The sequence below is a fragment of the Macaca mulatta genome, chromosome 1 (assembly GCF_049350105.2).
Source record: "Macaca mulatta isolate MMU2019108-1 chromosome 1, T2T-MMU8v2.0, whole genome shotgun sequence".
NCBI lineage: Eukaryota > Metazoa > Chordata > Mammalia > Primates > Cercopithecidae > Macaca > Macaca mulatta.
This window is the reverse complement of record NC_133406.1, coordinates 57,512,116-57,584,204: the sequence shown is the minus strand read 5'-3', so window position 1 is coordinate 57,584,204 and position 72,089 is coordinate 57,512,116. Positions and strand designations below refer to the sequence as shown.

Genomic DNA, 72,089 nt, shown 5'->3' with positions numbered 1-72,089 from the left:
TGAGAGACTGTCCAAAAAAAAAAAAAAAAAAAAAAAAAAAAAAAAAAAAAAACTCTAGAAAAACACCACTTATAAACCAGAAGGGATAGGAATTTTTTTTTAGATATTTATATTATTCAGGAAAAGAATAAAACTATTGATTAATGTTATATTTTTATTAAGTCAAATACGAGTATTAAAAAGTAAATGTAACCTGCTTTTGCTTGTGGTAACAGCGGTGGTAAGGATATATATGTTTATATATATATGCCATTGTATATTTATTAGCTATCTCTGCCTCTGGAACTTTTTGTATCCCTTGCACTGAGGGATATACATTGAGGGATACACACACACACACATTTTACACACACACACACACACACATACACAGAGAACCTACTTGAAAAATCAGAGAAATGCAAGTTGAAATAACATGTCATTTATATCCGGCAGTTAGGCAAAAATACAAAGCAGAACTGCCAGATGTTGGGGCAACCACCTTAAAGAGCAATTTCGCAGTTCATGTTAACTCAGAGATCCATAACCTTTTATAAACTTAGTCTGTTTGTGCTGCTATAACAAAGCATCATAGTCCTGGGTCATGTATAAGCGATAGAAATTTGTTTCTCACAGTTTTGGAGACCAGGAAGTCTAAGATCAAGGTGCCAGCAGGTTTGGTGCCTGCTGCGGGTCCCATCTCTCTGCTTCCAAGATGGCGTCTTGTTGCTGTGTCCTCACATGGCAGAAGAAGAGAAAGTGAAAGGCAAAGGGGGCTGAACCCACTGTCTTGAGTCCTTTTATAAGGGCACTAATCCCATCCATGAGGGTCCACCTTCATGACCTAATTACCTCCAAAGAGCCCCACCTCTCAATACTATCACACCTCTCAGTACTATCACATTGGCGATTAACGTTCAACATACAAATTTTGGAGTATGCATTCAGATCATAGCATACACCTTGGAGAAGCAGCTCTAAAAATGTAATCTAGAACTCTTGGTGACCCTGGAGACTCTTTTGGTAGTCAGTGAGGTCAAAACTTTCCATAATGACACTATGCAGTTCTTTTCACACTCTCATTCCTTCATAAGTAAAGTTTTCCAGAGATTATGGGATGGATGATGACATCATTTCTGGGGCAGTTAATGCGTTGTGTGCTGTAAATTATTGTTTTATAAATTTTTTTTTTTTTTTTTTTTTTTGAGGCGGAGTCTTCACTCTGTCGCCCAGGCTGGAGTGCAGTGGCACCATCTCGGCTCACTGCAAGCTCCGCCTCCCAGGTTCGCGCCATTCTCCTGCCTCAGCCTCCCGAGTAGCTGGGACTACAGGCGCCCGCCACCGCGCCTGGCTAATTTTTTGTATTTTAGTAGAGACGGGGTTTCACCGTGTTAGCCAGGATGGTCTCGATCTCCTGACCTCGTGATCTGCCCGCCTCGGCCTCCCAAAGTGCAGGGATTACAGGCGTGAGCCACCGCGCCCGGCCAAAAAATTTTTTTATAAAAATCTGTTTTAATTTCTAATATGATAATATTGATAGTTATAATCCTCATAAACAAAAGTTCTTTTGGGTTCCCAAGAGTGTTAAGGTATCCTGAGTCCAAACAGTTTGAAGAGAAAGTTTTATTCATGTGATGAGAGATGCAGAAGAGTGCTTACTGCAGCCTTATTTGCAGTTGTAAAAAGTTGGGGACAGTCTGAATGTTTATCAATAGGAGAAAAGACAAATAAATTGTTTTAGACTTTCTTTTCTTCTTTTTTTTTTTTTTTTTTGAGACAGGGTCTCACTCTGGTGTCCAGGCTGGAGTGCAGTGGCACAATCTCGGCTCACTGCAGCCTTGACTTCCTGGGCTCAGGTGATCCTCACACCTCAGCCTCTCAAGTAGCTGGGACCACAAGTGTGTGCCACCACACCCAACTAATTTAAAAAAATTATTTGTAAGGCCAGGTGTGGTGGCTCACACCTGTAATCCCAGAACTTTGGGAGGTCAAGGCAGGTGGATCACCTGAGATCAGGAGTTTGAGACCAGCCTGGCCAATGAGGTGAAACCCTGTCTGTACTAAAAATACAAAAATTAGCCAGGTGTGGTGGTGGATGCCTGTAATCTCAGCTACTCGGGAGACTGAGGTAGGAGAATTGCTTAAACTCGGGAGGCAGGACCTGAGATTGTGCCATTGCACTCCAGCCTGGGTGAGAAGAGCGAGACTCCATCTCAAAAAAAAAAAAAAAAAAAAAAATTATTTTTAGAGATGAGGTCTTGCTGTGTTGCCCAGACTGGTCTCAAACTCCTGACCTCAAGTGATCTGTCTCCCTTGGCCTCCCAAAATGCTGGGATTACAGGCATGAACCACTGTGCCAGGCCAAGAATTTGTTTTAGTTCTTTAAAAAATAATGTTGAAAATTTAACCCAAAAGAACAAATTATAGGAAGATATGAATGGCATATACCATAAAGTTTTAAAACCTAAAAAATTGTTATATGTGTATATAAATAGCTTTAAAAATTGCATGCGTTTTAAAAACAGTCATGAGAATGATGAATAACAAAACCAAGATGGTGGGTATTGCTGGAAAGGGAGGGATGGTAATGATATTGCTGAGAACATTCAAGGAAATAATATTACATTTGTTATTTATTTATTTATTTATTTATTTATTTATTTATTGAGATGGAGTCTCGCTCTGTCATCCAGGCTGGAGTGCAGTGGCGCAAACTCGGCTCACTGCAAGCTCCGCTCCCCAGGTTCACACCATTCTCTTGCCTCAGCCTCCCAAGTAGCTGGGACTACAGGCGCCCACCACCACGCCTGGCTAATTTTTTTATATTTTTAGTAGAGACGGGGTTTCACTGTGTTAGCTGGGATGGTCTCGATCTCCTGACCTCGTGATCCGCCTGTCTCGGCCTCCCAAAGTGCTGGGATTACAGGCGTGAGCCACCACGCCTGGCCTGTCATTTATTTATTTAAAATAATCTGACAAAAATCTGTGCGATGCCTTTTTGGTATTTTTCATATTACACTTTATACTTTTCTGTGCTCTTAAAATAGATAGTAATAAAAATTAATTTTAAAATTATAAAAGAGCCAATGAGGGAACTCTGGGAAACCAGCCTTGAAAGGTTGGGCAGAAGAGTCAAATAATTCTTAGAAGGAGAAGTCGGGAAACAGTGGAAAAATCAGAAGATTAAATTGGGACAGAGCTTAATCAGTAAACCAGCTGAGAGAATATTGACTTCCCCTCCCCTCCTGATGTAGTGTTATAAATTCTGGAGAGAGAGGAGAGAGAGAAACATGAGTGGGATTGTGAGAGTACAAGTTTGTAAGCACAGCATTGCTTGAGGATGAGTCTAAAACAGGATGAGTAACCCAAAAGATTTGCATTTTGGGTATTGTCTGAGGAGAACATGGATGGGTAACATGGATGGAGAAAGGGGCATTAAAGAGCTGCTTGAGATGTCATGTTATTTTAGTGTCTGCCTACATTCTAGTGACTTTAAAAATCCTATATTTATTGACATTACAATTTCATGAACTACGCTTAGTGCAAGGGATACAAAAAGTTCTAGAGGCAGAGATAGGTAACTAACTCTATAATGGCATTGAGGAGAAGGGTGGGTTTAATTTTAATTGCATCTAATTTAATTAAGTGAGAAAAATTAATCTTGTTTGTACCCTAATTGAAGGGGACCAATGATTAACATCAGAAACAACAGACAACACCAAAGACATCTCAATTGATTCAGCTTACACAATTCTGACTAAAACATCACAGTTCTGCAAACTTTCCGCTCCATGAGCACCAAAACCATTGCGCCCAGAGCAGCTGCAGACAAGAGCAGAGGTTTCAGTGGAAATCTTAAACAAGTGTGATCAAGATCCGGAACCTTTTCTTTGATGAATAGTAACAGGAGATGAAACATGGCTTTGCCAGTACAATCCTGAAGACAAAGCACCGTCAAAGCAATGGCTACCAAGAGATGGAAATGGTCCAGTCACAGCACAAGTGGACTTGTCAAGAGTGAAGGTCATGGCAACAGTTTTTTTTTGAATGCTCAAGGCATTTTGCTGGTTCACTTTCTGGAGAGCCAAAGAAGGATAACATCTGCTTATTATGAAAGTGTTCTGAGAAAGTTAGCCAAAGCTTTAGTAGAAAAACACCCAGGAAAGCTTCACCAGGGAGTCTTTCTCCACAATGGCAATGCTCCTCCTGCTTATTCCTCTCATCAAGCAAAGGCAATTTGAGAAGACTTTTGATGAGAAATCATTAGGCATCCGCTTTATCATCATAATTTGGCTCCTTCTGGGTTCTTTTTGTTTCCTAATTTAAAAAAATCTATAAAGGGCACACATTTTTCTTCAGTTAATAATGTAAAAAAGACTGCATTGATATGGTTACATTTCCAAGATCCTTAGTTCTTTAGGGATGGACTAAATGGCTGGTGGACTAAATCCCTTACAAATGTGTTGCGACCTTGATGGAGCTTACTTTGAGAAATAACGTCTATATATTTTATATTTTCATTCAGTTTTTCAATGAACTTTTCGAAGATTTTTTTTTTTTTTTTTTTTGTCGGACGGAGTCTGGCTTTGTCGCCCAGGCTGGAGTGCAGTGGCGCAATGTCGGCTTGCTGTAAGCTCCGCCTCCCGGGTGTAGGCCATTCTCCCCGCTCAGCCTCCCGAGTAGCTGGGACTGCAGGTGCCCGCAACCACGCCCGGCTAATTTTTTTATATTTTTAGTAGAGACGGGGTTTCACCGTGTTAGCCAGGATGGTCTCGATCTCCTACCTCGTGATCCGCCCGCCTTGGCCTCCAAAAGTGCTAGGATTACAGGCGTGAGCCATCGCGCTTGGCCTTTTTTTTTTTTTTTTTTTTTTTTAATTTTAAGTTTTAAAGTAGAGGCAGAGTTTTGCTATGCTGTCCCAGCTGGTCTCGAACTTCTGGGCTCAAGAGATCCTCCCACCTAAGCCTCCGAAAGTGCTGGGATTACAGGCATGAGCCACCATGCCTAGCTGAAGTCCCCTTGTCTAATTGGAGTTAGAGAAGGCTTCACAGAAGAAGTGACATTTTTTAAACTGGGTTTTGAAAATGAGGTGTTTGTCAAAGGTAATTGCATTTGAAAAGACATTAGGTGTTAAGAAGATAAACTAAGGAATCTAAGTAATAGAGTATAGCAAAAGTCAGACATTTAGAAATAGCACATAATCACTGACAGTTTTTTAAAAAATAATGATGAAATGACTAATTTGGTGAAAAATTGATATGCAGAAAGATAAATATGAGCTCAGAACTCCCAATAGACCATTTTTTTGACCTTTACTGAATGTTACTTTAACAAAGCTGCCGTCAGAATTTTATGCCAGGGAACTTTTTCAAGAATGATACAGGCATCTCGCCATGTTAAGTTGGCTACTAGGATACTTACTACCTGACAATTACTTTTATTTCAGATCTTGAACATCTTTAAGATGAGTAAGTAGAAATTCTAAACCACTAATGCATTTGCTGAAAAATATTTCCCCCCTATTTTTAAAACCAAACATGCTTTCAGTGTACACCCTGGATTGGCATTTAGATGAGTTTAGGGTAAGCAGATAATCAATCATAGGAAGATAATAGACATCAGTGATATTGCTTTGAAAGGAATACACTCTGATTTATGTTAGAGATTTGTTGTTTATGATACCTTTAAAAAATTTGTGATGGAATAAGGCTTTTATAGTGAAGCCCCAAAGAGAAAGCCATTGTTTATTTATTTATTTAAATAATCCATTTAACCTTATAGTGATTAAATTTGAATGTTTGGAGTGGTTGCCTGTACCTGCAGTTTATATAACTTATAAAGATGAATACTTGGCAGGTGATGAGGATATTAACGAATTGACAATACAGACTTTAGTTGTTGGTTTCAAAACTCATTTTTGGTTTCGAAACTAATTTACATTTACCTACACCTGTGAAAATTGTCTGAAGTTGGAGGGTTAAGAATATCATTTCAGGCCAGGTGTAGTGGCTCACGCCTGTAATCCCAGCACTTTAGGAGGCCAAGGTGGGTGGATCACCTGAGGTCAGGAGTTCGAGACTGGCCAACATGGTAAAACACTGTCTCTACTAATAATACAAAAATTAGCTGGGCATGGTGGTGCACACCTGTAATCCCAGTTACTCTGGAGGCTGAGGCAGGAGAGTGGCTTGAATCCTGGAGGCAGAGATTGCAGTGAGCCGAGATTGTGCCATTGCACTCCAGCCTGGGCGACAAGAGCGAAACTCTGTCTCAAAAATAAAAAAAAAAAGGAATATTATTTTACTTGCAATTTACTTAACATATTTCCAAGAGTAAAAAACACACCACTTTTAAGTGTCCGCAAACGTGTGTGTTTTTTCCATTATAGCTTTGACGGGTATGCCAAGTCAATGTGTGAATAAATACTTGTATATAAGAAATTAGCCCGTGGAGGTATTCGTGGCACTTTACCTTCTTCCTTCAACTTTATTTCTCCCTTTTGCTTCTTGTCCACTTTGGTGCTTAACCCCACATCAGCCTTACACCTCCTACTGTATACAACAAATAGAAGCTACTGTCTGAGAATAGCCACTTTTTCTTGATGCCAAATATACTGTATTCTCCTTATCGGCACCTGTTGGTTGTCCCCCTCACGTTGAAGGCCTTGCCAACCTGTGCTCTGGGTCACCTGGCTTCCCCTCTTCCAGGAACCTCACACTGTTGATTATTTCTATTTTCTCAAGCCCATTCATCCTTTCTCTCAATTACATTTTTTAAAATTTAAATTTTATTTATTTATGATTATTTTTAGTGACAGGGTTTTGCTCTATCACCAACGCTAAAGTGCAGTGGTGCAACCTTCGTTCACTGTAGCCTCAACCCCCTGGGCGTAAGCAATTCTCCATCTCAGCCTCCTGAGTAGCTGGGACTACAAGCGTGTGCCACCATGCCTGGCTTAGTATTTTTATTTTGTAGAAACTGGGTCTCATTTTATTGTCCAGGCTGGTCTTTGAACTCCTGGGCTCAAGTGATCCTCCTGTGTTGGTACCCAAAAGTGCTGGGATACCAGGCATGAGCCACTGCGCCTGGCTCAATTACATTCTTCTCATTGATTTGTAATCATGCTTAAGTACATCCAGTTAAAAGCAAACAAACTCTCATTAGATCCTTCATTTCCCTGTGAGCCCCTGCCTGTCGGTCATCTTTCTTTCACAGCTAAATTTCTCTAAAGAGTTGAAAGGTAGTGTGATGCCTCCTGATTGTTTTTTTCACTTAGAATTGCCTTGGCTATATGGGCTCTTTTTTGGTTCCATATGAATTTTTTTTTTTTTTTAATTTTTTGAGACAAGAGTCTTGCTCTGTTCCCCAGGCTAGTGTGCAGTGGCAGGATCTCAGCTCACTGCAATCTCCGCCTCCCTGATTCGGGAGATTCTCAGCTTCAGCCTCTTGAGTAGCTGGGACCACAGGCAAGCATCAGTACGCCTGGCTAATTTTTGTATTTTAAGTAGAGACAGGGTCTTGCCACGTTGGCCAGGCTGGTCTCAAACTCCTAACCTCAAGTGATCTGCCTGCCTCGGCCTCCTAACGTTCCTTTCATATATATTTTAAAACAATTTTTTTCTAGTTCTGTAAAAAATATCATTGGTAGTTTCATAGGAATAACATTGAATCTATAAATTGCTTTGGGCAGTATGATCATTTTACAATATCGAGTCTTCCTATCCATGAGCATGGAATGTTTTTTCATTTGTTTGTGTCACCTCTGATTTCTTTGGGCAGTGTTTTGTTGTTCTCATTGTAGAGATCTTTCGTGTCCCTGGTTAGCTGTATTCCTAGGCATTTTATTCTTTTGCTGGCAATTGTGAATGGGATTTCCTTTCTGATTTGGCTCTTGGCTTGACTGTTATTGGTATATATGAATGCTAGTGTTTTTTGCACATTGATTTATTTTTCTTTTCTTTTTTTTTTTTTGAGACAGGGTCTCGCTCTGTTGCCCAAGCTGGAATACAGTGGTGCGATCATTGCTCACCGGAACCTCTGCCTCCCAGGTTCAAGTGATTCTTGTGCCTCAGCCTCCCAAGTAGCTGGGACTACAGGTATGTACCACCATGCCCAGCTAATGTTTTGTATTTTTAGTAGAGATGAGGTTTTGCCATGTTGGCCAGGCTGATCTTGAACTCCTGGCTTCAAGTGATCTGTCTGTCTTGGCCTCCCAAAGTGCTGGGATTGCAGGCGTGAGCCACCACACCCAGCCAGCACATTGATTTTGTATCCTGAAACTTTGCTAAAGTTGTTTATCAGCTAAAAGGGCTTTTGGGCAGAGACTATGGGGTTTTCTAGATATAGAATCATGTCATCTACAACCAGGGATAGTTTGACTTCCTGTCTTCCTGTTTGGATACCCTCTTATTTCTTTCTCTTGCCTGATTATTCTGGCCACAACTTCCATAGCAACAATACTATGCTAAATAGGAGTGGTGAGAGAGGAATCCTTGTCTTGTGCTGGTTTTCAAAAGAAAGCTTCTGGCTTTTGCCCATCAGTGTGATGTTGGCTGTGGGTTTGCCATATATGGCTGTATTATTTTGAGGTGTGTTCCATTAGTAGCTAGTTTGTTGAGTTTTTAACATGAAGGGATGTTGAATTTTATCAAAAAACCTTTCTGCATCTATTGAGATAAACATGTGATTTTTATCTTTAGTTCTTCATGTGAGCAATTATGTTTATTGATTTGCATGTGTTGAACCAACTTTGCATCCCAGGAATAAAGCCTACTTGATCACGGTGGATTAGCTTTTGATTTACTACTGGATTTTGTTTGCTAGCATTTTGTTGAGGATTTTTGCACCAATGTTCATCAAGTATATTAGCCTGAAGTTTTCTTTTTTTGTTGTGTTTCCTTCTTTTCTTTTTCTTTCTTTTTTTTTTTCGAGACAGAGTCTTGCTCTATCTCCCAGGCTGGAGTACAGTGGCGCGATCTCAGCTCACTGCAAACTTCACCTACTGGGTTCAAGCAATTCTCCTGCCTCAGCTTCTCGAGTAGCTGGGATTACAGGAGCAGGCCACCATGCCTGGCTAATTTTTTTTTGTGTGTATATATATATATATTTTTTTTTTTTTTTTTTTTTTGAGACAGTATCTCACTCTGTTGCCAGGCTGGGGTGCAGTGGCATGATCTCAGCTCACTGCAAGCTCCGCCTCCTGGGTTCACGCCATTCTCCTGCCTCAGCCTCCCGAGTAGCTGGGACTACGGGTGCCCACCACCATGCCTGGCTAATTTTTTGTAGTTTTAGTAGAGATGGGGTTTTACCATGTTAGCCAGGATGGTCTCGATTTCCTGACCTCGTGATCCACCAGCCTCGGCCTCCCAAAGTGCTGGGATTACAGACCTTTCAGCAGATTACGCCACACCAGGCCTTTCTAACTCTTTTATGTGGGCATTTACAGTTATAAATTTCCCTCTTAACACTGCCTTAGCCGTGTCGCAGACTTTCTGGTATGTTTTATCTTTGTTCTCATTAATTTCAAAGAATTTCCTGATTTCTACCTTAATTTCATTATTTATTCAAAAGTCATTCAGGAGCAAGTTGTTTGATTTTCATGTAATTGTATGATTCGGGGTGATTTTCTTAGTCTTAAATTCTATTTTCATTGCAATGTAGTCCAAGAGAGTGGTTCTTGTGATTTCTGTTCTTTGGCATTTGCTGAGGATTGTTTTATGTCCAATTACCCAGTCGATTTTAGAGTATGTGCCACGTGCAGATAAGAATAATGTATATTCTGTTGTTTTTGGGTGTAGAGTTCTGTAGATGTCTAACTTATCCATCTGGTCCAGTGTTGAGTTCAGGTCCTGAATATCTTTATTAATTTTCTGCCTTGATGATCTGTCTAATACTGTCAGTGGGGTGTTGAAGTCAGACTACCTGACTTCAAACTATACTACAGGGCTATAGTAACCAAAACAACATGGTACTGTACAAAAACAGACACATAGACCAATGGAACAGAATAGAGAGCCCAGAAATAAGGCTGCACGCCTACAATTATCTAATCTTTGACAAAGTTGGCAAAAACAAACAACGGGGAAAGGACTCAATAAATGCTGCTGGGAAAACTGGCTAGCCACATGCAGAAGACTGAAACTGGACCCCCTCCTTACACCATATACAAAAATCAATTCAAGATGGATTAAAGACTTACATGTCTTTAAGACTTACCCCCAAACTATAAAAACTCTGGAAGACAACATTGGCAATACCATTCTGGACATAGGAACTTGCAAAGATTTCATGATGAAGACACCAAATGCAACACGACAGAAGCAAAAACTGACAAATGGATCTAAGTAAACTAAGGGGTTTCTGCATAGCAAAATGAGCTATCAACAGAGTAAACAGACAACCTGCAGAATGGGAGAAAATATTTGCAAACTATACATCTGAAGAAGGTCTAATAGCCAGCATCTATAAAAAACTTAAACAAATTTACAAAAAAAAGAAAAAAAATCCCATTAAAAAGTGGGCAAAGGACATGAACAGACACTTTTCAAAACAAGACATATAAGCAGCCAACAAGCATATGAAAAAAAGATAAATATCACTGATCATTACAGAAATGCAAATCAAAACCACAATGATATATCATCTCACATCAGACAGAATGGCTACTATGAAAAAGTTAGAAAAACAAGATGCTGTTAAGGTTGCAGAGAAAAGGGAATACTTATCGGGGGGAGTGCAAATTAGTTCAACCATTGTGGAAAGCAGTGTGGTAATTCCTTAAAGAGCTAAAAAGCAGTACTGCCATTTGATCCAGCAATCCTATTACTGAGTATATATCCAAAGGGATATAAATTGTTCTATCATAAAGACGTATGCACATGTATGTTCAATACAGCACTATTTACAATAGAAAAGACGTAGACTCCATCTAAATGTCCACCAATGGAAGACTCAATAAAGAATATGTGGGACATACACACCATGGAATACTATGCAGCCATTAAAAAGAATGAGATCATGTCCTCTGCAACTAAGTAACACAGGAACAGAAAACCAAATACTGCATATTCTTGCTTAGAAGTGAGAGCTAAATGATGAGAACACATGGACACAAAGAGGGGAAAGCAGACACTGATGCCTACTTGAGGGTAAAGGGTAGGAGGAGGGAGAGGAGCAGAAAAAAGTAGCTATTGGGTACTAGGCTTAGTACCCGGGTGATGAAATAATCTGTACATCTAACCCCATGACATGAGTTTACCTATATCACAAACCTGCACATGTGCTCTGAAGCTAAAATAAAAGTTAAAATAAAGAAGCTGAAAGAACTCTCCATCCTGGCAGCTTCCATTTTCCCACCTGCTACTTACACGTCAGGCAGTTCATTCCAGCTTTCAGTCTTAGAGCTCTTCAGAAACACCTCTGTCTTTGTTTCTCTCAGGTTATCGATGACCTTCTTGTCAATAAGTTTAATGGATATATTTCAGTCACCATTATATTTGGCCTGTCCATGACTTTGACCCTACTGACCATCATTCCTTCTAGAAATATTTCTAGCTTTGTTCTTCATGATACAAACTCTTGTGATCTGACTCCCACCTCTTTTGCTACCTCTTCCCTGTTTCTTTTGTGGGTTCACCATCTTTCATGCAATTATTAAATGTTGGAGTGCTGATATGGTTTGGCTGTGTCCTCACCCAAATCTCATCTTGAATTCCCACATGTTGTGGGAGGGACCCGATGGGAGGTAATTGAATCATGGGGGCAGGCCTTTCCTGGGCTGTTCTCATGATAAGAGGGAGTTTTCCTGCACAAGTTCTCTTCTCTTGTCTGTGGCCATGCAAGACGTGCCTTTCACCTTCCACCTTCCACCATGATTGTGAGGCCCCCATCAGCCATGTGGAATTGTGAGTCCAATAAACCTCTTTCTTTTGAAAATTGCCCAATCTTGGGTTTGTCTTTATCAGTAGTGTGAAAATGGACTAATACAAGTGTATTGAAGCTGCCTCTTAGATTTTTTCTTCCTATTCTACACTCTCTTTAGCCCTACTGGAACAGTGACTGATTACTGGGGAGGTGTCCTAAAGGAAAAGTCAGGAACTGTTGCCAGAACAAGGAAAATGGATGCTGGAAACAGATACTGGCTATGCAAGAAATAAACAAGGATGCTGGGACTGGTGGCCCATGTCTGTAATCCCAGTACTTTGGGAGGCCAAGGCTAGCAGATCACTTGAGGTCAGGAGTTCAAGACTAGCCTGGCCAACATGGAGAAACCCCGTCTCTACTAAAAATACAAAAATTAGCTGGGCGTGGTGGCACACAGCTGTCATCCCAGCTACTTGGGAGGCTGAGGCAGGAGAATTGCTTGAACCTAGGAGGCAGAGGTTGCAGTGAGCCGAGATTGCACCACTGCACTCCAGCCAGGACAACAGAGCGAGACTTCGTCTCAAACAAACAAACAAAAATCCAAATAACAGCTAAAACAACAAAGGAAAACAAAAGCAAACTGAAAGCCCACTACAACGGACCATCTATTATTTATACTTATCCTCAAACTTATCCATCATGTCCTGTTTCAGCCACCCTATATCCAACAATTTTGTGACTATGCTGTACCATAAATTACGGCTATGCTTTTGAGCCAATGCACATTTGGAATTTTTGTTTTTCTCCCAAATTTGCCAACAGAAACCCTACCTATTTCTTAAGACTTAGAAGATATATCTTCTGGAGAACCTAAATTAAACTTTTTTTTTTTTTCCTGTGTGTCCTCATAACACTTTGCTCCTCTTCTTGTGCACTTACCACATTCTATATTTATAATACAGTTAGTTCTGCCTTTGCAGTCTAAATCCCTGCTACAGTGTAAGTTCCATGAGGACAACTATACCTTGTTTGTCTTTTTATTCCTCATAGGATGTAGCATGTTGCCAAGTTCATGGTAAGTGCTATGTACTTTTTTTGTTGGTTTGACAACTGTCTATTCTCACTGAGTCACAAGCAGACAGACTGAAACATCCAATAAATAAAAAAAGTGGCAATTAAAGAAGAAGAGGAGAAATTTTATTTTTTACTCTTATTCAAATAATTAAGTCAATCCTAAATAGCCACAGATTTTAGATCCCTGAGAGCTGCTATGGTGTAACAGGAGCTCTTCTGTTTCACACTGTTACGTGGAGAAGATAGCCTAATCCTAAATATTGTGAGTTGTTTCCGTAGTCTGGTTTTATCTCAAATGAATGACCTGCCCTTTGGTTGTTTGTGTTGGTCAGTCATGAGCCTCATGTCTTAAACAAATGCAAACAATTATAGACTAACCTCTCTAAACAAGCAAATTCTGGGAAAATAAAATCACCACTGTGACAATTTGGAAAGAATACTGATGACCTTTAACATCAAAATAATACAGTTGCAGCCTCCTGCATGTATTATTTATGAGAACACTCATCCTATAAGTCACAAAGGGAGGTGAATGGCCCATGTTTATACCCTGGAGGCAGCTGCACTTTCCCAAGGATGGGCTGAGAGATCATCCCCCCTCATATCTTTTTCTAAACACAGCATAGGTCTGAGGTGAATGTGACCTCAGTTTTTCCTTCTCCAAGTCAGTTCTGCTTATAAGATTTTGGTGGTCATAGTTTCAATGAGAGCAGCTTTTGTTCTGAATAGGAGACCCTGACAAACACTGGGCTTACTCAGCACTGCGTCACATAGAAAGCTGTTTTTCTGACAACAGTAATGGAGAAGGAATTGATGGAGATAGATGCCAGAGACATTTTGAAGGGTGACTGAAATCATCCCTTAATTTTGTGTTGAGTATTTCAAACTCCATACATCTTGGATTGCTTTTTTTCTTTTTTTAAGCTTTTATTTTAGGTTCAGGAGTACCTGCGCAGGTTTGTGATATAGGTAAACTTGGCTCACGGGGGTTTGATGTATAGATTATTCCATCACCCAGGTACTAAAGCTAGTACCCAATAGTAATCTTTTCTGATCCTCTCCCTCCTCCCATCCCCAAGTAGCTTCCAGTGTCTGTTGTTCCCCTTTGTGTCTGTGTGTTCTCGTCATTAGCTACCACATATAAGTGAGAACATGTGGTATTTGGTCTTCTGTTCCTTTATTACTTTGCTAAGGATGATGGCCTCCAGCTCCATTCATGTTCCTGCAAAGGACATGATCTCATTCCTTTTTTATGACTAGATAGTATCTCACAGTGTGTATGTACATTTTATTTATCCAGTCTGTCACTGATGGACATTTAGGTTGATTCCGTGTCTTTGCTATTGTCAATAGTGTTGCAATGAACATACATGTGCATGTGTCTTTACAGAAGAATGATTTATATTTCTTTGGGTATATGACCAGTAATGGGATTGCTGGGTCTGGTCATGGATTTCTTAAGACTCATCCTATCTAGTCATCTCCCTGACATGCAGTATCACAGTTTCTGAATCCCCTGTCTTCAACAGTCTTAAGCTTACTTTGTGTAAATCTTAAACCTTTTGCCAAGCACAGAGGAAGATCTTAATATGTTATATTTATGAACAAAATGTAATGGACTCAGTCATTCCAGTTGATTAAAATGATGTCTGTGAAAGGCAGTTTTTCTTCCACATTTGCTTTAATATTTTGTCTTCATCTTTATGATAATTGAAGTTCATAACTTCTTTTGCTGCCAAAATAGTTTTATGAATGTCTTTCTATGTTGGTTGAATCTGAAGCAAACTCAAACAAGAATGATTCTTTCTTCCTATTTTAAAATTATGCTTTTATTTTATTTTTTTAAAATTATAGTTTTAAAGGTGTAGACTACTTCGAGAAATGTATTACACCTAAATACAAACATGCAAAAAGACACTTTACTTCACAGTTAATTGTTTTATAGAGGAAATCTTTGCTTTACTAAATTATTTATCCAGATTTTGCTTAAAAAGGGAGCCCTGCTAGTGTTTTCTACTGAAATAATTACTTGCTAGAAAGCCTGTGTAGAAGAGAAATTTTAAGTTACTCTTTACTAATAGAGTTGCCAGGGCTGGACATGGTGATGTGTGCCTGTCATCTCAGCTTCTTGGGAGGCTGAGGCAGGAGCATCACTTGAGCCCTGGAGGTCAAGGTTGCAGTGAGTTGTTATTGTGCCACTGTGCTCCAGCGTGGGTGACAGAGTGAGACCCTGTCTTTATTTAAAATAAAAAATTTTGCCAGGTAAAATACAGAATGCCTAGTTAAATTTGAATTTCAGATAAATGACATTTTTTTTTTGGTATACATATGTTCCAATCATTGTATGGATATATTTATACTAAACAAATGATTTATTATTTGTCTGAAATTAAAATTTAATGTGATATCTTGTATTTTTATTTGCTGAATCTGGCAATCCTACCAGGATAGAAGAAAATCTTATTTATTAAACATTTATTACAAAATTTCAATTCATAACAGTTTTTTGTATAACTTTTTTCTTTTTTTTTTTAATCAACTGAGGTGAACTGTGTTAGATGATACATGCAAAAATTCTTTGCAAACTGAAAATATGGGTACAAAAATGTTGTTCGTATGTGTTAGGAGAAAACATGATTCAAGGGTATAACACTAAAGAGCATAAAAGGGTGTGACAACACAGGCTTGGGAGGGAGGTCAGAGTTAGTTTTTCTCCTTTCTTCACCATTATTCCAAGTTTTCCAACCCCTAATCACTCTTATGCAAACCGTTTTACCAAAACATACACATGAAGTGAGTTGTATTGGATCTGAGTTGAGAGCAATAAAAAGAATATAGCTGGGCATGGTGGCACTCCTGTAGTCCCAGCTACTTGGGAGGCTGAGGCAGGAGGATCCCTTGAGCCCAGGAGCTCGAGGCTATAGTGAGCTGTGATTGCACCACTGTGCTCCAGCCTGGGCCACATAGAGAGACTGTCTCTGAAAAAACAAAAAAGAAAAACAGTAGAAGTAGAGAGAGTCAAGGCATCACAGTAAAAATGATCTAGGTTCAAATCCTGAATGTCTTGATCACGTTGCTTAACTTCTGCTTGTCAACATTTGTATTAAAAGTTTAGATAAGGCCAGGCGCAGTGGCTCATGCCTGTAATTCCAGCACTTTGGGAGGCCAAGGTGGGCGGATCACCTGAGGTCAGGAGTTCGTGACCTTCCTGGCCAACATGGAGAATGGAGAAACCCGTCTCCACTAAAAATACAAAAGTTAGCTGGACATGGTGGCACGTGCCTGTAATCCCAGCTACTCAGGAGGCTGAGGCAGGAGAATCACAGGAGGCAGACGTTGCAGCGAGCTGAGATTGCGCCACTGCACTCCAGCCTAGGCAGCAGAGTCAGACTTCCTCTCAAAAAAAAAAAAAAAAAAAAAAAAAAGTTTAGATAAATGGCTTTTCTGCATAAAGTGACTGGATTATACTAGCCATTCACTATATGGTAGTTTTTATTATGATTATGGTAAGGATATAAGAAGAGAGACACAATGATAAGAAAACAATAAAGTTGAAGGAAAGGAAGCATGGGATGAGAGAAAAGAAAGAATGAAATGTAGAGGTCTTAAAAAAAATTGTTTAAGGGTTAAAATGAAATAAAAATGAGCAACCGTTTCTTCCACTCCCAACAATAACAAAAATCCCAGTGTGTTGTTTCACCTTCAAATTCTTCCAAAGTCCTTTTTTTTTATTTGAGACAGAGTCTTGCTCGTTGCCCAGGCTGGAGTGCGGTGGCGCGATCTCGGCTCACTGCCTCTGTCTCCTGGGTTCAAGCAATTCTCCTGCCTCAGTCTCCTTAATAGCTGGGCTTACAGGCATCTGCCACCACAGCCAGCTAATTTTTGTAATTTTAGTAAAGTTGGAGTTTTGCCATGTTGGCCAGGCTGGTCTCGAATCCTGGCCTCAAGTGATCCTCCCGCCTCAGCTTCCCACAATCTTGGGCCCAAAATTTTAATCTATTTATTTATTTAGAGACTGGGTTATGAGACTGGCTAATTTTTATATTTTTGGTAGGGATGAGGTTTCACCATTTTGCCCAGGCAGTCTCGAACTCTTGGACTCAAGACATCCACCTGCCTCGGCCTGCCTGGCCCCTTCCAAAGTCTTACTGTGACTAATGCAATAAACAAAGTTGCAACTGATGAAACAATTATTATAAAATTTGCCTAACAAAATTGTCAAAACAGCTAAGAGAAGGCTATGCAACTCCCACATTTCCAGATGATAAGTGAAAAATTAATATTTTGAAATATCAAGATGAGTAACATTGTTTTGGCCATTTTTCTAAATGATTGATAGATTTTTTTCACATTTTTTTCAACACACCCTACTATTTTTAAGACTGTTATGAAGCTGCTTGCTTTGTACAATATACAACTGATTATTTAAGGATGCATTAGCACAAAGAAAGCTCCATTGCTAAGAAGTGATAAATAAATATGCCACTTGAGAGCCCAAGATTTGAGAAAATTATGACAACTGTACTTAAAGAATAATGAGAATATTGGCCGAGTATGTTGGCTCATGCCTGTAATCCCAGCACTTTGGGAGGCTGAGGTGGGTGGATCACCTGAGGTCAGGAGTTTGAGACCAGCCTGGCCAACATAGTGAAACTCCATCTATACTAAAATCTAAAAATTAGCTGGGCATGGTGGTGCATGCCTGTAATCCCAGCTACTCGGGGGGCTGAGGCAGGAGAATCACTCAAACCGGGGAAGCAGAGGTTGCAGTGAGCTGCGATTACGCCATTGCACTCCAGCCTGTGTGACAGAGTGAGACTCCATCTCAAAAAAAAAAAAAAAAAAAAAAAAAAAAAAAAAAGATATAATTGTCTTTCTATAAAGAGCAGAGTTTTTTTTTTTTCTAGTAGAAAAAAATAGACTTGAATCAAGGTGACCTTGGTGCACATATTTTGAAAGAGCCTTATAAATTAGGATCCAATCATGATTAAACAGTATTTTACCCAAATAAATTCTGTGAGTGTTTGGCAACATGGAGATTAACAAACTCTGACATGTGAAATTCCTGGGAAGTTATGAAAGTAAGAGCCAACATAACTTGTCTACCATTAGGAGCTTGCCCTAAGTTATGAACAATTCCCCAAATTTTCTAACATGCTCTAGAAACTGAAATCCCTGTACACAAGTGGAGGGAATCTTCCCTCAGCCCCTCAGGTCATCAGCTTATAGCCGGAGGCATAGGTTTCATTATAGCACATCATTATCATAGCTTGCATAGCTGCAGATGCAAATGACAGTAATTAACCATTTGCATTTTCAAAGAAAGGGTTTAGGAGGAGCCTTCAACCTTTCACTATGGCTCAGGACCAAGTGACCACATTGCTATTGATTATGACCTCTGACAGACTTAACATCCTAGGCCTTGTTCCAATGCACATTTGAAGCAGAGATAGATCAAGCACACAACTAATGAATTTAACAGCCTCATTAGGTAACTCTGCCTCCCCTTAATAGTTCACAGAAATGGTCTGGGCATTTTAAAACAGGCATTAATGGAGAAAGCTTTGGGGATTTCAGGCAAGTGCTTTTTCTTTCCCAGATACCTTCCTACCAATAGCTTCACGCTCCGTGCCATCTCCTGACCGCCTGCCTGTCAGGTCCTATCTGTGTGCTGGGTGTCCTACGTCACTGCTGAAGGAGGCAATCATTTTAAATGGCTCCAAATGAAGTCGGTTATTGCCCATTATTTATTTACTTGATCTTGGAGTCACAGAAAATTACATAGGCCAAGATCTGAGGCTTCTCTCTTTGCTTTGTCCTGGGTTTTAGTCCTTCGGATTCAACTGGAGACATTTCATATACTGTGAGCTGCATCTTAAGTTGCTCTCTTACAGTGGGTCACAGTTTACTCTGGGGCTGCATTGCCCTCATCTTTTGTGTAAAGCTGCTTCTCATACACCTCTTCGTGTGTGTCCATTTCCATTTTAGACCATTTCCAACCTCCCTTCTGGGACCCCCATTCCTTAACTCTCGAGGTTAAGGTTGGTTCAAAGTCTAAGTATCCGTGGTACCATTTTTTTTTTTTTTCTTATTCTTCCCAGGATACATAGTTGAATACTGGATATAAGATAAGCAGATAATCCATCAATTTAGTTTACTGGCAAGATCTGAAAAATCGAAAAGAATTAGATGAGAACGTGTTACTTAGGAATTGGGAGAAGAAAGAATTAAAGAATCAAGGTTACTCTGTAAATCTCGGGATTTCTGTTTCATTTCCAAACAGTTGCAAGAGAAGGCTAGCCTTTCCAGGGAATGCACTGATGAAGACATCCATACTCTAGCAAATGTTCCTCATTTGCATATTTTCTGCAAATCTTATGGTCAATTTGTATCAGTATAAATCAGTGCCTCCTAAGCTTTTCCATGTCATGGCACACACACTAAAGTGATTTTTTTTTTTTTTTCTTTTTTTGAGATCAAGTCTTGGTCTGTTGCCCAGGCTGGAGTGCAGTGGCATGATCTTGGCTCACTGAAACCTCTGCCTCCCGGGTTCAAGCGATTCTGGTGCCTCAGCCTCCCAAGTAGCTGGGATTACAGATGTGCACCACCATGCCCAGCTAGTTTTTGTATTTTTTTTTTTTTTTTTTTTTTAGTAGAGATGAGGTTTCGCCATGTTGACCAGGCTGGTCTAAAATCACCTGACCTCAAGTGATCCACCCACCTTGGCATCCCAAAGTGCTGGGATTACAGGAATAAGCCACTATTCCTGGCCCCAAAATGATATTTGTACCACATGCTGGGGTAAACTGAAGGAGATTTAGGGTGTCTATATGAAGTCGGGGGAACAATTCACTATTTTTTATACTAAATGATTATGAAGAGAAGAGAAATTACACAGCACTGGGGGACATATTAAATAGAAAACCAATACAATATTTTCATAATTTTTATTTTAGTTATTTTTTAAAAGACAGAAACAAGTGATTTTTTTTTTTTTTACTTTGAGCTGTTTATGAATTTTGAAAAAGTAGTGTATTGGAGAAATAGGAAAAAATTCACATTTCTGAGCACTTACTTTGTATCAAGGACCAAGGCGAGTGGATCACTTGAGGTCAGGACTTCGAGACCAGCCTGGCCAACATGGTGAAATCCCATCTCTACTAAAAATACAAAAATTAGCTGAGTGTGGTGGTGTGCACCTGTAATCCCAGCTACTTGGGAGGCTGAGGCAGGAGAATTGCTTTACTTGGGAGGCAGATGTTGCAGTGAGCCAAGATCACACCTCTGCACTCCAGCCTGAGTGACAGAGTGATACTCTGTCTCAATTTAAAACAACAACAACAAAAAGGATTAAAAAGTAAATTCTGTGATGGACAGTGATTTTTACTGCTGAATTTACAGCAGTTGGAATAATACCCAGTACGAAAAAGGTACCCCATAAGTATTTTTGATTGATTAAATAAAAGGTAAATCACAATTAATACAGTTGACATTTGGAGGTACTGACCAAGGTTATATAGGTAGCAAATTTTTGAGCTAGAGTTGAGCTTAATCTGTTGGTCTTCAAAACCTAGGCATTTCCACTGCACAATATTGGTTTCCCCTTTGCAGGGAAGTGCATCCTCAGCCAAACGAATCATTTCTTGACACAGAGCAGGAAGCAGTTCATTGCCATAAATCGATTCTGTTTCCAACCAAATCCTTTCGTGCACTATCTTCTTTTTTTTACTCTAAGTGGAATCTTTATTAAATTCTGTGGAAAGCATAAATAAGTTATCATTAATTGCACTTGGAGCCTCTAAAGATTGAAAATTAAAATTTTTAAAAGTTTAAAGAGTTAATTAGGCCCAAATCCTGAGTCACACTTAACAACATAGGGACCTTAATAACTATTGGTATTCAAACATTGATGAGCAGCAGTTCAAAATTTAACAATTCAGAATATTATGCCTGAGAGTATTTTGGAGAATTTCAGGTTTGATGAGTTTAAATTGACTTTACTTTTTTTTTTTTGAGACAGAGTCTCACTCTGTTGCCCAGGCTAGAGTGCTGTGGTGCGATCTTGGCTCACTGCAACCTCCACCTCCCAGAGTTCAGCTGCCCAAGTAGCTGGGATTACAAACGTGAGCCACCACACCTGGTTAATTTTTGTATTTTTTTTAGTAGAGACGGGATTTCGCCATGTTGCCCAGCCTGGTCTTGAACTCCTGGCCTCAAGTGATCTACCCACCTCGGCCTCCCAAAGTGCTGGGATTACAGGCGTAAGCCACCGTGCCTGGCCACCTTTACTATGTTTTTCCACACCTGGTAACAAAGTGGTGCAAAGTTTTCATTTATTTATTCTTTTTTTTTTTTTGAGATGGAGTTTTACTCTTGTTGCCCAGGCTGGCTGGAGTGCGTGCAATGGCACGATCTCAGCTCACCGCAACCTCTACCTCCCGGGTTCAAGCGATTCTCCTGCTTCACTCTCCCGAGTGGCTGGGATTACAGGCCTGCACCACCACGCCTGGCTAATTTTGTATTTTTAGTAGAGACGGGTTTCTCCATATTGGTCAGGCTGGTCTGGGACTCCTGACCTCAGGTGGTCCACCCACCTTGACTTCCCAAAGTGCTAGGATTACAGGCGTGAGCCACCATGCTCGGCCTCATTTATTTATTCTTAAAGTCCTTGCCAACCTCATCAAATGCCCAGTAACAAGGCTTCCTTCCAGGCTTACTGCTGTGACCACAGAAGATTCCTTCTGTCCCTTGCAAGTCTTACAGCTAACATCTTGTGTGATGTTGTGTGGCATACTTAGGGAATCATATGTGAAATTACTTAATCATATGCACACTCAGAGGTTGGAGGAACATGTTTGTGTGACAAAGCATCTTTTTCTATATCAGACTTTTTTTTTTTTTTTTAAACAAAGCCAAAATGAAAATATAAAACCCCCTGAGATATCCATAGGAAATAACTCTGATTTAGGCTGACATGGCTTATCTGAAGAGTGTGGGCCAAGTACATTCAGGACAGCTTTTTTTCTCAGGGTCTGGAAGCATGAACGTTACTGGGGCAGACTTTTTCTGGGGCCAATATTTGGGACCTGATGGCAATTTAGGTACATCTCTGGAGCGAGGGGTGATGGAGTGATGAAGCACTAGAAGGGGACTGCCGTCAGAAGAAGGCAGTCGGGGAATGCTTGAGCTAGAAATTGCAGGTGGTACAATGCCAGTTTTCTTCTTGGTGGCTTCCTGAATGGCTTGTTCAAATTCTCAGACTTCATCAATTGTCATGTACTCGTTTGGGCATGACTCACTGTGTCATTTGCAGGCGAGGAATGTTGATTGCAAACTTTTTATGTTAGTTTGCTCAGGCATGTTTTTTTCATATTCCTGAACATCATCCATTATGACATACCATTCATCAACCCATGCAAAAGCTTATGTCGTCTTTGACTAACTTGTGTACAAATTGCCCTATTTTGGTCCGAAGCCTCCAGACCTCCAACCTCACTGGCAGTCTCCAGCTTGTAGGAGCACATGATGGGCTGATGTCTATCTATTCAGCCTGCCCTTAACTGTCCCCATCCTGTCTTCTCTGACTTGAAGTGTTTAGGATCCTCAGATTCTTTGTATTAGTGCCCTGGAATTTCATTGCAGACAGTATCAATAAAGCAAACGTCTCTCTCTAGGTTTTTGGCTTCCTTGTAAAAAACATTTACTGGTCAGGCATTGTAGCTACAGGTGTGAGCCACCGCGACTGGCTTTCTATTTTAAATTAAAAAAAAAAGTCAATGTATTATAAAGGATATTACAAAGGGTACAGATGAAGAAATGCATAGAGTAAGATATGGAGGAAGGGGAATGGAGCTTCCAAACCCTCCCTGGGTGCATCACCCTCCAGGAACCTCCATATATTCAGCTATCTGGAAGCTCTATTTTCATAATTTTTAATGAGGCCTTAAAGTTGCTTTTATGACAGTAAGTTTTTAATATTAGGTGTTATAGTTGAATGGCTTTATGTAATTTTTGATTAAGACTTTTAAATAACAGTCTCTTCAATATTTTTATGTTCAACAATAGATTCTCTTCCCACAAATATATAACAAAATTTAAACCAGTCTTCACAATTATTTAAAGTAATTATAACACTTGAATTACATTGGAAATAACAGCCTATCCTTATCTTCTCCTTATAAATGTAATGTTGAGATTTCTTATGACAATGTGACTTCTATAAAACTTTTTCGTATCAGGTATTTCAATATAATAATAAAGCAAAATTTTGCAGAAGGCACTTGCATTGTTGGGATGGTCGCTTAGGAACCACTAATAGCAAATAGGGAGGTGTATCTGACTTACATGATGACAGAGATTTAAGTTGCTGGCTGTCCAGTGCCTGTCAGGAGTTCCCATCCAAACTCCTGGAACAAGGTTCATGGAGCTGCAGGAGGAGTTTATATAACAGGTTCCCAAGAGCATTCCAGCCAGCAAGATTAGGGTGGAGGATGGCAACAAGGCTGATGGCAAGCACTGGGCAGACAGTAGTTGAATCTTTGTTGCTGCATATATTAAATACGTCTATATGCCCATTGGTATTGGTGTGTTCTAAGTGACTGCTCTAAAAAGGCAGGTACATTCTTTAAAATGTAGCTCTATTATTATTTTGAAATAATGTAGACAGCTGGCTCCTAAAGTCAGTATCTGAGTAATAGATGGGGTGCACTGGTTCAATCACAGCTCACTTCAACCTCAAGCTCCTGGGTCAAGTGATCCTCCTGCCTCAGCCTCCCCAGTAGCTAGGAGCATAGGCATGTGCCACCACACTTGGTTAATTAAAAAAATTTTTTTTGTAGAGATGGAGGTCTCACTATATTGCCCAGGCTGGTTTGGAATATCTGGCCTCAAGTTCCTGCCTTGACCTCCCAAAGTACTGGGATTATAGATTTGAGCCCCTGCTCCCAGCCCAGATGCTCATGCTCCTTCACCTCTCTGAAGATCCTCAACGAAGGCTGCTTAAGGCTGGAGGTGACTCTCTTGGGGACAAGCCAGCCTAGTTGTTGTGGGTGCCAAGGAGATTAGTGTCTCTCAGCATGCCTGTTAATCCATTTGTGTTTTACCAGTACATTTTAGCACCCTAATTAGCATGCTGTAGTATGAATAGTGTCTCAAAGGAGGTCTCCGTATCCCATTTCCCATGCCATGCATATGCCTAATGAGGATGCCCTAAAAACTGGTTGAGCCTAACTATTATCAGGAGATCCTGAAATTCTGTACCTCTAGGAAAGTTCTGCAAAAGAGATCTTCCCCAGTTCCCTCACCCAGGGTGGTAGGTGGGTTGAGGAGTGTCCAATATGGCACCCAACTGTGACCAACTGAATTGTGAAAGCCAATTGCAGTTCTTTGGGGTAGAGTCCAGGCAAACTTCTTCAGTGTGTATCAATCCAATAGAAGCTGCTACTGTGAGTGGAAAAAGGGAGAGATTAAATAATCTGCTTTGGCCAGGTTTGTCTCAAACTCCTAACCTCAAGTGATCTGCCTGCCTTGGCCTCCCAAAGTGCTAGAATTATAATTTTGAGCCACCGTGCTTGGCCTTGAACTTTATTTTTTAGTGTAGTTTTAGGTTCACAGCAATACTGAGTGGAAACAAGAGAGTTCCCACTGCTATGTCTTCAAGGTCCAGCTTCCATATCATTATCTCTATGAAATCTCTGATTTCCCATAGAGGTAAATAAAAGTTTTCTCTTCTGAAATTTCACAGTCCCTTTAAGAAAATTTAACAAGATTTCATTTTCTAATCTGTTTTATTTGTCATGTACCTATCTTTTCTTCTTCGCTAGACTGTAAATTCATTAAGGGTAGGATCCATGTCTAATCTACCTCTGCATCTCCTAACACCATGGTTCCATCATTGTTTTGGCAAATATTGGAGTATGCATGTATTATTACACCGTGCTGCTTACATATTTATAGATCTGCTTTTCTTATTTGACGGACACCTCTGAGATTATATCTTTATTTTTCTGTGTCTCCCAATGCCTTGAGCAATGTCAAGTATATAGTCAGTGGTGAATAAATGCTTGCTTTTTTCGTATGAAAGGAAGCTGGCTGTTCTATTTCAGCTGAAACCTCTGTAAGTATTAAGTAGTAATCATAAACAATTAAAAATTATGGAAAAGTATAGAAAAATTTGTTTTCAATAGAATGTATTTATTGTGTTCTCAAAAGCATATGTTTTCATCTCCCAATGTTTCCTAAAGCTTGGTGACCTTTGTGTAGGATGAGACATCCTTCATGGATGAAAATAGATCTCTAACTCTTTGAAATCCTAACTTCTTCTGACAGTAGAAATATATCAAGGAAAAAAGAGTTTGAGTCAAAATACATCTTTAAAGTTTTCTTTTTCTCAGAGCATTTGACATTTAAAACTCATTATCTCTTGCCACTTGAATCTCAGTGTTGACCTCAAGGATTCTGTAGAAGGTACAGGATTTAGAGGGCAAAGAGAAGCACAGTAAAGTGAAGTGAATGAAAATGAAGAGTAAAGAGGTATAACTTGGTCTTGGTGATGTCAAATTCAGACCAAGGGCAGTGGGTAATTTATGGGATGTATCAAAAGGAAAAGGATAAATGATGATGAGAGTAGCAACATTAAGTCAGAAAAGACAAGAAAAATGAGAGGCCAAAGGGCAAGACACACAATAGGTGAGGAGGGCACGTTTCTAAAATAACAACTATGATCCTTTAATTTTTTTAAATTGCACCAATAACTTCAGAATACTGGTAATGAAAATACAGATACAATTCCCCTTCAACACCATTTCCCTGGAAATCAAATCTTTTTCCTTTTTTTATCAGCCCCAGAGAATGGAAAATATTTAGAGAGGTACAAAACTATCAAGTGTCTCTATAAATAACTACAAAATTTTGACTTACATTTATTTATAATGTCTAAGGCACAGCCACAAGTTCTCCTCCTCTTAGGAAAGAAGGAGAAAATTTTAAGGGTTGGCTGCTCTTCGCTGGGTGTGGTGGGTCACACCCATAATCCTAGCACTTTGGGAGAATGAGACTGGAGGATCACTTGAGCCCGCGAGTTTGAGGCCCGACTGGGCAATATCATAAGATCTGGTCTCCACAAAAATATTTTAAAAATATTAGTTAGCCATGTGGCATGTGCCTGTACTCCCAGCTACTGGGGAGGCTGAGGTAGGAGGAGTGGTTGAGCTCAGGAGGTGGAGGTCTGGATTGCACCATTGTACTCTCAGCCTGGGCGATAGAGTGAGACCCTGTCCAAAGAAACAAACAAAAAACCACACACACACACACACACACACACACACACAAAACAAAAAAATGAGTTCACAGCTCTTATCTTTACTTTAACTAAGTTTAGACATCCTTCCCTCAAGATGATTCTCCTTCTAATCCCAAAATAACAGAAACATGGAATTAGGTTAAGACAACTGGCTAAAGAAATTTATTTCTTCATGCCATTATTTTCATTAATAGGCATTCTAGACTTTTGAGGTACTTACTGCTTTCTGTCTTAACATACATATTAACACTCATAGATGTAACATACCCTTATGAGCATACTTACATTTTGAAAAATCTCCTCTTCACCTTCAAATTGTGGATAAATAAAGCACTGAAATAATTCATTATTCATAATTTCCATCCAAGCTAGTGCTACTTTCTAACTATGGACCACATTATAGACAGGGTAGGTGGCAGTTTACATATATTTCCTACAGAATCATCTGTAACTATAACTTTTCATCTCTAATTTGGAAAAAATAACAAATTCCAAGGAATAATAATAATATATTGATAGAGTCTATCTTGGGTATACAGTAATTTATGGATAAAATATACATAAATGTTGGTATTTTATTGTTTATAATAGATTACTTGCAAGTCACCTCTCAGTTGGTTAAAATGCAATCATACATGACGTTATGGTTGAGTATGGTTGGTCTAACATGGCGTTGTAATGAACTATAACCTGTGTAGCCACTGTAAAGACTTTTTCTTCTTGTTGTTGTCACCAAGACTGGAGTGCAGTGGCGTGATCTCAGCTCACTGCAACCTTCACCTCCTGAGTTCAAGTGATTCTTCTGCCTCAGCCTCCTGAGTAGGTAGGATTACAGGTCCCCGCCACCATGTCTGGTTAATTTTTGTATTTTTAGTAGAGACAGGGTTTTGCCATGTTGGCCAGGCTGGTCTTGAACTCCTGACCTCAAGTGATCCACCTGCCTCAGCCTCCCAAAGTGCTGGGATTACAGGTGTGAGCCACCATGCCCAGCCTTGTAAAGACGTTTTAGCCCTCTGACAGTGAAGTCAATGAGGGGACCTTGAAATTGTGTGCGAATGTCTCATTTCTTTTCTTTTCTTTCCTTTTTTTTGAGGCAGACTCTCACTCTATTGCCCAGGATGGAGTGCAGTGGCACAATCACAGCTTACTACAGTGTAGAACTTCTGGGTTCAAGCAATTCTGTCACCTCAGCCTCCCAAGTAGCTGGGACCACTGGCATGTGCCACCATGCTTGGGTAATTTTTAATTTTTTTGTAGAAACAAGGTTTGTTATGATGCCCAGGCTGGTCTCAAACTCCCGGACTCAAGCAATTCTCTTGCCTCAGCCTACCAAAGTGCTGGGATTACAGGTGTGAGCTATTGTGTGCAGCCCATTTTCTTACAAGGACCTGAATATCAGCTCTTTGCCAAGTCAGATGGTTTCATTCCACAGGTGCAGTCCATTGACCGTGTTCAGTTGGAAGCAGCCAGTTGAGAGAAAATGTCCCAGTGTCCCTAATCTCACAAGATTGTGGAATGAGTCTTTGACAGTGGAGAATTGTAACAGTGAAACAGTAAAAAAACTCCCGTAACTAACTCCAGTATTGAGCGGCATTTACCCATTCCTGCACATAGGCAAGGATAATTTTAGAGCACTGAGATAATATATAAAAATAGCAATAATGTAGTTTTAAAAGCTAACTCTGGGATTAAAAGAGAAATATGTAAACAATGAACTCTGTTTTCTTAAAGATTTATAGGAGCATTGTGATCTGACCAAAAACAAAGAAGTTCCCAACCTCCTCGGACCCTGGCTGGCACCCAGATGTCTGTGTTTATTGATTACCTCTTGATCCCAACTTCCTTGCCTTCCCCTGCCCTTAAAATAAAAAGAACCTGAAATTTGTACTGATTAAGATGATACTTTAGAATGCTAGTTCACCATCTTCTTGGTTTTGCTGGCTTTCCAAATAAACCTACGTTTCTTCCCACCAACCCTTGTCTCTCAAGTTTGGCTTTTGAAGTGCTAGCTGCTGACCTGTATTCAGTTACATTTTCAATATAAATCACTATTACTTATCTTGGGAATCCACTGGCTGAAATTCAAGTTCTTTCTCTACTGCCAAAATCCAAAATTTCCATTTCATCAGCTTCAAATGCATTTAAAAATGTCAAAATGCATTATGACAATGTTGCCAGATAAAGCCAAAAATACCTTCCACCTTTTATTGTCTTTGAATACTAAGAAAATGAATGAAGGAATAATAGAGATGCTTCTCTAGAAACTTTAGTATTATAATTAAATCTGCCAAACATTTGCATATGGTATTTATTGCACAGTGTTTTATATTTTCCAGGGAGAGAGAGAGATTGGTTACAGTCAATAAGTTGTATAACTGATCCCTGAATTCACTCTTTCCTTTCTGTGTAAGTTGATTCCAAGGCATCAGACTATAGACCTGGAACAGAGGAGCAGAGGCATAATTCAAATTACTGAGCATCTTCTGCTAACAATGTGTCGTAATTTTTTTACTTAGTAGATATGAACTTAACCCAGAACCTAAGTTACCTTAGTTCATGTGTACTTAGGTTCTGGGTTTAAAAAAAATGAATTATATCATTCTAGTCTTTTAATTAATTAATTAATTAATTTTTTCTTGAGACGGAGTTTCATTCTTGTTGCCCAGGCTGGAGTGTAATGGCATGGTCTCGGCTCACTGCAACCTCCGCCTCCTGGGATCAAGTGATTCTTGTGCCTCAGCCTCCCAAGTAACTGGGATTACAGGCGCCTGCCATCACACCCAGCTAACTTTTTTGTATTTTTAGTAGAGACAGCGTTTCTACTGTTGGCCAGGCTGGTCTTGAACTCCTGACCTTAGGAGATCCGCCTGCCTCGGCCTCTCAAAGTGCTGGGATTACAGCTGTGAGCCACTGTGCCCAGCCTATAATTTTTGTTATTTTATTTTACTTTAAGTTCCAGGATACATGTGCAGAATGTGCAGATTTGTTACATAGATACACATGTGCTATTGTGGTTTGGTGCACCACCTATCAACCTGTCATCTGGGTGTTTTTTTTTTTTTTTTTTTTTTTTGGGACAGAGTCTTGCTCTGTCACCAGGCTGGAGTGCAGTGGCACTCTAAGCTCACTGAAACCTCCATCTCCCAGGTTCAAGTGATCCTCCTGCCTCAGTCTCCCGAGTAGCTGGGACTACAGACGCGCGCCACCACGCCTGGCTAATTTTTTACATTTTTTAGTAGAGATGAGGTTTCACCATGTTGGCCAAGATGATCTCGATCTTCTGATCTCGTGATCTGCCCGCCTCGGACTCCCAAAGTGCTGGGATTACAGGCATGAGCCACCGCACCCGGTCACCATCATCTAGGTTTTAAGCCCTGCGTGCATTAGGTATTTGTCCTAAGGGTCTCCCTCCCCTATAGCTCTAGCCTTCAATTCAAAGTCTAGTAGGGAAAATTTTTTTATTTTTTTGGGACAGGGCCTTACCCTATTGCCCAGGCTAGAATGCAGTGGCACAATCTTGGCTCGCTGCAACCTCTGCCTCCCTGGCTCAAGCCATCCTCCCACTTCAGTTTCCTAAGTAGCTGGGACTAAAGGCATGTATCACTGTTCCTGGCCAATTTTGTGTGTGTATGTGTGTGTATATGTATGTGTGTGTGTGTGTACATACACACACACACACACACATACACACACACACACATACATATATATATATATATATATATTTTTTTTTTTAAGAGAACAGGTTTTGCCATGTTGGCCAGGCTGGTTTTGAACTCCTAAGCTCAAGCAATTCACCTGCATCGGCTTCCCAAAGTACTGGGATTACAGATGTGAGCCCCCGTGCCTGGTTGAAACAAATATAAATAGGTGCCAATGGAATGTAAAAAACCCCTGTATTGAAGCACTGTGTCACAGGTCACCACCCTTGCCTAGCGAACTCTTCTCAGAAGGGAGGAACTTTGAGCTGGGTCTTGAAGAATGAGTTGGAGTTTTCCAGAGAAAAAAGAAATCTGATGGTCTTTCAGGCAGAGGAAACAGCATATGTTTGGGAGTAAGAGTTTTGGGAGAAAGGCAGAGAGTTCTGTGTAACCAAATTAAAAGGAGTGTGTGAGTGTATTGCTTTGAGCCCCATTTATATTTTATTTCTGAACCTACTCTGTGAACTTTTCTTCTGTCTATTGCTTTCTGAAGTGTTTAAATAAACAATGATTCAAGATAGACCCTACACTTAGTAGCCTTTCTCTCTATTGTGGAGTGGGTTAAGATGAATCTCCAGGATATTTATAGATTATACCTTTAACATGTTCACAATGTATTGACTAAGACAAACTAGAAGCATTTTACTTCTATTTACTTGTGTGAGTGGAAGGAACTGAAGCATAAAGATCTGTGAATGACTCATTTGGTGGGGGGTGTTAGGCTATAACTTAAGACCTCTGATTTCAAGGGAGCCTTTGGTTCATATCTGCACATCTTCCAAGATCTACAGGCATTGTTTTCCACAGCACAAGTACCTCACCATCTTAAGGGAAGGCACATAAAAGGAGCAACTGTCTCTGCCAACCTGAGATCCTTTTTATTCTGATAATACCACCTGTACTTACTGTTTACCACCCACCAAGAAAGCAAGTGTTTAACAGCTCAGTCTTGGGTATCCATAGGGCCTTAGCCTATGCTCAGCACAATCTGATGGGAATTGGAGATCTATAAGACATATATATATATATTTTTTACCTTCTTGGAGTTTGTAATTGGGATGAGATTACCACCCAGTTAGAGCTTAATTACAGAGAGTTGGGCTGGGCATGGTAGCTCAAGTCTGTAATCCCAGCACTTTGGGAAGGTGAAGCAGGAGGATCCCTTGAGTCCAGGAGTTCAAGACCAGCCTGGGCGAAAAAGTGAGACCCTATCTCTATAAAAAATAAAATAAAATAAATTAGCCAGGTGTGGTGGTGTGTGTTTGTAGTCCCAGGTACTTGGGAGACTGAGGTGGAAGAATGGCTTGAGCCCAAGAATTTGAGGCTACAGTAAGCCGGGTTTGCCACTGTATTCCATTCTGGGCAACAGAGCCAGACTCTGTCTCAAAAAACAAAAAAATTTATGGAGGGTTGACTACAGAAGCACAGTAATTCTACCTGTTCCTGATGATGGACTTTCAAAACCTTTTTCTGAATCAGAATTTCCAGCTGCCTCCTGAAACATTTACCAGGATGTGCCAAAGACCCTTAAATTCAACAGATTCAAAATTAGATTGGTTAATTTTTTTTTCCTATTATTTCTATGTCAAGTGTTCTCTATTCTATATTTAGATCTTGGTTAATGGTATTATCTCCTGTTCAGCACGCAAACTAGATATCTGTGGGCCATAAATGACTTCTTCCTTTCTCTAACACTTTATCCAGACTACCACTAAGTCATGTTCATTGAATCTTCAAAATGAGTTTCAAATTTCCACTGTAATTTGGTGTAAATGTAATAGTCTATAATTCATATTATGCCAAAAATGTATAGCTTCTATGCATGGGTAGCAATGGATGCTGTGGTTGGAACATCTGTTTGACAATGTATGTTGGCTCAGTTTCTTCTGGTTACACCCATTTCAGGTTAACTCAGACTTGTAAGATTTCTCTCCACTCCTGGCTCCTCCCCCAGAGGCATCTGGGTGTGGAGGAAAGCTGACTTGTCTCATGTGATGGGAGAAGTGTATCTGGGGATTGGGAGGTGATGGAGGCAAGATACACCTGCTGTCCTCTGAGTTCTTGCTTGTCTCCAGCTGAGGTGTCCTTTGCTTTTCCCTGTGTGTGTCAACCTATGTTCTCACTAAACCATCAGTGACAGAACTAGTCCCACCTGGTCTTTGGTATGTGTTAGCATCTGCTGTTGTTGAGCTAGGACTCCACCATAGTCTCTGGTCCTGTGGCTGCTGCATTCTGGCTCAAAGTCCCTGCCATTTCTTAAGTCCTTGCAGCATGTCCTGCTCCCCTGAGCAGGTGGGAACCTCTGGCTCTTCTGCACTTTACTTACATGCCTCAAGTCCGGAAACATGTCTGGGTAGACACTTTCACTGGATGGGTAGAGGCTTTTCCCACAGGGTCTGAAAAGGCCACCGCGGTCATTTCTTCTCTTTTGTCAGACATAATTTCTCAGTTTGGCCTTCCCACCTCTATACAGTCTGATAATGGACTGGCCTTTGTTAGTCAAATCTTTGCTCCATCTCTAGAAGATGAAGGGCTTTCTCTAGTTTTTCCCCTTTCTGTATGGTCAGGTCATATCATTCCCCATGTGAATGCAGCATTTCAACTCCTTTCCCTGTAGCCGTAAGATGATAGGACTGTAGGGGAATATGATTTATAGAGGAAATAAGGACTACATTTACTGTTTTCAAAATAGTATTCTTATTACATATAGATTCATTTATACATACACACCTCTGTGCATTTTTTATTAAAACAAAATCATTACTATACTTATTTTTTGTAACGCCTTTTTAAATCAAACAATATATATATTTTTTTGCGGGGGGAGCGGGGGACGGAGTCTCGCTCTGTCGCCCAGGCTGGAGTGCAGTGGTGTGATCTCGGCTCACTGCAAGCTCCACCTCCCGGGTTCATGCCATTCTCCTGCCTCAGCCTCCCGAGTAGCTGGGACTACAGGCACCTGCCACCACGCCCAGCTAATTTTTTGTACTTTTAGTAGAGACAGGGTTTCACCGTGTTAGCCAGGATGGTCTCAATCTCCTGACCTCGTGATCTGCCCACCTCAGCCTCCCCAAGTGCTGGGATTACAGGTGTGAGCCACTGCGCCCGGCCTTAAACAACATATTTTGCAGCACTTCCCATGCCAGGACATTCAGATATATTTCATTCTTTTTAATGGGTACATAGTATTCCATTCTATGACTGTATCATAATTTGTTTAGTGGTGGATGTTTAGCTTGTAGTATTCTATTTTTTGCTATTATAAATATTTCTGCAGCATACATCCTTGTATGTCATGCAAGGAAAATTTACTGTTTCTTTATTTCCCTTACTACTTTAGTGGGCTTGTTTTGTCCTGCCTAAAAAGATTATTTTCAGGCCGGGCGCGGTGGCTCAAGCCTGTAATCCCAGCACTTTGGGAGGCCGAGACGGGCGGATCACGAGGTCAGGAGATCGAGACCATCCTGGCTAACACGGTGAAACCCCGTCTCTACTAAAAAATACAAAAAACTAGCCGGGCGAGGTGGCGGGCGCCTGTAGTCCCAGCTACTCGGGAGGCTGAGGCCGGAGAATGGTGTGAACCCGGGAGGTGGAGCTTGCAGTGAGCTGAGATCCAGCCACTGCACTCCAGCCTGGGCTACAGAGCGAGACTCCGTCTCAAAAAAAAAAAAAAAAAAAAAAAAAAAAAAAAAGATTATTTTCTACCCTAAGACCAAATACATATTTTTTGTTTTTTCTTTTATCTTTACTTTTCATATGTTTTTTTCTTTTCTCTCTTTTCTTTTATACTCTAACATGTTTAATTCATTTTTTATTTTTTAGACATTTCCATGACATAGGTAGAATTATCATTTTTCCATATATTATAGAGTTGTGTGTTTTTTTAAAAAAAATAAATTTTCCGGTCCTCTCTCCCACGGTGGGTGAGTACGGCGGGGGGGGGGGTCCCTTTCTTCCTCAGCCAAGGCTGAAGGCAAAGATCAGATCTTGAGGATCATTTTTAAGACTGCCATGTGCTGGGAAACCTTGTTTTCCTACCCCAGACATTTGTAGAAAACAAAACAAAACAAAACAAAAACCCAGTTTTTTCACAGAAAAGTTCCTGGTTGGAATCAGTTACTTGGGAAACTTAGGTTGGGTGATGTTCTCATTGATCTCACTTTCATACTCAGCATTTCGGTTCCCATTATTTTCTCTTAAACTACAATTGCCAAATGGCCTAAACCTGTCTTTGCAATAAGGTAGTAGATGTAAATTTTCTCCTCCCCTATTTGCAATAGTTAGGTTGTTAATTAACTGAATGAATACTCAATCTCTGATCCCCATTGCAAACATAATGATGCAAAAGCCAAGATCTGGGTGATTTAAAATCATTGTAGAACCCCAGCGTGAACTCCAAAAGTCAGAATTTGTGCAGTGTTACAATATTTTATTTTATTTTATTTTTAAGAGATGGGGTCTTACTGTGTTTCCCAGCCTGGAGTGCAGCGGCACAATCATGGCTGACTGCAGCCTCGAACCGTTAGGCTCAGCTAATCCTCCTGCTTCAGCCTGCCAAGTAGCCAGGACTTTAGGCCCATGTCCCCACACCTGGCTAATTTTAATTTTAAAACATTTTTGTAGAGATGGTGTCTCACTATGTTGCCCAGGCTATCATAATGTTCAAAACAATTTCAACAGGCTCATTTGTAATAAAATGTAATAGCAGAGTTGTTAAAATCTGCATTTAAAAGATATCTGTTACATAACTGTTTTTTGCAAAAAGAGAATTTGTTTATCTTCTTAAATCTATCTACCTACCTACCAACCTACTCATCTGTATTTACATCTAGCTATAGATATATTTGAAGAAACAGAAAAAATATGTACAAAGAAGAAAATAATTTACTGGCACCCAGTTAATTGGTCAACATTTTGGCCAGTTTTCTTCTCATTTTGTATTTGTGCAATGCACACATGGTTTATTTACCTACAAAGTAGAAGAGCACCACCTACATTCTGGCCAAATGTAAAAAGTTGACTATTGAAATTAATATTTAGTGGAACTGAGGCTGAAGGCAAATGTAACCATCAAAGGATAAATTTTAATGGCCCGGTGTAGTGGCTCAAGCCTGTAATCCCAGCACTTTGGAAGGCCCAGGTGGGTGGATCACTTGAGGTCAGGAGTTTGAGATCAGCCTGACCAACATGGTAAAAACCTGTCTCTACTAAAAATACAAAAAATTGTCGGGCGCGGTGGCTCACGCCTGTAATCCCAGCACTTTGGGAGGCCGAGGCGGGCGGATCACGAGGTCAGGAGATCGAGATCACAGTGAAACCCCGTCTCTACTAAAAATACAAAAAATTAGCCGGGCGCGGTGGTGGGCGCCTGTAGTCCCAGCTACTCGGGAGGCTGAGCCAGGAGAATGGCGTGAACCCGGGAGGTGGAGCTTGCAGTGAGCCGAGATCGCGCCACTGCACTCCAGCCTGGGCGACAAAACTAGACTCCGTCTCAAAAAAATAAAAAAATAAAAAAAAATAAAAATAAAAATAAAAATACAAAAAATTAGCTGGGTGTGGCGGTGGGTGCCTGTAATCCCAACTACTCGGGAGACTGAGACAGGAGAATCGCTTGAACCTGGGAGGAGGAAGTTGCAGTGAGCCGAGATCGTGCCACTGCACTCCAGCCTGGGCGACAGAGCCAGACTCTGTCTCAAAAATATATATATACACATTTTAATACCAAGGTACATCCAGTTGATCAAAATAAGATCAATAAGCATAATTGTTACTATAATTTCATATTAAAGTTTTTGTAGTAATATTTTAGAAGTTTGACATTATGGCCCAGGCACAATACCTCCTACCTAGATCTTAGCTGCTGGTCTGCTTGTACCTTTGCAGATTCTTCAGACTGTACCTTTGCCTACTAAGGAGATGCTTGTTTCAGCTAAGGGCAGTGAGCGGATATAATGTTTGTTGCCATGTAGCCATCTTGCCACCAAGTTGTTGGATGTTCTCACCTCTGAATTGTAGCCAACTAAAGACTTATCTACTCTTCGTATTCTGCCTTTAAAGATTGGTAGTTGTGAAATTTCACTGAGGCAGTTCCACAAATTTAAGCTTTTTTTGCCTGATTACAGAAAAATACTGAATATTGTTGTGCTCATGTTTTTGGTTTTAAAAAATTTAAGCTTGGGCAACATGGTGAGATCCCACCTGTACTAGAAGTTATTATATTATTTTTTGAGACCAAGTCTCACTCTGTTGCCCAGGCTGAGTGCAGTGGTGTGATCACAGCTCACTATAGCCTTGACCCCCTTGGCTCAAGTGATCCTCCTATCTTAGCCTCCTGAGTAGAGGGGACTACAGGTGTGCACCACCACACCTGGATAATTTTTTGTATTTTTAGTAGAAGTGAGGTTTTGCCATGTTGCCCAGGCTGACCTCAAACTCCTGGACTCAAGTAATCTGCCTGCCTTAGCTTTTCAAAGTGCTGGAATGAGAAGTGTGAGCCACTATGCCCAGCCGCTACTAACAATTAAAAAATTAGCCGCATGTGGTGGCATGGCTGTAGTCCTAGCTACTTGGGAGGCTGAGGCAGGAGGATCACTTGAATCTGGGAGGTGATTATAGGCAGTGAACCCAGGAGGTATGATCGTGACACTGCATTCCCACCTGGAAGACAGAGCAAGACCTTGTTTAAAAGGAAAAAAAAATGTATGCACATGATGTATATAATTATGTGGACAAAATTTATCCTTAAGTCTTGGGTTTGGAAAAGTACCAGTGGAGCAATGTAACCGGCTTTCAGGTTAGCAAAAGCTCCGAATTTCCATCTGCATCTCAGTTCTCACTCACTGCACACACGCCAATGCCAGCACCTTTGGTGGATCGGCATGACTTGAAGCTCCCCGCGGCAGGCATCATCAGGCAATACTTACCCTCTCATGGGACTCTCCAGCCAACAAACCCCTTTCTCTGCAAGGGACTCTTTGTGAGTGAATTCTGTGCTGTAGGTATTCATCTCTGCAAAGTATAATGCTAAGGCTTTCTTTTGAACAAGTAACTGTTTTTTCTTTTTCTTTCTTCAGTAACTACTCTTCCTCATTGTTTGACCATGTTATGTGAGTACATTATCAGGCAGCTCTATAACCTCTTACATGTCATGTTGTTGTCTTTCGCTGCAGAAGAATGATGAATGTGACCCCAATCTTGCTGCCACAGCCGACAATTCTGTTACTTTACCCTCTGCTATAATTACTTCCTGAGCACACATAACCAAACGATGTGAACTAAACATATGGCTGTGATTCTTAAACCACTCAGAACCTTGTTTGTTCCATTGTCAATGACAACTGCATGACACCTTCCTTTACCGATTTCCCATTTGTAAAGATTTCTTTTATCACGTTAATGTGCGAGATTGGTGTTCAAGATTAAGAAATTTCTTGATGTGGAAGTAAAGCCAAATGCAGTTGGTTTTGTCATTAATCCATGGTGCTGACATGTAGACAAAAAATTTCTGTTTCTAAAAGTTCACATGTCTAATATACAAAATATTAAATATATTTAATAATATTAACATTTTTGTCAAAGTGGAATATAATTGAGGTATAATCTTTTTGGTAACTTGGTTTTTAGAACTTATATCACGTGGCTGGGTGTGGTAGCTCACGTCTGTAAATTCCAGCACTCTGGGAGGCCAAGGCAGGAGGATTGCTTGAGTCCAGGAATTCAAGACCAGCTGGGCAACATAGAACAACCCCGTCTCATTAAACAAAATAAATTTAAAAAATTTATTTAAATTAAAAACTAATTTAAATCCTGGGCACGTATCAGAAATCCATCATTTTCAATGTCTAAAAATTAGTAGATTCTGTGAAAAACATTTCAACAAGCTTGTTAAAAATTGTAGCTTTCATAGATTCTATACTATAAGGAGTTATCTTATTTGTCAAGTCTGTTGTATATCATTTGTTCATGAAATATGTTTAGGTACCTTGTTTTTCTCTAGCTTTTCCTTTTTCTCATATGAATCATCGAGAGTGCCTAAGTTTTTAAAAATAAGTATTCTCATATTAACACATAACACTCTGCTGATTGGTCTTATTTTCCATAATAACACTCTGCTGATTGGTCTTATTTTACATTCACAACTTTGAACCACAAATTGGACCTTGACAGTGGTACCTGGTAATCACGCTACACTCTCGAGTAGTTGGGATTACATGCCTGCGCCTGGTTCATTTTTGTATTTTTAGTAGAGATGGGGTTTCGCCATGTTGGCCAGGCCGGTCTTGAACTCCTGAGCTCAAGTGATTCACCTGCCTTGGCCTCCCAAAGTGCTGGGATTACAGGTGTGAGCCACTGTGCCCGGCCAAAAGACCCACTCTGTCTACATTCTTCTTAAATTTTCAATTGTTCCTCTCTATCTTCACTCTGCTGATGCTTTTCTTGTTTCACTGAAGAAAGAAAGTACTTAGAAGTTCCCTAGACATCCACCCTTGCCTTACCCACCTGCTAGCATCTCTTCCCACTCACTCCAGCTTCCTGCTTATTCCCGTAGTAGATAAACTCTCCATGTTAGCTGAGCCAGTTAGTCCACATACATATGGATCCTCACTCCTCTTGTCTATCAAGGACAGCCGTTCAGCAAATATTCCATCTGATCAGTTTTTCACTTTTTACTGCATCATTTTATTATCATATTAATACTCTGTTACCTATCTTATCTTTGAAAAAAAGTTCTTCACAACGTCACTTCTTTTTCTGAAAGATGAATATTTATTCACTTTACAAAGAGAATGGTATTAAATTGCCACAAACAGCTCCATTTATAGACAAATATAACTGTATATGACACCAGTAGCTGGTTGAAACTTGCTTTCCCAAGATGCTTATATGACTCCAGCTCTTAAGTTGAGCACACAAATCTCTGTTCTGCCATTGATATTAAAATGTCCCTCAGAGATAATGGTTTTGTTTTACATATTCACAGGTGGGGAAAAAATCAATCCATCTGCCCAGCCCTATCCTTAGAGGTGAGCTTCCATCTGCAGGTCCCCTAGTGAGCACTAAGCCAATATTGGCTCATTCTTAAAAAAAAAACAAAAACAAACAAACAAACTATTGATAATTTGAAAAGGCTTTTGCAGCACACCAAAATACTTACTCATACATATGCAAAAAATCTTGAATCACAGCTGGGTGTGGTGGCTCATGCCTGTAATCCCAGCACTTTGGGAGGCTGAGGCAGGCGGATCACCTGAGGTCGGGAGTTCAAGACCAGTCTGACCAACATGGATGGTGAAACCTCGTCTCTACTAAAAATACAAAAGTTAGCCAGGCATGGTGGTGTGCACCAGTAGTCCCAGCTACTCAGGAGACTGAGGCAGGAGAATCTCTTGAACCTGGGAGGCGGAGGTTGTGGTGAGCCGAGATTGTGCCATTGAACTCCAGCCTGGGCAAAAAGAGCAAAACTCCATCTCAAAAAAAAAAAAAAAAAAAAAAAAAAAAAATTGAATCAGGTTTATTATTTTTTAAAGTTAAACAGATAACCTATCATTGCCAAGAGTAGGTAATGAAAAGGAAGAAAAAAACTAAATTATTAATTATAAAAATATATTCTTTGGAAAAAATTCTAATAAGGTTATCATTAATATTTAAAAACCAAAGAGAAAAAAATAGACAATTGTTCTTTGATCCATTAGTAATTTAAATAAAAATGAAAATCTCTTCAAAAGCAGGTATAAATTGAATTTTTAAAAGAGTTTCAGATAACAAGCACTTCTAATTCGTACACTGATGATTCTTTACTAGCAATTTGCAGTCAAGAAAAATCCTTAATGTGGTTAAGTCTTTAGTTTTTTAATTGTCATAATTTTTGTTTTGTTTTAAAAAAATACTTCACGTGACAGCTTAAAAAATAAGTGGTTATTTTTGGGAAGCACTCCAAATATTTAATCTTACTCAAGTCACATTACCCATTAGTATACAAACTAGTGATATTGATGATTTTTAAAAATTACAATCATTTTTACTCCAGTTTAGTTATCTCTTCATATTTCATGAAAACGAACCAAATTAAATGTACCAAATTAAAAAAATTTTTATTAATGATGCTTTGAATCTGGATTTGATGAAAGATACCAACTTGAGATAAGAGCTGACTCCTTCACAACAGTCCAGTTCTTCAAACCCTGTGGGAAACATCTTTATTTGCACTTATGCCAATTCTTGATATAACCAATCATACTAGGATATTATCTTATAAAAATATACCATGTATTGGACACTGATGTCAGTGCATTTCAGAAAATGTGTCTATATACTGTGTAAAGTTTATTAGCATTTGAACGAAATGCTCTTATTTACACAGTGAAGTCTTAGATGCTCAGGACAGCAAGGTGGCATGGGATCCACCGTTATGAATTTGGAAATTTGCAGTGGTCCTCAGCATCCTGGCACAGAGGCAACCCTCCCCAGGAGGACTTGGCAGCACTGGGCAAGGTGAACCAGCGTTTAGATAATTTGACCCGCTTACTTTTCTGTCTTCATTCTTTTTCACTTTCATTTTCAGGGTCTAAATCAGAATCTCCATGTAATTCTTTTTCACTTGCCATATCTCTGTCCTCACCATTTTCTTCATCTTTTCCTTAAGCATCCTCATCTTCCTCTTCATCAACATCCTCATCTTTTCCACTTTCACTTTTTTCCTCATCTTCATCCCGAGTATCATCAGAATCCTTATCTGCTATTTCATCATCAGACTCCTCTTCTGAAGATTCTTCTTCATACATTAACGTTGCTTTCTGTCCAGGGGAAGTTGTTCCCTTTGTTTTTGTTTTGGTTTTTTGTTGTTGTTGTTGTTGCTGTTACTTGTGTAATTAGAAGAATAAGCTTTCCATGAAGGTGTGAAAGTTTCTGAAAAGTTTTTACTCTGCTTTCCATTAACTGGTGGAGTGTCCCTACCTGGGGTACCAGGTCAGGCATGTGGACAGGTATGATGCATGAACTGTTTTTTTAAAATTATTGTTTATGTATTAATTTGTATTTTTATATTTTTGAGGCAGAGTCTGGCTGTGTTGCCCAGGCTGGAGTGCAATGTCACAATCTCAGCTCACCACAACCTCCACCTCCCGGGTTCAAGCGATCCTCCTGCCTCTGCATCCCGAGTAGCTGGGATTACAGGCATCTGCTGCCATACCTGGCTATTTTTTGTATTTTTAGTAGAGACGGGCTTTGGCCATGTTGGCCAGACTGATCTTGAACTCCTGACCTCAGGTGATCCACCCGCCTTGGCCTCCAAAAGTTCTGGGATTACATGCATGAGCCAATGCGCCCAGCCAGATGCATGAACTGTTAACGCACATTTTAGCCACTGAACCATTAGCACAGCACTGTTAGGTTTTCCTTGTAACCTCTTTGTAGGCCTGCTGGATCTGCTTCTCATCCTTCACTCTCCCTGCCCTGGGATTGTATCTCCCTATAAAGCATTCGTGCTTAAATCTTGTTCAGGCTCTGTTTTTTAGAGAACCTTGGCTAAGCCATGAGCTGTTTACTTTTTTTCTCCCTGTTTTTTTTTGAGACAGAGTCTTACTCTGTCTCCCAGACTGGAGTGCAGTGGTGTGATCTGGGCTCACTGCAACCACTGCCTCCCAGTTTCAAGCAATTCTCCTGCCTCAGCCTCCGGAATAGCTGGGATTACAGGCATGTGCCACCACACCCGGCGAATTTTTTTGGTATTTTTAGTAGAGATAGGGTTTCATCATGTTGGCCAGGCTGGTCTCAAACTCCTAACCTCAGGTGATTTGCTGGCCTCAGCCTCCCAAAGTGCTGGGATTACAGGTGTGAGCCACTGCGCCCAGCCTTTTCCTCCCTTTTGTGAGACTTGCCTGTGCATAGTCTTAGTCTTTGTCCTTTTTCCTTTTGGGATATGTATATTTTGTTTAATGATTTGCAATAGCCCTTCATCAGTTGGAGGCTATTAAATTTTGTTTTGGTATGTTTTAAAATTAACAAGTACTATTTATTTTATTTTTCTGCATTTTGGGATACTTTTTTGTTTTTATTATTTCCTTATGTTTTAATTGTGAGCTATATTAAAATATAGAAGAGTATCCAAACATACATCAACCAATAACATAATAATAACATACTAAAATGAACAACCGTATAATTATTTCTGTTAAGAATTAGATATTGCAGGGCTCAGTGGTAATCCCAGGGCTTTGGGAGGCTGAGGTGGGAGGATAGCTTAAGCCAGGAGTTTGAGGCCAGCCTGGGCAACATAGTAAGACCCTGTCTCCACAAAAACTTAAAATGCATAGTGGTATATTCCTGTAATCCTAGCTACCTTGGAAGCTGAGTTGGGAGGATCAGTTGAGCCAAGAGTTTGAGGCTGCAGTGAAGCATGATCATGCCGTCATGCCACTGCACTCCAGCCTGGGTGACTCAGCAAGATTCTGGCTCTAAAAAAAAGAAAGAGAGAAATAGATCATTGCCAGTACCACAGAATCCCCCTCTGTGGCTCTCTCCAATCACATCCTCTTTCTTCCTCTATTCTGCAACATTCTTGTGATTTTTCTTTCCATACCCTGCGTGTGTGCATGTATGTGTTTGTATATAGTTGTGTATATATGTCTAATACCCATATATAGCTGATTGCTTCTCAGCCCTGCAATAGGAACTGTGTTTATGTACACATATCTACATACATATATACATACATGCACACACATATGTAAACACACAGAAGAAAGAAACAGTAGTTTTCACAACTCCTTACTTTTCATCTTTTCAGTTGTCTTTTTTTTGAGACAGGGTCTCATTCTGTTGCCCAGGCTGGAGCACAATGGTGCAATTATGGCTTACTGCAGCCTCTATCTCCTAGGCTCAAGGGATCCTCCTGTCTCAGCCTCCCAAGTCGCTGGGACTATAGGCATGTGCCACCATGCATGGCAAATTAATTTTTTTTTTTTTTGGAGAGATAAGGTCTCACTATGTTGCCCAGTCTGGTCTTGAAATCCTGGGCTCAAGCAGTTCTCCCACCTCAGCCTCTCAAATGCAGGGATTACGGCATGAGCCACCATGCCTGGCCTCTTTACAGTTGTTTCTCCCACTGCTTTCTCATCCACAAAAGAATCACATCCATGTAAGATGAAGAAACTCAAGGCACATACAGGGAGGCCAGATGATAGATTATTACTCAGAAAACCCAGAATTTAAACCAAAAGGAGAAAGAAGCAAAACTCCAACTGAGGTCATAACAATTTTAGAAAATTGGTATTCCTAAAATGCTCTAAGATCAGTTGTATCCATGGATATTGATTTAAGTAGGGAAAAAAATTGAATGAACCTTCTAAGCATTACATAGACTTTATGGACTGAAAAATGCAAAGGTGAAATAATGAAAGAAAAATTATCTGAATCTATCAAATACACATAACAAATATATTTAATATCTATAGAATATATACTTCGCTATTGCCTACTATTTTAAAATCGAGTTTCCCCCTTATCTGGCACAGTTGAACATAGATATATGGAAACAGAACTTAAACAAAGATAAAGCCATGCAGTAGTGTGTGCCCATAGTCCTAGCTACTTGGGAGGCTGAAGCAAGAGGCAGGAGGGTCATTTGAACTTAGGAGTTTGAGGTTAAAGTGCCATAGTTGTGTCTGTGAATAGCCACTGCACTTCAGCCTAGGCAACATAGCAAGACCCCATCTATAAAAAGAAACTTAAGCAAGGGTCATAAAACCATCCTTACATGTTTGGGAGTGACTTTATGTTACTCATAGGCCTTAAAAGTTTGAGGTATCATCCTACTCTCAAGGACCATCATCAACCTTGAATTTACAATATCTTTTTTGGTCTAATTAACTTCCATATAAGCGATGTTATAGTCACTTAGAATATAAAACTATCAGAGGTAGAGCGTATGTATAACTGTTTTACACAGCTCATATCAGAGTAGGTACTTAAATGGATTTTGGTTGTCTAACTAAAAGCATGTCAATTTTATCGATCTTTTCAAAGAACCAACTTTTGTTTTCATTGACTTTTCTCCATTGTTTCTATTTTCTATTTCATTGATTTCCACTCTAATTTTTATTTCCTTTCTTTTCCTTGCTTTGAATTTAATTTGCTCTTCTGTTTATAGTTTCTTCAGGTGGAAGCTTGGATTATTATTTGAAATTTTTTTTTCCATTCTTTTCTTTTTCCAGAGAGAAGGTCTCACTCTCTCTGTCACTCAGCATGTAGTGTGGTGGTACAATCACCACTCACCGTAACTTTGAACTCCTGGGCTCAAGTGATCCTCCTGCCTCAGCCTCCTGAGTAGGTGGGACTACAGGCACATGTCACCACACTCAGATAATTCTTAAATTTCTTTGTAGGGTCTCATTATGTTGGCCAGGCTGATCCTGAACTCTGGCCCAAGTGACGCTCCTGCCTCAGCCCCCCAAAGTGCTGGGATTACAGGTGTGAGCTACTGCACCAGGCCTTTTTTACTGTTCTAATTTACCTTTCCACAGCTAAAACATTTCCCTTTGAGTACTTATTTACCTCCATACAATAAATTATGATATGTTTAAAAATGGCATTTGATTAAACATTCTCATGGTATGGAACATTGTTGTCATCTAACTTGTAGTACTGTTGAGAAATTCAAAACCATTCATGTGGGTCCTCCATACCACTGCCATTTTTCATTTTGTAGCTCTTTATTTCCAGTGTTCTGAAGTTGTACAATCATGTGCCGTAATGTGGTCTATTTTTATCCACTCAAGTGTCCTGAGCAGTTGACTGCTTCTTTCTAGGTACCCAGGCCCTTCAGTTCTGCAGAATTTTCATGTACTATATCCACGGTAATTTCTTATGAGAGAGAGATATATATATGTATATATATAGTTTGTTTGTTTGTTTTGTTTTGAGACAGGGTCTCACCCTGTCACTCAGGTTGGAGTGAAGTGGTGTGATCAGAGCTCAGAGCGAGCGGACTATAACTATGGCCTCCTGGGCTCCGGCAATCCTGCTGCCTCAGCCTCCTAAGTAGCTGGGACTACAAGTGGATGCCACCATGCCTGGCTGACTTTTATTTTATTTTATTTTGTAGAGATGGGCTCTCACTGTGTTATCCAGGCTGATCTTGAACTCCCGGCCTCAAATGATTCTTTCCCATCAGCCTCCTGAGTGGCTGGGATTACAGCTGTGTCCAGCCCATGATGATTTCTTTATTTCTGTTTTCTCTTTCTCTACTTCTACAACTCCTATTATTCATATATCTAGTATTTTGGATGGAATATCTTTGAATTTTCTTAGCTTCCCTTTACTTTTTCCACTTTTTGTTTTGTATTTTTGCTCTACTTACAGAGATATTTCCTTAACTATATTTTAAAACTCTTCTACTGAGTTGTTTATTTTTATCCTTTAAAAAAGAGATGGAGACCATTCTGGCCAACATGGTGAAACCCTGTCTGTACTAAAAATACAAAAAATTAGCTGAGCATGGTGGCACTCGCCTGGGAGGCTAAGGCAGGAGAATTGCTTGAACCTGGGAGGCGGAGCTTGCAGTGAGCCAAGATTGCACCACTACACTCCAGCCTGGATGACAGAGACAGAATCCCTCTCAAAAAAATTAAAAAATAAATAAAAAATAAAAAATAAAAAAATAAAATTATTATTAAGAGCTCTTTTTCTCTGACAGTTGCCTTTTAATAGCATCCTTTCTTATTTTTTGCAGCAGTATACTCTCATGTCTCCAAGGAAATTAATGATAGTTTCTTTGAAGTTTTTATCTTGGCATAGACTATTCTCTTTAAGTTGTTTTATTTTTGACTTATGTATTCTGCTTCTGCTCACTCTCCCTTCATCCTTCTCTCTTTCTCATTCATGCTCTCTTTTTCCCCTCACTCTCTCTTCCCATGTTGGAGATTTTTTCTTAGCTGCCTGGTGATTTTTAGCTTTTGTTCACAATTAAGGATGGGGTAGAAAAAACACAAAACACTGATTGGAGGTTTTGTGTGCATTGTTGCTTATTGCTGCTCTATACACTTTAGTCTAGTGTGAGCTGACTGCTTGTTTAATTGGACTAGCCCCAATTTCATTATCTTTTTTCCCTTTGAGTTGGTTAGAAAAGAATATTCTAATCCCTTTCTTGGTTGCCATTGTTTTGGTAGCCAAGTAGGGGAAGCAGTGGTGGTTCCAATCTTCAGTTTATAGTATTTCACTAAAATTTCTTACTTTTTTTTTTTTGAGACGAGGTCTTACTCTGTCACCCAGGCTAGAGTGCAGTGGAATCACCTCGGTTCACTACAACCTCTGCCTCCCGGGTTCAAGCGATTCTCCTGCCTCAGCCTACAGAGTAGCTGGGATTACAGGCACGCGCCACCATGCCTGGCTAAGTTTTGTATTTTCAGTAGAGACGAGGTTTTAACATGTTGGCAAGGCTGGTCTTGACCTCAGGTGATCCACCCGCCTTGGCCTCCCAAAGTGCTGGGATTACAGGCATGAGCCACCACCCATGGTCAGTATTTCACTAAAATTTCTTGTTAATATAGTACTCATTCCTCAACTGTGCCTGGCATTGTCCAGTTCAAAGCCCAGAGAATCAACTTCACCCCTCTGCAGGAGTGTGGGAAGGACAGTCACGTGACTGTACCAAGTGGGGCAGGGGACCCAGGGTCTAATTGCTTCTACAACAAACTTGCAAGCAATTCTTCTGTTTTTGTGTCATTTTTACCCCTTACTTACTGGGATAACTATTGCTACCAATTCCTGAGACTTTTGGTTTACATTGGGTTGCTTTGCAGGTTTTCCTACTGCCAACTTGGGGATTCTGCTGCCAGTTATCCCTCATTCTTCTAATTTTTCAAAATTTTTTTTCTTTTTGAGACAGAGTCTCGCTCTGTCACCCAGGTTCAATCTCGGATCACTGTAACCTTTGCTCATTGCAACCTCCACCTCCCAAGTCCAAGAGATTCTCCTGCCTCAGCCTCCCAAGCAACTGGAATTACATGCACACGCCACCACACCAGGCTAATTTTTGTATTTTTAGTAGAGATGGGGCTTCACCATATTGGCCAGGCTGGTCTCGAACTCCTGACCTCAAGTGATCGGCCCGCCTCAGCCACCCAAAGTGCTGGGATTACAGGTGTGAACTACTACGGCTGGCCTCCAATTCTATCTGCTAATGTGAGCTATGACTTTTACAAAAGTTTGTGCTTTTTAAAACTGTAGTTTTAGTATGAAATGACTAAATCTACTTTTTTTTTTTTTTTTTTTCCTGGAAGCCCTCAGTTGCCTATTGTTGCTGAAAATGTCTTCAAAAATGCCCAGAGGGCTTAAACAGTAAATGCCTCTGGGAGAGGTATCACATTTTTTAAAACTGATGTCATACTGTTTTTTGAGTAGAAATTGATAGGTAGAGGGTGCATAAGTAAAGAGAAACTGTATAAAACTTGAAGACCCAGGTGTTCCAGGAACCAATTCTAAAGACATATTTGATTTGAAAAAAAAATTCAGTCAAATGCGTTCATTGTAAGCTTCTGAACAGACACTCTCCTTAAAGTGCATTTCTGACTTTTTTTTTTTTTTAAACTCTACTTCATTTTGGGTGAATTTGTGCGAATTTTTTTTTTTTTGCCTTTCTATTAATAATTCTTATGACAAAAATAATAGTGATAATTATTTAAAAATAATTTTTAATACAATTACAATTATAATTATAAAAATACAATTTATAATTATGTAAGGAAGTGATACTACCTTCAACATCTGTAGCTTCTAACAAGTGACAAGTCCTGTACACACACACACATATTTTAATATACACCATGTTCTCCCCCATCCTATGTGTCAAGGAACAATTCTTTCTCAGGTTGAGAGGGCTGGCAATGACTACAATAAATGTACTATTTACCTTGGCTATAATGTCCTAATTTTCACTTATGGCTCTCAAGGTATAGTAGCAGGGCTCAAATAAATCAAATCCTTGTCATGAAAGAGCTTTCTTTAACCAATTTATGAAATAGAAAGCACACTATTTCCAAAGAAGGTTAAGTGCAATGTATTATGCAGATAAAATAAGGTATTATTAGTGTAAATCGAATACACTGATACAATACTCCATAGGAAGGAGGTTCTATTTGCATGGCAGAAATTTCATCATTCTGATTAAAGCTTAAACGTGTTGCCGTGTTGGGTGTATTGCTGAATACCTGACGTGGGAACTGTGATTTGGCTTCACACTGCAGGAAACTTTAAGAGATCCACAACTCAGAGAACATTATTTTTTGGGTAATGGGTATTGGGTGTATTGTGAGGAATGTCAAGTTCTTCTAGTGCTTAGGAGGGAGAATCAGCAGCAGGAAAGAGCGGTCCAATGGTTGAGGTACGGCTTAAAGGTTCCCAACTCTCATGCCTTAGGAAAAAAGAAGAATTTGGAAATGTTCTTCAGAAATCACCTAATTTATGCCTTGGACATTCGAAATAATTATAACTATATCCCATTTTTTAGAGACTTCAAAAACGTGATTCTGTAACTTTTCTCAGAAGTACATTGTTGAACAAGGGAGTTCTTCCTTGTATCTTACTTGTGTCTTTCCTTTTCTGCTGTCTTCAGTGGGGTAAGAACAAGGAATATCTTGTGAGGCCAGGCATGGTGGTTCACGCCTGTAATCCCAGCACTTTGGGAGGCCAAGGCGGAAGGATTACTTGAGCCCAAGAGTTCGAGACCAGCCTGGGCAACAGAGTGAGACCCCCTCATCTCTACAAAAAAAAAAAAAGAAAAAAGAGCCAGATATGGCAGTAGGCACCTGTAGTCCCAGCTACATGGGAAGCTGAGGTGGGAAGATTGCTTGAGCTTGGCAGGTCGAGGCTGCAGTGAGCTCTGATTGTACCACTGTGCTCCAGCTTGGGTGACACAGCAAGAGCCTGTCTCAAAAAAAGAAAAAAAGAGAAATACCTTGTGGCAAACAGTTATTCCTCAGGTTTTCTTTCCTCCTGATGCCTAGACTGAAAATTCTTTTTTTTCTCTTTAAGATAGTCTCACTCGGTCACCCAGGCTGGAATGCAGTGGTGCAATCTTGGCTCACTGCAACCTCTGCCTCCCGGGTTCAAGCGATTCTCCTGCCTCAGTCTTTTGAATAGCTGGGATTGCAGGCATGTGCCACCACACTTGGTTAATTTTTGTATTTTTAGTAGAGACAGGATTTTGCCATGTTGGCCAGCTGGTCTTAAACTCCTGACCTCAAGTGACCTACCTACTTTGACCTCCCAAAGTGCTGGGATTAGGGGCATGAGCCACTGAGCCTGGCCTCTTTTAAAATGTATATATTTTTACTTTATTAAAAAAATGTAATGGGGCCGGGCGCGGTGGCTCAAGCCTGTAATCCCAGCGCTTTGGGAGGCCGAGATGGGCGGATCTCGAGGTCAGGAGATTGAGGCCATCCTGGCTAACATGGTGAAACCCAGTCTCTACTAAAAAATACAAAAAAACTAGCCGGGTGAGGTGGCGGGTGACTGTAGTCCCAGCTACTCGGGAGGCTGAGGCAGGAGAATGGCGTAAACCCTGGAGGCGGAGCTTGCAGTGAGCTGAGATCCAGCCACTGCACTCCAGCCTGGGCCACAGACCGAGACTCTGTCTCCCCCCAAAAAAATGTAATGTGGAATGCTTCATGAATTTGCATGTCATCCTTGCGCTCTCTGTATCTTTCCAATCTTAGTATGTATGCTGCCAAAGCAAAGCAAGCACTAGACTGAAAATTCTGACAAATCTGAGTTGGGTTAATTATGACATTGCTAAACACCTTTTAATGTTATTAAAAATGTGTAACTTGGCCGGGTGCGGTGGCTCACGCCTGTAATCCCAGCACTTTGGGAGGTCCAGGATCACCTGAGGTCAGGGGTTCGAGACCAGTCTGGCTAACATGGTGAAACCTCATCTCTACTAAAAATATAAAAATTAGCTAGGCGTGGTGGTGGGCGCCTGTAATCCCAGCTACTTGGGAGGCTGAGGCAGGAGAATTGCTTGAACCCAGGAGACAGAGGTTGTAGTGAGCCGACAAGGTGCCACTGCATTCCAGCCTGGGTGACAAAGTCAGACTCTGTCTCAAAATAAATAAATAAATAAATAAATAAATAAATAAATAAATAAAATGTATAACTCTATCTGGGCACAGTGACTCGGACCTGTAATCTGAGCACTTCAAGAGACGGAGGTAAGCAGATCACTTGAGGCCAGGAGTTCGAGACCAGCCTGGCCAACATGGCAAAACACCATCTCTAATAAAAATACAAAAATTAGTAGGGCGTGGTGGTGGGTGCCTGTAGTCCCAGCTACTCGAGATGCCGAGGCAGGAGAATCGCTTGAACTGGGGAGGCAGAGGTTGCAGTGAGCTGAGATCATGCCACTGCACTCCAGCCTGGGCAACAGAGTGAGACTCTGTCACCAAAAAAAAAAAAAAGTATAACTGTGGCTAAATACTAGTTTAGGTTGAAATTTTGTATGACCTTTTTCATTAGTGTAGTTATGATAATATCATATTTAATAATATACTTATATCTACTGAAAAATTAATTTTTCTAGTATGTATATAGTCAATCTATATTTATTTGGTAACCTTTTCTTCCTGATATGCATTTTATCTTTTCAGCAAGCCCTCATCTTCTATTTTCATTTCCTGTAACCCTCAAATAGTGTTAGCCAAGTTATCAGCTGTTTATTAACATCCCAGTATTCATTCATTTATTTCTTTGATCATTTAAACACCTTTTTGTGAAAGACATAGGGAGGAGGATATAAAAAAATGTAAGATTAGGATCCTTGGTTCTTGGAGTTCACAGTTAAGTCTTAGACACTTGTAAATTTTAATTTTAATTTTATCTTTAATTATTATTATTATTTTTTTTACAGAGATGAATCTCACTACATTGCCCAGGCTGGTCTCAAATTCCTGAGCTCGAGCAATTCTCCCTCGTCAGTCTCCCAAAGTGCTGAGGTTACAGACATGAGCCACCATGCCTAGCCGGCACTTGTAAATTAAATGGCAGTGCACGGTAGTTTATAATTAAATATTCAGTTTGTGGCAGATAGTAAGCTTTGAGATTTCACAGGAGAGAGTCATGAAAGTGGGTTTCTGTGGTTGAGAAAATTTTTATGGAGAAGTGACTTAAACTGGGTCTTGAAGCACAAACACAATTTAAACAGCTGGAGAGGAGGAGACCAAGTCAGGCTGGAAAGGGAGCAGGTTGAAATGAGCCGATATGTGTGGAAATAATATGGAATTCATCCTGAAGAGAATGGAGCTTGCATTGGGAAGTAATAAGGCTAGTAAAGTGAGTCATGGTTAGATAAAAAGGGCCTTGAAAATTCCTAAGGATTTGGTTCTGTGGAAAATGGGTTTTGGAAGAGCAAGTGACAGAATAGTTTAAGAAATTGAACCTAGGCTGGGCACAGTGGCCCACAGCTGTAATCCCCGTGCTTTGGGAGGCTGAGGCGGGTGGATCACCTGAGGTCAGGAACTGGAGACGAGGCCGGCCAACATAGTGAAACCCCATTTCTACTAAAAATACAAAAATTAGCTGGGCGTGGCGGTGCATGCCTGTAATCCCAGCTGCTCAGGAGACTGAGGCAGGAGAAATGCTTGAACCTGGGAGGCAGAGGTTGCAGTGAACAAAGATCATGCCACTGGACTCCAACCTGGGTGACAGAGTGATACTCCATCTTAAAAAAAAAAAAGAAAGTGAATCTGGTGATAACGTGCAATACAATGCAGCGGTGAAGGGCCCGGGTGCTGAAAGAACCAGGCACACGGCCTTGGTTATTTATTTGCTGTGTAAACTTGCTGAGTAATTTATTCATTCTCAGCCTTAGTTCTCTCATTTAAAAAAATTGATTTTTTGATTTTTAAAATGATTTATTTATTTTAATTTTTTAAGTGGACAAACTGTACATTTTCATGGGCTACATAGTGATGTTTCAATAAATAGACTGTATAGTGATCAGATCAGGATAATTAGCATATCCATCATCTCAAACATTTACCATTTCTTTGTACTGGGGACATTCGACATCCTCTTTCTAGCTATTTGAAACTATATAATATATTATTGTTAACTGTAGTCATCCTACAGTGGAATAGAACACTAGAACTTATTCCTCCTATCTAGCTGTAATTTTGCATCCTTTAACAAATCCTTACTTATCCCTCCCTATTCATCCTTTTTACCTCCCTTTGCCAGCCTGTAGTAGCCTCAGTCCTACTTATTACTTCTATGAGATCAACTTTTTTAGCTTCTACATATGAATGAGAACATGTGGTGTGTAACTTTCTGTTCCTAGCTTATTTCACATGGTAAGATTTCCTCTAGTTCCATCTATGTTGCCACAGATGACAGGATCTCATTCTTTTTTATGGCTAAATAGTAATCCATTGTGCATATATCCCACATTTTCTTTATTTGTTCATATGTTGTTGGACACCTAGGTTGATTCAATAATTTGGCTATTGTGAATAAGGCTGAAATAAACATGGGAGCGCAGATGTCTCTTTGATATAATGATTTCCTTTCCTTTGGATAAATGCCCAACTGGAGGATTGCTGGATGACACACTGATTCTGTTTGTAGTGTTTTGAGGAACCTGCATACCGTTCTCCACAGTGGGTGTGCTCATTTACATTTCCACCAACAGCATATGACAGTTCCCCCTTCTCCACATCCTCACCATCATTTATCATTTATTGTCTTTTTGACAATAGCCATCCTAACTGGGGTGAGAAAAAAAATTTTATTTTTAATTGTGATTAAAAAACACTGTTCCTTTATTTTTGAAATTGAGGTATTAAATAATCACACCACCTACCTCTAGAGCTATTGTGAGGAGTGAATGAGGTGAATTATGTAAAATGCTTGTTACTTACAGAAATGCCTGGTGCATAGTAATCCTTCAAGATATATTAGCAAAAATTTTTCATCTGAAAGGGAAGAGATTAAAGAGAATGAGACAGGGGAGATGATTATAAATTGGTTGAGTTGGTCAAGTAGCATTTTCCATATAAATAGCTCCATGGTTACTTTTGTCATATTGTATTATTTCTATGTCTGGTTTGAACTCATTGAAGGCAAGAAGTAACTCCAATGATAGACTGGTGTAGGGTACGTAACTAGTAGACTGGTTCAGGACATGTAATGTGCATACACTAAATGCTTGTTTAATCCATATTGAGATATGGACTCAAGTGATCAGTGTGCACAGAAAGGGATGAATAAAATAGACCTGATGAGGGAAGAATTAGTTATCTTTAAATGATTGAAGCTGAGATGGGAGAGGCAAAAAGAACAGCAGAGATGGTTCCAGGGTTTTGACTTGGGTAACATAAAATGATTATATCTTTACAGAAGAAGGGAAGTCAGCAAATAATGAGTTTTGGAGATAAAATAGTGAGTTTGATTTTATTGCAGTTACTTCAGAGTGAGTCAGTCATTTATTTATTCAACAAATATGATTGAGTTTTTACCATGTGTGATGAGGTACTTTGTCCACATTATCTTTATAACATAAAATAGGGTGTGCAGGTCAGGAGCAGTGGCTCACACCTGTAATCCCAGCACTTTGGGAGGCGGAGGCAGGAGGATCACCTGAGGTCAGGAGTTCAAGACCAGCCTGGCCAACATGATGAAACCCCATCTCTACTAAAAATACAAAAAAGTTAGCCGGGCATGGTGGCATGCATCGATATTCCCAGCTACTTGGAAGGTTGAGGCAGGAGAATCACTTGAACCCAAGAGGCGAAGGTTGCAGTGAGCCAAGATTGTGCCATTGCACTCTAGCCTGGGCAATAGAGCGAAACTCCATCTCAAAAAGAAAAAAAATAGTGTATACCTTTCCTGTTATGCATTTGTCAGCTTCTTCCTCCTTTTTTCTTTCTTTCAGCTCCCTTTTGTTTTGTTCAATTGTCGATATTTATTAATCAGTGTGATCTCCAACACATCAACATGATTTCATGCATTTGGAGGAGAACTATTTCCTACATAAGTGGAAAATTGTGTCAGTGGCTTCTGGAAGACCTTCATTCTAAGCAGCTTTATGATGAAACATTTTATTTAGAAATCTGGACCTTTGGCCAGGCACAGTGGCTCATGCCTTAATCCCAGCACTTTGGGAGGCTGAGGCAGGAGGATCACCTGAGGTCAGGAGTTTGAGACCAGCCTGGCCAACATGGTGAAACCCCATCTCTACTAAAAATACAAAAATTAGTCAGATGTGATGGTGTGCACCTATAGTCCCAGCCACTCAGGTGGCTGAGGCGTGAGGTAGAGGCTGCAGTGAACTGAGATCGTGTCACTGCACTCCAACCTGGGCAACAGGGAGAGACTCTGTCTCAAAACAAAACAAAAACAAACAAACAAACAAACAAAAATCTGGGCCTTCTTTCTTCAGTTTGCTATAATCCACATTCACTGAGTAGAACTTGTATCAATCATTGGGACCCAGTTTGTTCCAGTGTTCTTTCTGGGTTATGGTTTCTGCCTCAATTAACACCTGGATTGAACAGTGCCAGATGCAAGACATCCAGTGTTGCTCCAGTACCTCCAGCTTCAATAAATTCAAGGAGAGGGATTAACCTCAGATGCTTCTTGGCCTGACTGAGGATCTGGCAGAGCATGTTTGCGGCAGAGGCCTCCTATTGGAAAGGAGAGAACCAGCCTAGCTATCTGGCCCTGGACTAGGGAGTAGTATCTCGTCTTTTTCTTATCATTGTTTTCTTGCATTTCTTCTCTCTCTGGTTTCAGTACTATACTAGTCCTGCTGTCTGTTAGTACATGAATTGCCTCTAACATATTCGCTGCTCTCTTTCCTTACCTTGCTCATTTTCCTTCTCGATCTTTTCTGGTAACCCATGAAATCAAGGGTTCTCGAGCCCATGGTGCACCCCCTTCTGAAGAGCTGAGTTTTGAGCAGTGAATGTGAAGGGGGTAATTGCAATTCAGAAGGGTTCTGTGTGTGGAGAGGTTGTACCCAGTTTCTCTTGGATCTTGAACCAAAAAATGATTCCTCTGGAGCATGTTGATAATTTTCAGTCTGGCTTCTAACTACCTAGGATAATTCAGGTTATGGTGAGATGAGAGAGGTACGAGTTTAACTGTAACACAATCAGATCAGTTTTAGATAAAGCCAAGAAGACTTAATGAGTTGTGCTTCACAGAAAAATTTCTATGTAGGAGAGCATCTTGTTTTTCAGGTGAACATTAACACTGGCCAGCATAAGCCAGGAGTATGGAAAAGAACACTGGATCAGGAATCAGAACATCCAGGCACTTTAATTCTGAGAGCTGAATTTAGAATCTTTCGTTATTCCCATTCACTGCTGATGTGGTTTGGCTCTGTGTCCCCACCCAAACCTCATCTCAAATTGTAATCCTTACGTATAGAGGGAGGGAAGTGATTGGATAATGGGGGTGGTTTCCCCCATGCTGTTCTCATGATAGTGAGTTAATTCTCACGAGATCTGATGGTTCCATAAATGATAGTTTTTCTTGGGCTCTCACAGGCAGTCTGTCCTGCTGCCTTGTGAAGAAGTTGCCTGCTTCCCCTTTCCCCTTCCGACATGATTGTAAGTTTCCTGAGGTCTTCCAGTCATGCGGAACTGTGAGTCAATGTGAGTCAATTAAACCTCCTTTCTTTATAAATTACCCAGTCTCGGTTATGTCTTTACAGCAGTGTGAGAATGGACTAATACAACTGCTTTTTTTTTTTTTTTTTTTTTTTTTTTCTGACAGAGCCTCACTCTATCACCCAGGCTGGAGTGCAGTGGCATGATCATGGCTCACTGCAGCCTCAACCTCCCAGGCTAAAGTGATTCTTCTATCTCAGTCTTCCCTGTAGTTGGGACTACAGGCACATGCCACCATGCTGAGATAATTTTTGCATTTTTTAAAGATGAGGTTTCTCCATGTTGCCCAGACTGGTATTGAACTCCTAAGTTCAAGTGATCCTCCCGCCTTGGCCTCCCAAAGTGTTGGGATTACAAGTGTGAGCCACCACACCTGACCTCCCATTCAGCGCTTTACCATGATTTACTTTGAGTAAAACCAGGTAGAACTGAAACTTGAGTAATTTCCAATTGGCGATGGTTGAGTCAGGAGCAGTACCAAGATTTATTTTGCTAAGCTAACCCTTAATTTACGGAAAACACACATTAAATATGTAAATAAGACTTGGGGGCAGGAAGAGATTTTTAAGTTGTTCAACAGAATAAAATATTTTGAGGCACTTAAAAAATTCCATAAAGCATTTCGGAAGCACGATTTATGCATGGGTAATTCACGTGCTAATTGTAATTCAAACTCTTCTCTCTAAACTAATTCTCTAAAGATCTCTACCAGGTTATTTTTTTTCTGCTACATTAGTTTATGTTGTTTGTACTTGAACAGAATAAAAGTGGACTTCAATAATGTTCATAAATCAGATACTTCACAAATTCCAATTGTTTCTCATCCTTAATTAATGAAGTTTTGGTTTATTTCCATCTTATTTCAAAAAGCTGCCAAAACAAGGATTTCTACAGGAAATATGTTGCCCCCTCCACATGTATTTAAGTTTAGACATTCCCAAATTTCTCCGTTAAGCATCCCCCTGCTTTAAAAATTTTGAAGAAATGTTTAAATTCATAAAAATACCTAAAATTATTTTTAGTAGGTTGGATAATTTTTCCTAATTCTCACTTCTTCTAGATATGGATTATATAGCCAAGCCTTTGCTGTGTGACTTTTCAGTCCCTCCTACATTAAGCGGAGGGCAATTTCTTATCTCATTGATTTATTTTGGCCAATGCAGTCCTATTTTTTATTGAGACAAAATTTAGATATTATAAAATTCATCATTTAAAGTGTCCAATTCAGTGGATTTTAGCATGTTCGCAATGTTGTGCATCCATGTTGTGCATCCATCACCGCTATCTAATTCCAGAGCATTATCTTCTCTAAAAGGAACCACGTGCCCATTAGCAGTCACTCGCCATTCCTCCCTCCTCATACACCAACCACGTGTCTTTACGGATTTGATTAGTCTGAACATTTCATGTAAGTAGCATCATACACTATGTGGTTTTTTTTGTGTTTGGCTTCTTTCACTCAGTACAATGTTTTTAAAGTTCATCCATATTGTAGCATGTATCAGCATTGCATTTCTGTTTTCTTTTTCTTTCTTTTTTTTTTTTTTGAGACGGAGTTTTGCTCTTGTTGCCCAGGCTGGAGTGCAATGGCATGATCTCGGCTCACTGCAACCTCTGCCTCCCAGGTTCAAGAGATTCTCCTGCCTCAGACTTCCAAGTAGCTGGGACTACAGGCATATGCCAACATGCCCGGCTAATTTTGTATTTTTAGTAGAGACAGGGTTTCACCATGTTGGCCAGGTTGGTCTTGAACTCCTGACCTCAGGTGATCCACACACCTTGGCCTCTCAAAGTGCTGGGATTACAGGTGTGAGCCACCACGCTGGCCATTTCATTTCTTTTTATGGAAAAATAATATCCCATTTCATGGACATGCCACTTTTTGTTTATGCATTCATCAGCTGATAGACATATGGGTTATTTCCACTGTTTGGCTATTGTGAATAATGCTGCCATGAATGTTTGTGTACAAATTTTTATATGAGCATGTGTTTTCATTTCTCTCTTGGGTATATACCTATTAGCAGAATTGGGTCATATGGTAACTCGTTAACATTTTGAGGAACTATTAATCTGTTTTCCATAGTAGATAAAGTATTTTACATTCCTATTAGCAATGTAAGAAGGTTCCAATGTCTCCACATCCTCGTGAACACACATTATTGTCTGTCATTTTGATTGTAGCCATCCTAGTGGGTGTTCAGTTGTACAAAGTCAACAGGGTTTCTGCATGTTGGTCAGGCTGGTCTTGAACTTCTAACCTCAGGTGACCTGCCCACCTCAGCCTCCCAAAATGCTGGGATTACAGGTATGAGCCACCACACCGGCTAATTTTATATTTTTAGTAGAGATGGGGTTTCTTCATGTTAGACAGGCTGGTCTCGAACTCCCGACCTCAGGCGATCCTCTCGCCTTGGCCTCCCAAAGTGCTGGGATTACACGTGTGAGCCACTGCACCCGGCCTCTTTTAACCTTTCTTTATGGAGCCTATTTTATGTAGTTTAGCTAAATCATTTTGGTTCCTTTTGTTTAAAGCCCTTTTACAATTTTCTCCCCTAAAATGAATAATGAAAAACTGTACACTCATTCATTCACTGATTTATTTTACAAGTATTTATGGAGTAGAGATGAACCTAAACCCTCTTATTAAAGGACTTATATTGGAGTGTGAAACACAGACAATAAAAAATTAAAAATAAACCCCCAAATCCCTCTTCCTCCACAACCCATCTTTCCATTAAAAAAATACTATAATTTCAGATAAGTATTGAGAGACAAATCAGAGAAGGAGTGTAGAGAGTGACTGAAGTGGCAGGCAATATTGAATAGCAGGTACAGCAGGTGATATTTGAGTAGAGGCCTGGATGATGTATAGAAGTCAGCCACATCAAGAATAGGGGAAAGGACATTCTAGGCAGAGGAAGGGACTGTGCAAATGCCCTGGAGTGGGAGCAAGCTTGGTGTCTCTGCGGACTAGCAGGTCCATGTGTCCAGAGTATATGAGGGAACTGGGGAGGAGATAGACTGGATAAGTAGGAGGGGCTGAATTGTGTGCAGTCTGACAGGCCATATGAAGGGGAATTGACGGTATGAGAAGTTGTCCTGACTTGATTTCAAAGTGCGCTTGGTCTAACCAAATAATATTTATTCTTATCCTCGATGTCTCTGTTTTCTCCTTTCCACTTTCTCTAACTTAGAGACCTTGTCTCTACCTTAAAAATAGAAAAAAGATGAACGTTATTAATAACACGTGCCTAATGAAAGAATCTGAGTGCATATTTTACACATATAAAATTTAAAACTTAAAAATACTTGGATACATCAGAATAAATAAATAAATAAAATGATTGGTGAGATTCAGCTAGTAGTGTTGTTGAAACTGGGTTGTCCTGGCCTTGGAGACAGAACTGTGTATATCTTTTCCCAATTCCACCTCCCGTGGCTCCACGCTAGTAGCTTGAAATTGATCATACTGGGTGTTTATACCACAGTAATCGGCAAACATTGCAAATAAGGGGTTTATTTCCTCTCCTCCACCACACTCACCCAGAAAGCCAGTTAAGCAGTATTAAAAAACAAAACAAAACAACAACAACAAAAACTCCCTGTATCTTTACTTGCATTAGGTACATTGGGGGAGCATTAGGTCAGTTTCTCATTTTAGAACGATTAGCATGCATAAACATTTGATACCAGCTAGGAAAAAATGAGTGTCTTCCACTTTTCTCATATGTATCGGGGTGTTCAACATTAAACTTTCACTGAGAATTTTCTCAGCTGAACATAACACTGGGCAGTCTAGTTTATAACAATTACATTATTTATGCACTGTAACAAAAAGTCAGGGGGCCTTGGTACATTTTATGATCCTAGAATGATAGAACCAGAAGGAGAATCCAGCTTCATCCTTTTTCAGATGAGGAAAGTGAGACACCCAGGCGTGACGTTACATGCTCAGGTAATTTGGTTAACCAGTGGCTCAACTGAGAGATGAATCCAGGTTGTCTGACTCCCAGGACAGTGTACCTGTGTTTGGATTTAACCCACTCCTTTCTCTTTGTTCTCTTTGTGTAATTAGCAGTCCTTTTCAGCTGTAACGTTTCATATAATGGCATTTAATAAATAGGAGATCATGATGATTAAGCCAATTTGAAAATTAGCTAGGCCTGGCATGGTTGCTTAGCTCTTTAATATCAGCATTTTAGGAGGCTGAGGTGGGAGGATCACTTGAGGACAGGAGTTTGAGACCTGCCTGGATGAAATAGCAAGACCCTGTCTCTACAAAAAATCATAAAAAATTAGCTGGGTGCAGTGGCTTGCATCTATAGTCCAAGATATTTGGGAGGCTGAAGTGGGAGAATTCCTGAACCCAGGAGCTTGAGGCTGAAGTAAGCTTGATTGCACCACTGAACTCCAGCCTGGGTGACAGAGGGAGACGCTGTCTCTTGAAAAAATAGCTGGAGAGCAAGAGAAGGGGAATAGACTATGTCTCCAGTTATTCAACACCTACTTTTGGGGTGTTTGTATGTTGCCATGTATTGCACTAGATACTGAGATACAGAAGAGGATGACATAGACATGAACTCTACCAGTGACTGTGGGAACCTCAATCTAGGTAATTGAATCAAGGTGGTACTTTGAAGATATTTTTTTGTTCTGTAAATAGTACGCAGATTTGTGGATTGTCGATACATGTTTTTCCCATAAGACTTCCATATATTGTAGAACATTAAATATTTGATACAGGATTTCCTATGCACCACAATTATCTATTATTTCATCCCCTACAATATAATTTTATTTCTCAACTAAAATCATAGGAAGGTGTTTATCTACTAGTCTCTAAGACCTGGAAATAGAACACGCTCCAGGTCTCTTGTCCAGTGCCAGGTGGGTGTTTCAACTGATTGTCATGAATACCTGTGACCTTAGGAAAGCCACATTGCAGGCAGAGGTCCAAGTGGGCAGAGAAGCAATGGCTACCATCAGCAGGTGGAAGCTTTAACATGTGATGAAACACCACTCACAGAGACTGCATAGCAAGCAGGAGGCAACGGATCCTATAGTACGTCGGAATCAGACTGAAGTTTGGCAGGAGGTGTGAAATGGTAAACCTTGACCTTGGTTTTCAAGGCTAGGAGGTTGTCACCTAGTATATTTAGGAAATGAGGAGGTCACGATATTAGCTAGGACTATTGCAACAGTCCACAAAGAATAACATGGCAGGGTTACTGCAACTGAGTAACAAAGCAAGGCTTGGTCAAGCGAATACAAAAGGGTGAGGTTGCTCAAAGCAGAACTCAGAGCTCATAGGGAGCCCTAGTAAAGCTCGTTTTATTCTCAAATCTGTCTTGCCTAAGGACCAGGTGCTAAAAATTGGCCGCTAAAGGATATTTCAGTAGTTCCAGGTGTGGGGAATAGCAACCTGTTGAGGCACAGAGCCTTGTCATTAGGAGTGGCTTTGATTGACACTATTTTATAGAAATGGCTTTTACATTTTAGTATGTATCAAAAGCACCTGGAAGGATTACTAAAACACCGATTGCTGGGGCCTACCCCCGGAGTTTCTGATTTGGTAGGTCTAGGTTGGGCGAGACAGCATGCCTCTCAAACAAGTTTCCAAGTAATGCTGATGATACAGGTCTGGAGACCACACTTTGAATGCCCCTGTCTTGTAAAAAATACTTAAGAGACAGGCACGGTGGCTCATGCCTGTAATCCCAGCACTTTGGAAGGCTGAGGTGGGAGGATCACTTGAGCCCAAGAGCTCCAGACCAGCCTGGGCAACATGGCAAAATCCTATCTCTACAAAAAATAGAAAAGATCAGCTGGGCGTGGTGGTGTGTGCCTGTAGTTCCAGCTACCTGGGAAGCTGAGGTGGGAGGATTGCTTGAACCTGGGAGATTGAGGCTGCAGAAAGCTACGATCATACGACTGCACTCCAGCCTGGGTGACAGAATGAGACCCTGTCTCAAAAAAAAAAAAAAAAAAAAAAAGAAAAGAAAAAATGCTTAAGGTAAGATAATGGAAGTTTTTAGGACCTTATTATGACATCCAAGTTGGGTGGATTTCGTCTACCAAAAAGGAGGAACCTGTGTTTCCTTTGAATTCCTTTGAGTACATAGTAAAACTTTAAACTTTTTTTCCCATAACTTTCTTTTAAACACTGAATTTTTCCCATTAATATAGGTAAGATTTGTATTAATTTGATTTAAAAAAAAAAAAAAGATGCTTCTTGAAAACAAAAGCAAGGCTATCTGCAGCCTGTTACCTTCCTAGCACAGACATAGACTCCTCCACGGAGGCAGGGACTGTCTCTGCTTCCTTCATTGCCATATCCCTGGCACACACTGTTTGTATAGAATAAGTACTCAGGAAACATTTAAGTGAGCATATAAATGAATTTAATTTGTATACAATTTTAACTTACATTTTATTAAGTTTTTAAAAAGACAAATTTAAGAAGCTTTTAAAAAGGCAGCATTAAAAAGACATGCAAAAGAATTGACATGAAGAAAAAAGGCGGGGAACCACAGGAAGACATCATTAGTACATCAGGAAACAGATGCAGAGACTGCCCCACTTAGTGAGATGGCTGCCTGGGTAGGTAGACATCGGCTTTTCCTTCCCTCCTCTCTTCCTCTCACTTGGAGAAGCTGCACAGTGCATGGTGGGTCTGTTTATGCAACTTCCCACTGCCCTCACTTGTCAAACCTTGGTCTAAGGGCTACAGCCCCGAATGAGTCACAGGAGCTTGGCTCCTGCCTGCTCTGGGCCACCCCTGCCCTTAGCTAGTTGGCTCTCTGCTTTTCTTCTCTGCTTCTTGAGAGCACTGCAGGGCAGGAACCAAAGAGCTGCTCCAGACCACTCCTGCAGGTATATTGCAATTCGCTGTCCCTCAGTTTCCACAGTTCTACTCTAGAAAGAAAACTTCTGTGTAAACTGAAAGAAACTGTAAGAACTAAATTAATATCTGCAAGGTTTAATACGCTCCGCTACAAAGTAAATAATTTAAAAATGCAAAATTTTATTTTATGTTTTTGAGACAGAGTCGAGCTCTGTCACCCAGGCTGGAGTGCAGTAGCGCAATCTCAGCTCATTGCAACCTCTGCCTCCTGGGTTCAAGCAATTCTCGTGCCTCAGCCTCCTGAGTAGCTGGGATTATAGGCACCCGCCACCACACCGGGCTAATTTTTGTATTTTTAGTAGAGATGGGGTTTCTCCATGTTGGCCCGGCTGGTCTCGAACTCCTGATCTCAGGTGATCTGCCCGCCTGGGCCTCCCAAAGTGCTGGGATTACAGGCATGAGCCACTGTCCCTGCCTGGCAAAATTTTATTCTCGTTATCATCCAGTGTCCTGTTCTTTTTTTATGTCTAGGGACTCTTGCTTCCATTTCAAGTTTCTCTTTTAGTTAAACTTATCTAGAACAATAGATTTCAATCCCACCTTAAAAAAAAAAAAAAACAAATACAACATCTTTTATTCAAACAAACTTCATGTGAAAACTCAGTATATACACACTAGAGGAGAAGGTGGAGGTGCTCTGGCAGAGTGGGGGTGGGGAGCCCAGCATTCCTCACGAACCCAGCAATGTCACTATTTGTAGCAATTCAGCCCAGCACAGTACATAACAATAAATTAGCTAAGACAGATTCAACAAAGTTATTTCCTCAGCAATTACATACTGGATGCCTCAGAAAATGAGTGCTTAGCTGTTTGCTCATTTCAAACAGTATTAGGAAAAGGAAATAAAATAGAATCAAATGCTGAGAACAAGGGAAGCTATTTGTGCTTCATCTTCTGAAGTACTCTATTTTTCTGGGGGATTTTAATCTGACCATAGGCAGAAAGGTGATCATTAGGGTAAGATGGTATCTTCTTTTTTAAATGCTCCATTACATTGTACATAGTAATAACTGGTACTCACATGCACACTATCCATGGAAGTGAAGGAGATTAAATGGATGCTAGGCAGCATCAGCTTCTGTAAACTCAGACTGCCAGGAGAAGCCCAGGTTGTCCTAGGAGGAGCAAGAATTCAGAGCCAGAAGACCAAGCCACTTGCTGGCTGCAACAGCTGAGGTGAATCCCTTAGCCTTTGGGACCCTAAGTTTAGATGTAAAATGCGGAAAGTAATAGTTGTTCTGCCTTCTTCTTGGGGCGGGGTGGGAGTGGGGAGGTTGGGACTTAGTCCCAAAAGGAAGGGACGCAAACTGAGGCGGGAGAATAAAGTCTGGAGGCTGGGAACCTAAGGCTGTTTCACGCTGACTTCCTAGAACGAAATTGAAAGGGAAACCCTAACTTTTCCTGCCTGAGTAACAAAAGGACCAGAGGCTACTCAGTTTGCAAATCCCCCCAACATTTTCTGAGCGCAGATGGGAAATTCGCTATCCGCAACAAATCAGACTGAGTGCAGGCTGGGCCTTCGTTTGCATAGAAGTGTAAGTTTGTAACTTCACCCTAGCTTCTGATTGGTTTTGCAACCAATCAGATGTTTGTACAGGAGTGTGACCTTTGTAACGTCACTTCAGCCTCTGGTTGGCTGTTTTCTGTAATCAATCAGACTGATTGTGGGCCACCACTGCATTTACATGAGGCCAGCATGAAGTGGCCAATGGGAAACTTCTAGTGGGTATTTGAACCCAAAAAGATTCCCTATCCGGCCCTTGAGCCACTGCTTGGCCTGTTCCCACACCATGGAGTGTACTTTTGTTTCCAGTAAGTCCTTGCTTTCGTTCTTTCATAACCTCATTCTTTCTTTGCTTTGCTCGGCGTTTTGTCCAAGTCTTTGTTCAGAACACCAAGAACCTGGACAACTTGCAGTCACAACCCTCTACCGGCGACAAAATCATGTAATGTACAAGATTATAAACTTCTAAACAAACACCGGCCTGACATGGGTGGCTCATGCCTGTAATCCCAGGATTTGGGAGGCCAAGGTAGGCAGATCACCTGAGGTCGGGAGTTCAAGACCAGCCTGGCCAACATGGTGAAACCCTGTCTCTACTAAAAATACAAAAATTAGTTGGGCGTGGTGGCACATGTGGGTAATCCCAGCTACTTGGGAGGCTGAGGCAGGAGAATCGCTTGAACCTGGGAGGCGGAGGTTGCAGTGAGCCGAGATCACGCCACTGTACTCCAGCCTGGGTGAACCAGTGAGACTGTCTCCAAAAATAAAATAAAATAAAAATAAACAAATAAACACTGACTTTTATTATGTAAGTATTTAGAAAAATATTTGTGAATGAGGCACAAAATTATTTTGCATTGGTCCATTGTGCACAGAAGATTGTCTTTGGTTCTTTGGGGAAGAAGAATGAGATGAATACACTGTGTATTCAAGAGGGGACTAATCTAAGGGGCACATGAGATAAATATATGAAAATACATATATGTAAAAGCAGTATAAATGGACACTTGTAGCTGCTGTTTGTTTGTTGTGCATTTTCTTTGTGCCAGGCCCTGAGACATCCTTACTAAGTAGAAAAAATTATTCCCTTGTAACAGAGGAAACTCAGGGGCATAGAGTTTACAATAACTTGTAACAGGTCATGCAGCTTGCAAGGGTCAGAGACAGGACGTAAACTTATGTTCATCTGGCTGGCTCTGAGGTCCAAGCTCGGATTTACGTCCATGCTGTCCACAACCTCTTACTTTTTTTCATCCTTTTTCTCCCACTTCTCTTCTCTTAGTCTTCCTTTCCCTCCTTCTCCCCATTTCATTCCTCCTCCTTCTCTATACACTCTCTTTCTTCCTGTCTTAGAGATGTGCACATCTTATATTTATAATTAAGCACAATTTTCATTATTGGCCAACTGGAATTAGGGTTTTCCTCCTAATTTGTAGGAATCGTATTTTAAAACTGAGATATTTAGGGTGCTACAGATTATAAACTTTTGTTTTTTTCTTCTCTTTTTTTTGATACAGAGTCTTGTTCTATCGCCCAGGCTGGCGTGTAGTGGTGCAATCTCAGCTCACTGCAACCTCTGCCTCCTGGGTTCAAGTGATTCTCCTGCCTCAGCCTCCCAAGTAGCTGGAGGATTACAGGCATGAGCCACTGCGCCTGGCCCAAACTTTTCAGAAAAATCATCTTAGAGAACACGTTGCTGGATCTGACATCAAATCTATACTTTAAAAATATGACTGGCTGAGTGGACTAAGCTTATTTCTTTCAGTGTTATATTAAATCTCTGAAATATGGGGTTATTCATGTAATGAAAATCCTCTTACAGAAAAAGAAACCCCTTTCAGTCGTAACTAAAAGTTCTTTATGTGACAGCAGTTAGGTTTGATACGGTCGTTACCGAGAGCAACAGCTTTCTTTTTTTTTTTTTTTTTTTTTTGAGACGGAGTTTTGCCCTTGTCGCCCAGGCTGGAGTGTAATGGCGTGATCTCAGCCCACTGCACCTCTGCCTCTTGGGTTCAAACGATTCTCCTGCCTCAGCCTCCCGAGTAGCTGGAATTACAGGTATGTGCCACCACACCTGGCTAATCCTTTGTATTTTTAGTTGAGATGGAGTTTCACCATGTTGGCCAGGCTGGTCTCGAATTCCTGAGTTCAGGTGATTTGCCTGTCTTGACCTCCCAAAGTGCTGGGATTACAGGTGTGAGCCACCATGGCTGGCCAATAGCTTTCTTTTAACCAGTCAGGATAAACATGTTTTAACACAGATATCCTTTCTTAATTAGTAAATCTAGTCATGGCTTTATTCCTGGCCAGTATGATTTGTCAGAGTTCACCTTTTCTTGATTACTATGTAACTTGGAGTAGGGAATAAGGAACACAGGAAAGGTGAGGATTTTTAGGAGATTCCAAGCATGAATCTCCAAGATTTCCATGTCGGGGGCAGGTTTATGTTGACATAAATTCATCTGCAAATTATGTAACTAGAACTATCACATGTGGGCCGGGCGCGGTGGCTCACGCCTGTAATCCCAGCACTTTGGGAGGCTGAGGCGGGCAGATCAAGAGGTCAGGAGATCGAGACCGTCCTGGCTAACATGGTGAAACCCCGTCTCTACTAAAAATACAAAAATTAGCCGGGCGTGGTGGTGGGCGCCTGTAGTCCCAGATACTTGGGAGGCTGAGGCAGGAGAATGGCGTGAACCCGGGAGATGGAGCTTGCAGCAAGCTGAGATCCCGTCACTGCATTCCAACCTGGGCGACAGAGTGAGACTCGGTCTCAAAAACAAACAAACAAACAAAAAATCACGTGTGGTAGACAGCTTGTTATGAACTAATACCACATATGCATAAAAGAGAGTCTAACTTTTAAAATCATCTTATGAGTAAAAATATATATTAAAATAAGCACAAAATGGGGCAGTGCATGGAAACTAAGGTCCATCTCTTTTTTACACCTGAGGGACTAAGACACATGGATTGGTCCCTGTAGAGCCTATTCCCCACATCTTGTAGAGTCATGTGGGATTTACCAAGGATAATTTTCTTAGTCTACAGGGGAGAGACGGTTACCAAGGCAGTTCACTCATTCGTTGTTACTTCATTTCTGTCATTTGAGGACCGAGAACACATAGTGTCTGCATTTAAGTATCTGATAAAACAATGTGGACAGGGAATTCGTTTTATGAATTGTAGCGTGGAAAGAAATTAACACATGTTGAATGCCTGCCTCCTTTGTGCTAGGTACTTTCATATCCCCATTTAATTTTATTTTAAAAATTCTATACTACAAAGTAGTATTCTTTATACCATAAAAAATTAGGAAACCAAGGCTCTGAGAGGTTAAGCAGAGGGCCCAGTGTATCTCAGCTAGAGGTGATGGAGCTAGTGTTTGAACTTGGTCTCTGGACTCCCAGTACCTGGCTTTTTCCATTACCTTACTCTGCAGGAGATAAAAGTGCTTGTAACATTAAGCCACACCATGTCCCAGTTTCCTAGTACAGTGTAGGCATAGGGACCTGGCCATTCTGCTGTGACTATTCCTGGAGTACATGTATCTCAGTTTTCTGTCTCATTTCATGAGAGCTTTATAACATAAAAATGTAAGCTATGTTAAGCAAAAATAAGAGGCTATACACATGAGTTTGAGAAATTGCTGATATATTTAAGATTTAAGAAATTTAGGACTAAAACTCAAAAATTATTCCATTGCTTAAAACTTAATATGCTATAAGGAATCTTGATCCAGATTCTTCTGGGTAAGCATGCACATAAAAAGAGATGCCTGACTGTAATAAATCAACTTTTGATTAATATAGCAAAAATTGAAGCTCAATTTTCAATGTGTATGCAGAGTTACTAATTAATATATATATTTAAAAATAGCACATTTTAAAAAATAGCACAAGCCATGCAATCTTGATTTCTTATTATTTCAATGTGGAAAATTATTTTTCACATTTCTGTTTTTGCAGAGATTTTCAAATATTATGCATCAGTTTAGACTTAGTTATTGTATATGGATTAATATCTTTTGTTTTTTTCTTGAGACAGGGTTCCACTGTAGCACTCAGGCTGGAATGCAGTGGCGAGATCTCAGCTCACTGCAATCTCTGCCTCCTGGGCTCAAATGATCCTCCCACCTCAGCCTCTGAGGAACTGGGACTACAGGTGTGAGTCACCACACCCAGCTACCTTTTGTAGAGAGAGGGTCTTACTATGTTACCCAGGCTTGTCTTAAACTCCTGAACTCAAGTCATCAACCCACCTTGGCCTCCCAAAATGCTGGGATTAGAGGTGTGAATCACCATGCCTGGCCAACATCTTAACTTACAGATAAATTCTTAACTTTGTCTGTCAAAATTGGTTTGCCAGAATGCTCATTGGTGATACTTAATGAGGGTTTACTATGTATGCATATGCTTAGTATGCATATGCTTCATGTGAATTGTCTTTCTGAATCCTCCCCAACCCGTGATGTATTTGGTGTCATTATGCCCATTTTACAGACGAGAAAACCAAAAGGCCATCAGGCTGGCAAAGAGGGGTGTGTGACATGGAACCCAGTATTTTGACTCTGAAGTCCATGTTCTTAAATGTGCTGTATATCTATAACATCGCTGGGCAAGAAGTTAATACTCAAAAAATACTGCACATTAAAACATTACCCCAAAAAGGATAACAGTGGGGAATAGGCTAATATTCACTCCTACGTCTCATCCTTTCCCAGGGCAGTGTTGGCTCATGTTCTTTTTAATTCTTTGGCATTCTCCTTGAGGTTTTCTGCCCCATGGATATTGTAAGAAGACCTCCTCCAACTAGAATATTGCTGGGGTGGCATTTAGCTTTGTGTAATGCCAAAGTGAAGGTTTCTATGAAGTAGATGTATGCTTTTTTGGGAGAGACCATGATTTCTCCTGAAAGGATGCCACTGGTGGGTGACTACATGGATTCTTTGTCCCCTCTGCTGTGCCCCACTGTGGGAGAGAAGCAAGGATGGGTCTGTCAGCCAGGGAAGAGGAGGTGACAGCAGCACAGTCTCTGGAAAAGTGTTGCTGATAGCCTATGGTGTGGAGAAGGGCAGGTCTGGGGAGTAGCAGGAGTAGAGGGAAGGAAACAGGCTATCATATTTCTATAGAAGCAAAATGAGCAGTAGGGCTGACAGCCTTTGGCAGCAGGAAATTGGACATTATTTCTGGAGAGAACTTCCTGTCCCTAATGGGTAAACTTATCCACTTCTCACATTTCCCCACTTGTACTAGGGGTTTCCTAAGAAATAAATACTCTTTTTTCTTTTTCTTTCTTTCTTTCTTTTTTTTTTTTTTTTTTGAGACTGAGAGTCACTGTTGCCCAGGCTAGAGTGCAGTGGCATGATCTTGGCTCACTGCAATCTTCACCTCCTGGGTTCGAGCGATTCTCCTGCCTTAGTCTCCCAAGTAGCTGGGACTACAGGCATGTGCCATTACGCCTCACTAATTTGTGTTATTTTTAGTAGAGTCAGGGTTTTACCATGTTGGCCAGGCTGGTCTCAAACTCCTGACCTAGGTGATCTGCCTGCCTCGGCCTCCCAAAGTGCTGAGATCACAGGCGTGAGCCATTGCGCCTGGCCGGAAATACTCTTGTGTGTGGCTCCTTGTCTTTTCGTTCGGTCAGGGGTCTGTGATAGAAGTGACTCCCCAGGAAGTTTTTCTGGGGAACTCACAGGACAGAAGTGGGGGTTTCCTTTGGTGGGCTGAATGTTCTCACTTCCCTCCCCACCTCTCACCCTCACCCAATTGATTTGTCTTTGACATAACTAATTTTTATTGGGCATTGACTTTTAGGACTGAATTGGGTCTTTCAAAGTTCACAAACACTACCCACCTCACCAACCTAACCACCTGCAAACCTTTCTGGAAATTTCCAGGCAAGTGGCTGATCCAAAGCAGGGAGCGTAGTACAAACGCAAGATGGAAGCACAAGGCATCATGTTTCGTGTATTAAAACCAACTCCTTGGCCAGGTGCAGTGGCTCATTCCTGTAATCCCAACATTTTTGGAGGCTGAGGAAGGTGGGTCAACTGAGATTAGGAATTTGAGACCAGCCTGGCCAACATGATGAAACCCCATCTCTACTAAAAATTCAAAAAAAAAAAAAAAAAAATCAGCTAGGCGTGGTGGCAGGTGCCTGTAATTCCAGCTACTCAGGAGGCTGAGGCAGGAGAATCGCTTGAACCTGCTTGAGCCTAGATCGTGTCACTGCACTCCAGCCTGGATGACAGAATGAGACTCTGTCTCAATAATAATAACAAAACAAAACAAAAACAATTCCTTGAAATCACATTTAAATATTAAGGTATTTTTATATAACCACAAAATTTGCTTTTTAGATGGAATATGAAACCTCATCTATTCTTTGCAAACATATTTTATTAACCTCGTTCTTCTTTGTTTTAAACTGTTTCTCCTCAGTCTTTCATACAGACAGATGGTCTCAGTTATGTACAGTAGCTTCTAGCCTCTGTGTTGCTATGCAACAAAATGCATCCTATCTGCGTCCTTTCTCTGTTGTATCCCGTTTCCGTTCAACTCAAAATAACTAGCCGAGTGCTTCAACATGCTACTTCCTCTTTTCTACAGAGTTGAATACCTATCAAGTATCTTCCTGGGCTTCCTATCTCTTCCTGTTACAGTCTTGAAAAAATGTGTTTGCTCCAATTTGATTTTCCTCATCACTTCCTATTTACATCAACCCACTCAGAGCTAAGGCAGGCAAAACATACATCAGTGAGTCATGCAGCTGTTGGCCCATAGGAAAAAGAAATGTGTCAGCCAATTGAGTGGTATTTGAAACTAAAATTTTTTTTATTGTTGTCAGATGTGGGGTTCCTGTTTTTCCTTTTTATCATGGCTTTGTTTCTCAACAGATACTAGAATGTACAAAAAATTAAACATAAAAGTAACTTTTCTCATTTTGGTTGGGGTTTAAGAAAAATGGTAATAATCTTAATTCTTGCAAAATAAGAGGCAAGCAGAGGACATATAAATGTCCTACATTTTCAAGATAGAAGCTTGGAATTTAAAGATAAAAAGGCCCTTAAAAAACGGAAACAAAAATATGTCTTTTAAAAGACTGTATGTCATGTTGGAGTTTTTTTCTGTCTCTTTCTTATTTAATCCTTAGGACATTAGACTCATTATGGATTCTTCCAAAAGCTCATTTCATGCCCCTTTAATACATGTCATTTTTCTTATCCCTAGTGGTCACAAATGTCAAATAATTCGATTAAGATTGGCCCAACTAAGAAACCAGTGGATGTGGAATGGGGAGATGGTAACATTGAGGTTAGAGTGGTTGGGGAAAGTATGTTCATCACTCCTTGCTCTTCAGTAATTCCAAATTCCAATTTCTGAAGAAAAATCTAATGTCAAGTGGAAAAGCGTGCATGTATTTGAAAATCCAAAGAATCTATGCGATTCACATTGGTGTTTCATTTCTTGATTTAAAAAATGAAGGTGATTGCATGATTTGAGATGAAGTATAAATCACTCAATAGAATTCTGATGCTGTACAATTACTATAAACTCAACAAAAAGTTTCAATTGCCTTAGAGGTACGCTAAGTTTCAATTGTTCTTTAGAGGTATGCACATTTGTCTTCTTTCCTCGGACGTTTTGGTTTCTCAGTCAAGTATTCTCTGTGGAGTTGTAAATTTTCTTTCACAGTGGCTGTGGTGCATGGCTTTTACTTCCATGGTTAGTGTTTTCACGCCCGATTTTGCTAAACTTGTGTTGGCTTCTTGCCTGAGAAAGGTCTTGACAGCATACTCCAGTGACGATCAGGACAGGTGGTCCTTGTGGCCAGCTCCCCTACCACACTGTTTCTTTGGAAACTCAGCACTGGGAATTGTTGCAAGACCAGAAGAGAAGCTAAGTAAGGCTGAGGATCTGAGTTTCGTGGCACTACTCATTTGAGGTTACTGTGTCTCTTGATACTGACAGGACCTTATCAGTTCACAACGCCACAATGCCATAGTACCCTTTGAATACTCTGACTATATTCTGTGTCTAAGCCAAAACGAAGTCAGGCAGCAATGTCAAATTGGACCCAGTGGCAGCCAGGCTTTGGG

At 40.4% G+C, this 72,089-nt stretch overlaps 1 non-coding gene and 1 pseudogene across 1 annotated transcript; one reads left to right on the top strand and one right to left on the bottom strand.

The window, feature by feature from the left end:
• Positions 1-33,861: 33,861 nt before the first annotated feature.
• Positions 33,862-33,965, top strand: LOC114675160 (small Cajal body-specific RNA 20). Its single transcript, XR_003726261.2, has one exon.
• A 7,335-nt stretch (positions 33,966-41,300) lies between these two features.
• On the bottom strand, positions 41,301-54,569 carry LOC114677107 (cytochrome c oxidase subunit NDUFA4 pseudogene; annotated as a pseudogene).
• Between the last annotated feature and the right edge of the window lie 17,520 nt (positions 54,570-72,089).